Consider the following 66451-nt stretch of genomic DNA (forward strand, 5'->3'; position numbering starts at 1 on the left):
AGGTGGCCCAAGCAGGAGAGACTGCCCAGAGACGGAAGAAGTGGGAGCTCCGCCAGCATGTTTGTGGGGCTGAGGGCTCGGTTGTTCCAGCCCGGGCCACTGCGGTTCTGAGGAACTGTTGGCACAGAACCTCCCACCTGGCAGCTGTGTAGAGATCCAGCAAGATTTGCTGGTGCTGAAGACTGAAGAGCAGGAAAAGATCAGGGGAAGAGGCCTCTTCACCCCAGCACTGACATGGGGGCTGCAAACCGGCCTTCTGGAACTGCTCCCGTCGAGCCAGGCAGCCCCACAGAAGACAGCACAGCAGGGAGAGGGCCCCTTCCCGCTCCAGAAGCCCAGTTTCTTCTCCTTACTTCAGTTTCCCCCTGGGACTGACTACAGTAAAAGGGAGCCACTGGCTGGAGTTTCTCAGAGCATTTTATTTGTTCTGATTACAAGGCTGGCAGGGCAAGGACTGAGGGCATGTTAGTGTTATAAGTGCCAGCATGGGGGAAGGAGCTAAAGTAAGGGGCCTGAGAGAGGGGAGTCACAGCAGGGGACCTATGGGGGGGTTGAGAGTGGGAGTCACTGAAGGGGGGACACAGGGCGTTATGTGTGGGGTCCCAGGAGAGGACACACAGGGGAATTAAGTGTGGGGTCCCAGGAGGGGACACACGGGGAAGTTAAGTGTGGGGTCCCAGGAGGGAACACACAGGGGAGTTAAGTGTGGGGTCCCAGGAGGGGACACATTGGGGGAGAAGCAGAACCCGAAGGAAGGATGTGTATCAGAGCCGTAATTGCAGGAGGCAGGGGGCAAGTGCAAAGGATGGAAACCCAGCTCCCCTAAACCCACCCATCCCGGGATCCCCTCTTTCCTTAAGTTAAAGCCAGTCCTGGAGGCTGCTCGGGCCCCAGGGTGAGAGTCACAGTCGGAGGGTGGATGCTCTGGCCAGCAGAGCCAGGTTCGGGCCTGAGGGAAGCTCAGGCCTCCTCAGCAGTTGCGTCGATGCCTGCATAAGTGAAGTTCTCAAACAGCGACATGTTCACATAGGCCTGGGGAGCAGAGCAAGAGTCAGGGGGGCCTGGGGCCAGGGAGGCCTCTGGCCGGGAGTTCTGGGCTTCTGTGTGGTTGGGACATTTGAGGAGCCACTGATTTGTTCTGAAGATTCTAGAGAGTTCTATTGCCAGGGTGGCTCCTACCAGCCCAGAGCATCAATGGTGCCCATCCCCTGGAGCGAGAGGTCTCAGGTGAAAGGCCCTGACATAATTGTTCAATAGGAGATTTCTCATGCCAACACTCATCCATTCATCCCTTTATCCATCTATTCATAAGGCTACTCCGGGCGATTCACTCATTTACATGCACATTGGCCATTTTTAAAATTCTTAAGATAATTTAGTCATACATACATACTTAATCCATTTGAAGAAATTTCCACATGAACATATTTTGGTATCCTTTTTCATTTATCTTTGATCATTTCTTCGATCATTGATATGATTATTAGATCATTCATCCAGAAGTTCTTTTCACTCACTCAGTAATTATATCATTCATCCACTCATCCATCCATCTACTCCTTCATCCATTCATCTTTTCATAAATCCATTGATTCATCCATGGATGAATCCATCTGTCCATCCATCCATCCATCCATCCATCCTTCCATCAATCCATCCTTCCATCCATCCATCCATCATCCATCCATCCTTCCATCCATCCATCCTTCCATCCATCCATCCATCCTTCCATCAATCCATCCTTCCATCCATCCATCCATCCATCATCCATCCATCCATCCATCCATCCATCCATCCATCCTTCCATCCATCCATCATCCATCCATCCATCCATCCATCCATCCATCCATCCATCCATCCATCCATCCATCTATCCATCCTTCTAGCTGGTGGACCATTCGTGTACCCACCCTGACTTTGAGTCAGGAGAGGAGGGCTGTGCAAGATGAGAGTGGCTGATGGTCCCAGGGAAACAGTCTGAGGCCTGGGGAAGGGCTTTGCTGGGCTCAGCAGTGGGCTTGGTGTGACTGGAAGAGCCCAGTGAGCCCAGTGTCCAGCCTACTGAGAGCTGGGAAGCGGGGTTGCATTCTTGGGTTCAGCCTATCTGTGACGGGAGCAAGTGGTGGGGACAGTGAGGCTGAGGCTCCTGCTCTGACTCGTGAGCCCAGTGCCTGCCCCACCCCCCACCCCTGCTCTCCTCACCTTCCTGGCTTCCAGCATGCGGCCCAACTGCAGCGCGATCTGGGCAAAGGGTGGCCGTTCATACGGCCGGTCCCGCCAGCACTGCCGCATCAGCTCGTACCTGCAGACAGGACACGGGTGAGTTGCGGGGTCGGGGCCAGGTGGCAGGAGGGGCCCGGTTCAGGCTCGAGGGCAGGCCTCCTGGGGACGGGTCAGGGACGAGAGACTCACACTTCGTCGTCACAGTTCCGAGGCTGCTCCATGCGGTAGCCCTGTGGCAGCTTCTCGTAGAGCTCGGCACAGGTCATGCCGCAGTAGGGCGTGCCCCCTGGGGTGGGGGGACACGGTTCTCAGCTGGGGACCCAAGGAGGCGAAGAGCGGGATGCTGGGCAGGTGGGCTTGGAGACTTACCGAGGCTCACGATCTCCCAGAGGAGGACCCCAAAGGACCAGCTGAAATGAGGAGGATGTAATAATGCATCCCCCCCGCCAGCAGCTCCCAACACACACTCATGCCGTCTGCTCCTCCCCGGGCCGGCTCTCAGGGCTGCTGGCCTGGGCTGACTATTGCCCTCCATAAAAGCTCCCTCCAAACACAGAGCCAGATGTGGCCCCCCAGTAAAAGCCCCCTGACAACCCTTCCCAGCCAAAGGTAGCAATAGTGACTGCAGGTTGCCATGTGTTACCATGCACCGGGCTCTCACCATTGAACCCACAGGGTCCCTGAGTTATCAACCAAGATTTCTCTGTAAATCTACTTTCTCCAAGAGTGTGCCCTTCCCGCTCTCCAACTATGCCCAAAGCTACTACCAACTGCTCCAGGTATCATCTGTTTTGGGGGAACAATAACTTAACTTTCCCTCACCCACTGATGGAGCATTACTAGTATTCTCCCCATTTTACAGATGGAGACATCAAGGTCCCAGAGAGACAGGCTCAGCCCAGGTCCCACAGAGGGGAAACAGCAGAGTCAGCATCTGCCCCTGGTAGACCCGCACCAAGTGTGACAACCACCTCCATGGAGGGAGGGACTCAGAGGGGAGAAGTGGGAAGTAGGTGAAGGGTGGTTAGAGGTGGGTTGTTGGCCTGGGAGGCAGCTGGGCAGGATGGACGGAGGGCTTCAGGTTGAGGGTGGGCAGCCAGACTCTTGGAGAGAGGAGTTGTGACCTGGGTTGGAGGGCCTTGGAGGGCAAGTTTGAGAGGGAAGGGGCTCAGGTGGGGCAAGCCCCGACCCTCCACCTCAAGTTTCCACCACCACCCAACTCCCTCCAAGGCGCAGAGAGCCCTGAATTACCCACAGCGCTTCCTAAGACAGAATGGCTTCCAGCCAGCCTCCACCTTCCCTCCAAGGTACTGGGGGTCACCTGGAGGCCCGAGCCACCGTCCAGGGACAGCGCCAGCTCTGACGCAGGCCCAACCCCACCTGTCTCTGGGGGAACGAGCCCCTTCTGCCCCCCACTACTCACACGTCACTCTTGGTGGTGTAGATGCTGTAGTTGAGAGACTCAATGGCCATCCAGCGCACAGGGAGTCGGCCCTGGGAGAGGGTGGGGGTGAGGGTCAGGTGGGCAGCGAGGACCTCCCGGGGTGCTCTGGGTAGGGGGGAGGCAGAGCGTTACCATTGTCTTCTTCACGTAGACCTCCTCCCCTCGGGAAAGGCCGAAGTCTGCGATCTTGGAAGCCAGGTTCTCTCCGACCAGCACGTTCCGGGCAGCCAGGTCCCTGTGGATGAACTACAGGCCCAGTCAGAAGTCAGGGAGACCGGAAGAGGCAGCCCCGGGCTGGTCTCTGTAGATGCCCTCCAGGTCTTCAGTAGCCCCGTCCTCGCCTCCCTGCCCCCAGGCCTCACCCTGGATCCAAAGCCGGCTGGGAAAAGCTGAGGCTGGCTCTTATCGCTTCCACTCTAGACCTGGCCAGGTCCAGGAACCATGGTGGACTTTCCCCAGGGGCCCTGAAGGGTCAGCTCCCCCTCTTTGCAAGCTCCCCGCTCTCCTCCCTGCCAGCCCACCTTTCCTGCAATGACGAGAGTGGCGAAGGCCCTTTCTGGTAGGGGGTGAGGGTAGGCCACACTTGGCAATGCTCAGGGGTTACTCTTCCCTCCTAGTTCTGCACTTGGGAATTACTCCTGGAGGTGCTCGAGGACCATATGCGGTGCCGGGGATCGACCATGGGCTGGCCGTGTTCAAGGCAGACACCCAGCCCGCTGTACTATCGCTCCAGCCCCGAAAGGCCCTCTTTCTGCCCAAGCTGAGTCCCTGCATCAATTTCCAGGTTCTACCCACGCACCCCTCCACCTTTCCAGAAACCTGCCTCACCAACCCTCCCTCAATGCTAACTTCCCCTAGGTGCTGCTTTCATGATGCTCAAGCTTGGCTGACTTAAACTCATTCATCCCACCCCTTCGTCCGCACGCATATTCTTGGGCTTGGTCCTGGACCTCCACTGTGGGCTCCAGTCTCCCACCTGTCCTGGGTCTTGCTCCCTCATCCCTGTAGACACCATCTGTGGGCCGACACCCCCAGACCGTTGATGCTGACCTGGGGTTCCAGCCCTGAGCTTGCAAAGCCAACTCAACTCCTCCCCCAATGCGTCTGTCCTCAGATGCGTGGGTTGCTTTCTCCAGCTCATTCCCCGCCTCCCCATTCGTGTTCTCACCCCTTTCCCAGCCAGAGCCCGGCTCACGTCCTGTCCTCTGTTCCTCTGGCCCACCGCCGAGCCTGCAGACACCGTCTCCGGAAGCCGGCCCCGAGCAGCGTCCCTTCCCCTTCAGACCTGCACGTCGTGCTCACCTGCTTCTCGCTCAGGTACTGCATGCCGTTGGCCGCGTCACTGGCGAAGCGCAGCAGCTGCCGGGAGCTGAGGGTAGAGGCTGTTCCGTGCTCTCGGGCAAAAGCCGGGTCTGTTTCCAGGACTCGACTCTTGCGCAGAAAATCCAGCAGGTTCCCGTAGGGGGCGTATTCAATGGCGATGTACAGGTAGCCTGGGAGAGACAGTGCACGTGGTCCCACAGGAGAGAGACAGGAAGTGTGTGGGGGGGGTCGGGGGGTGACCTCCCGCGCCTGTGCTGACGTGAAGGAGCGGGTAGTGGGGGCTCACCTCGGTTCTCACAGGCCCCCAGGAGGTTGATGATATTGGGGTGATGCCCTAACTTGCACAGAACTTCCAGTTCTCCAGCAAAGTCACGATGGTCATTTTCAGAGGCATACTCTACGCAAAGGAAGACCAGGATCAGGGCGGGGGCGTCAGTACAGCAGGTAGAGCGCTTGCCTTGCATGAGGTTGACCTAGGTTTAATCCCTAGCACCCTTGAGGCCCTGCCAGGAGTGCAGAGTCAGGAGTAAGACCTGAGCACTGCTGGCTGTATCACCTCAAACAGAAAAATAAATAAATAAATAAATAAATAAAGAGAATTCAGGATGAGTTTGACAGGAAGATTCTGGAGAAAGGGCAGAGGGTGGGCTGACGGGTAGGGCAGGGGGAGTGAGGGCTGGGGCCAACTGATGGAGAAAGCCTGGGGTCTGTGGGACAAGGGCCAGGGGTCCTTCCCAGGCCACCTTTGAGCATCTTGATGGCCGCGTTCATCTTGAGCCCGTCCTTCTTGATCATGGCCCGGATGACCTGGCCGAAGTTGCCCTCCCCGATGAGGTCCTCGAAGGTGATGTCTTCCCACTCCAGCACCGGGTAGCTCAGGGGCTCGGGCTGGGGCTTCGGCCGCCGCGTCAGCGTCAAGGTGCCCGAGCTGAACTGCAAAATGGTCTCCTCACCCTGTGCAAGACAAGACAAGTGGGCGAGAGTCCACGGGGGAGACACAGGCCATGGGGGGGCCAAGCGAGGTGGTCAAACCACACTGAGATAAATGGACCCAGGCAGAGGGCACCAGGGGTAGGCGGGGAACACACCCAGGTGGGCCATGGGGAAGGGGGACAGGTGTCCAAGGAAAGGTATGTGGAGGCTGGAACCCAGGGATGGGGTCAGGGTGCTTTGGAAGGACCAGGAGAGAGTGAAGGTGTGAGAGGACCCACCCTGGATGGGTGGAAGGAGATTTCTAACTTGTGGAACGGGCATTAGAAATAAGCACCCGTGGGATTCCTGATGACACAGCCAGGCTGTTTCGGTCACAGGGATGGTCCAGAGCGGGCTCTGGGCAGTGGACTGGCACACTTATCAAACAGCGGCTCTGTGCTGAGCCCAGAGTTGCGGGGAGCAGAGGAGGGTGTCCTCATCCACAGTTAATAGGAGCTGCCCCCCACAGGGACTCCGGGGGTCCATTCATGGCTCTAAAGCAGCCAGGACCATCTCTCAGTAAAGCCAGAGGAGGGCTGGAGAAATGCTACAGGGGTGAAAGCATTTGCCAAGCACATGGACGACCCAGATTTCATCCTTGGTACCCCAGGTGGCCTACGGGGCCGTGTCAGGAGTGACCCCTGAGAATGCAGCTAGGAGTAAGCCCTGAGCACCACAGGGTGTGGTCCCCAAAGCCAACCAAATCACCAAGAGGGCCACTTGCTGGCCCCCAACACGAGGCCACTCAGCCTCCCAGAGGGCTGATGGTGGAGCTGAGCATGACTGAGGCAGTGAGCAGCAGCCCCACGGAGTAGTGGGAGGCAGGTCATGGGTCTGAGCACCTCTGAGCACCGAGGCAGATGTGTCCCGGAGCAGGGCATGCACATGTGTGGGCGAGGTGGCACAAGCACAGGGACACGGAGCATGTTTCACCTGGGGGTGCCCAGGGGCAGGTTCCAGCCCGGGAACCTCTGCCTGCACACAGCCCCCCTGCTCAAGCTACCTGCGCTGTGGTCTGTGGAAGGCAGCTTCTCCCCCCGCGACTTCCCTTCTCCCTGTCTCCCCCCTCAGCCATCGCTCCCCCCCCCCGCCCGACCAGGCCGTCTGTGTGCGCTGACCTCAGAGGGAGCGCCAGCAAGGACAAAGAAGCCGATTGAGTCTCTGAGGGCAGAGGCACTAGCTGTGGACACTGGCATCTATCACAGGCAGCCTTTGAGGGAGGAGAGTGGTGGGGGGGTGCCAGATGCCAGAGCGGGGCCGTAAATATCAGGAGAGGACCCGGGGCGGAGTTTGGATCCTTAGTGAGGGCAAGCGGGGAGGGGACGGGACCACCTGGGAGAAAGGTGGGAGGAAGGGGCATGACCAGGGGAGGCTGAGTCCCCAGAGAAGCCAGCACCCACCCCACTTCCTAGTGCCGACTTGCAGGCCGGAGGGGATGGCCTGGGGGACTGGGGACACAGGTGAACCCAGAAGCCAGCATGGGGCTGGGTCGCTCCTCTGGACTGCTCGGGAGGCCTTGGGCCCTGGGTTGCTCCAGAGTGGTAGAACCCGGGCCGGAGAGTCAGCACAGCAGGGCAGCATGCTTCCTGTGCATGTGGCCAACCCAGCGTGGATCCCCAGCATCCCATACGGTCTCCCTGAGCACAGAGCTAGAAGTAAGTCCAGAGCACTGCTGGATGTGGCCTCAAATTCTCCCACCTCCCCCCCCCAAAAAAAATATCCATAAAAAACAGAGTGGTCGAACCAACTGGGAGCTGTTGGGAGCACAGCCACGGGTGTGAGGCCCACGGAATCTGCTGTCCTCTGCTGGGCTCAGGGTTCGGGGCTTCCCCAGGAGAGCCTGAAGGAGGACGTGCTGAGGCGCTCACAGAGAGCGGCCTGTTGGCAGGAGATCAGAGGGCCACTGCGGGTTGCCGCTGAGTGGTGTGGGGACGCAGGCTGGCTCTCAGGCCCGGGGGGCGGGCTGCCAGGACACGGGCCAGCCTCAAGGCCAGGATCCCACCACGATGCCACCCTGCAACTTCGGCTCAGAGCTCCCCTAGGGAGGAAGGGAGCGGGCGGGGGGGGGGTGTGAGCTCCTGAACTGACCACCGTGAAACAGGAGCATAATGGAGTTATTCTGAACGGAGACGGCCAGAAGTTTCACCACTGGAATAACTCAAGCAGTTCAGTTCTGAAGATATGTATTTTGCACCCGTGAATTTAGTTATTAAGCCTAGTCTTATACCAGAGACAGAAACACACACACACACACACACACACACACACACACACAAGCAGATGCACACACACGCATACACACACGCACACACATACATGCACACGCACACACATACATGCACACGCACACACATGCATAGATGAACACATATACATGCACACATGCACATGCATATACACGCATACGCATGCATACATGCACACACATGCCCATACATGCATTCACATGACACACACATACACGCACACGCGCATGTACGCATGCACATGGGCTCTGCGCATGAGGCCCACACGGAGCAGCACTCACCGAGCCTGACTGGTAGGTGAAGGTGCGCCTGCGGTGGAGACAGCTCCGGCGGATGCACACGAGGGTCAGGAGGGCCGCCAGGATGGTGAGGCAGGTGGCAGACACGGAGCCCACCACCGCCAGAATCAGCTGCTGATCCAGGCCTTCCTCCACTGCCCGGATCTCTTGCACTGGGCCCTCACTCTGTGGCCCTGGACACATAAAAGCGTGCTGGGTGAGGGCACCCAGTGGCCACTGTGGGGTCCCAAGAGGGAGAGGCCAGAGAGCTCAATGGGGGGGACTGGGAATATCAGGCCCGGAGCCACATGAGAGCCCCTAGGGCTGGGCTGGAGCCACGTGGATGGAGCCCTGGACTCAGGGGGGGGTCGCATGGAGGGACACGAGCCCAGGCCTCTCACCGTTGCCCAGAGTGGACTCTTCCACCGTGTTGCTCCAGTCCCCGGGGCCCTGGACGCTGGCCCGCACGCGGAAGAGATAGCGCGTGCTGGCATTGAGGTTGTGGACAACTGTGCTGGTCTCCTCGGGCCTGGCCACGTCTACCCACAGAGGGTCTCCCGAGCCCCCAGCCACCTGCACCTCCACGATGTACTTGGAGATGGGTCCGGCCACGGTCTCAGGACGCTGCCAGCTCAGCTGGATCTCAGAGTCGGAGAGGGCCTGGGCATGGAGGTGTCGGGGGGCTGGGGGTCCTGGGGAGGGGGCAGTGCTCAGGCAGGAGCAGACACTGTGGCGGGCCTGTGTCTCCTCTCCCCGAGAAGCACCCCCAGGCAGGCCCCTTCTCACTGTCCCGCCCGTCTCCTTCACCCGGGAGCACCCACTGCTCCTTGTTCTCCTTATACCCCTAAATTTCCTGGGGTTCCAGCTCTCTGTGTCTGAGGTTCTCCTCATGATCCCCTAAACTGTGTCCCCCAGTCTCCTGTTCTGCTGGTGCTCCAAGCCCCCCCATGATTCTGTTTCCCACATGACCTCTGACCTCCATGTGCCCCTCTGCATCTGTTGTCCTGGGGGTCTACTTCCTGCTAGTGTCCTATGCTGCCCCAGCCCGTGTCTGCCCCCCATCTGCCAATCCAAGGACTGCCTGACATCGCTGCGTCCCCTGTGCCTGTCCCTCCACGGTCACCGGATCTCCGTGTTTCCTGTACCCCGGTTTCACTCCACCCCGAGACCCCTTCCCAGCTCACCACTGGGCGGCAGAAGCACACGGGCAGGGGGTGAGGCGGGGCCGAGGAGGGTGCAGTGATACAGCCGCACATCCAGCTGGTAGTTGGTGCCTGGTGTGAGTCCGGTCAGGAGGGTGCTGCGGGCTTGGGGGGACGAGACGTTCTCCCGCCGCTCCTGGCCCCGGGCCCCGTCCCACAGGCGCAGCAGGAAGCCGTCGCCCACCAGCGGCCCGGGCGGCGTCGGCAAGGACCAGCTCACTCGCAAGCGGTCGGGGCCCTCCACAAGCCAGCTCTCGAGCCACGGCTGCAACTGGGGCTCTAGGGCCAGAGAGGGGGGTCAGAGCTGTCCCAGGGGTCATCGGGGGCGGGAAGGGACGAGCTCCAGTGGGAAAGGTGGGGACCCCTGGGTGGAGGAGATGTGAGCCCGAGTCCATCAGTCCATATTCTGGAGGACAGAACCATGAGCCCTTGCCTCTTACCGGGACAGTCTGTGGTCATGAGGGTGGGGGGGCCTGGGGCTCCCTCGCCCCCTTCCCCTGGCCGGCTCAGCTGCACACGGACACTGTAGCCTGTCTTTGGCCTCAGGTTCATCAGTGTCACGTTTTCACTGGGGTCCACTGGGGAGGGGGACACACAGTGCCCATTCAGTCCCCAACGCTCCAGAAGCCGCCGCGCTCTCAGGCCGTGCCCTGCCCCTAGCTCCTTTGCCTTCTGCTCTCCCCTCTTCCTCTCCCTTCTGCCCGCCTCCTGCCCCGCTCCTTCCCGCCGCGTTCTCTCCACTCACCCACGATGGCAGACCAGTCCATGGTGCTGTCCTGGGGCCGGTAGTGCAGGCGGACAGAGGAGATGGGGCCATCCCCGGAGAAGGGCACCAGCGGGGACACCACAAGCTGGCGGCTCTGCCTGGCCAGGAGCCGGGGAGCAGTCAGGGGCACCGGGGGCTCTGCCGGAGAGTCAGGGGAAGCTGTGGTCCCGGGAATCTACCCAGTTATCAGGAGAATGAGAGGGCTGAGTGCTCAGGGTGGATCGGGGAGGGACCGAGTTTGACAACGTGACTGGGCCCAGGATGATCAAAGTTCTGCCCCCAGGCACCTTGGACACAAGGGTTGGCAGTGAGGACATGTGGGCATTCTAGAATATGGTCAGTGAGGGAGTGACAAGGCCAGACAGGGGCTGGGGGGATGCACTCCCATACGGGGGTGTGGGGTGTGAGAAAAGGGACAGACAGAGGGGATAAAGGATGGGTGGATGGATGATGGGTGGGTGGGTGAATGGATGGTGGGTGGGTGGACGGATAGATGGTGGGTGGGTGGATGGATGGTAGGTGGGTGGGTGGATGGAAGGAAAAATGAATAGAAGGATGGATTGATAGAACAATGGCAGGTGGTTAGTTGGAAGGATGGTGGGTAGATGGATGGAAGGAAGAATGGATGGTGGTGGATGGATGAAAGGATGAATGGATGGCGGGTGAGTGGAAGGTTGGATGGTGGGTGGATGGATGGATGGTTGGATAGAAGGATGGATGGAAGGTTGGATGGTGGATGGATGGATGGATGGATGGTTGGATAGAAGGATGGATGGAAGGTTGGATGGTGGGTGGATGGATGGATGGTTGGATAGAAGGATGGATGGAAGGATGGTGGGTGGGTGGGTGGGTGGATGGATAGCAGGTACGTGGATGGAAGGATGGTGGGTAGGTGGAGGGATGGAAGGAAGAATGGATGAAGGTTGAAGGATGGAAAGGATCGTGAGCAGAAGGATGGATGGTAGGGTGATTAGACAGAAATCTGAATGGGCAGAAGGATGGATGGAAGGGAAGGAGGCGATGACAGCAGAGGTGAAGGAAGATGTAGGCGTGAGCTGAGAGGAGGTCAGGGGCCTGCTATAGGAGGTGCTGAAGGGAGCATCAGAGGCCCCAGTTTGGGTCTAGCTGGCATCCTGTGGAGCAGGTCACCTGGGAGTGTGTGACTCAGCAGGAAAGCAGCAGCCCAGGGGCAGAATGAAGGGCACCTGTGTGTATCCAGGGCAGGGGAGGGGAGGCGCGGCCAGGCGGAAGCCAGGCAGGAGACTGGGCGAGGCTGGAGGGTGTCCCCAGCCTCTGGACATGGGACTGAGATGCACTCCAGCCTCGAGTGGAGCCACAGCCCCCTCCTTTGCCTGGTGCTGGGCTGCGCCCTCAGATGTCCTGGCCTGTCTGCTAGGATGCCTGGGAGGGCGGCGTCTGCGCTGCCCATTGCCCGCCCAACTGCCCCAGGACCTCACCAACCTTTGACGCTGACCCTGAAGCGTCGGCTGTCCTGGCCGCCTGACGTTGACACTCGGCACTCCCAGAGGCCACTGTCCCCAAGACTCAGCCGGGACACCTCAAACTCGGCCGTGGTCCTGTCTGGCTCCACGATGGCCTTGGTGGACTGAGAGAGAGGGAGGACACAGGATGGGCACCCCTGTGGCATGCACGTGTGTCTGCCCGGGGCCAGGCAGCCTGTCCGCCAACCCCACCACGCGGGAGAGAGCCAGGCCCAGTCAGAGCTGGCGGGGGCCTGGAGGGAGGGGCTGGGGGACGAGGGGCGGGCCTGGGGGCTGACCAGGAGCACGGTGCCGTCCGGCTTGCGCAGCTCCATGCTGCCCCGCACCGGGAAGGGGTTCCCTGCCGCCGCGCAGTGGACCCGGGGAGTCGTCCCCAGGTTGAACTCCAGGTCTGAGGCCACGTCGAGGATCTGAGGGATCCGATCTGGGGAGGGTGGGGGGATGCTCGTCTTGGAGTCCCCGCAGTGGCAGACACGTGTCCGCCAGTGGCCGCTTGCTCAGTGCCTGCGGGTCAGTGGGGCTCCGCCACACACCCCTGCAGCCCTCCCCGACCCGGCCCAGGGCCTCGCCCCAGCCAGGCCCTGCACCAGCCTCCCAGCCAGAATGTTTGCCAGTTCAGGCCTGCCTGGTTTCGGGGTCTCCCCGGGGCGGGAACAGTGGGGGGTCCCTGCCTCCACTCTCCGCTCACCTTTCTCAAACATGTGTCTGGTGCCTGTTCTCCTCTCTGACCCCTTTCACACTGAGTGCCCAGCCTGACCCTTTACCCTGTGACTCAGAGTCCCCAAGATCCAACCTTCGCCCCCTGCCCGATCCAACCTCCGCCCCCTGCCCCCGGCTTTTCCTGATCCCGGTGTCCAGCTGCCCGAGCCGGAGTCCTCTACCCCGGCCTCTGCCCAACCACCCACCTCTAGTCCTTCACTCGCGTCTCGGTCAGTGCCTCCCTGTCCCTTCCTGGGTGCTCTGGGGGCTCCCAGGCCCCAGCTGCCCTGGTGTGGGTCAGCTCCTGTGGCCGGAGGGGAAGGTGTGTGCAGCCAGGACCGATGAGCATCGGAGGGAGCTCAGCACCCAGAGGGTCCTACCTGACTTCTCACAGTGCTCCCCATGCCACCCCGAGGGGCAGACGCAGCCGCTGAAGCGGTCACAAGTGCCGCCATTCTGACACTGGCACTGGAGGCGGCAGTCGGCCCCAAAGTGGCCGGGGGCACAGGCTGGGGACAAAGAGACCATGGTCAGGGTGGGGCAAGGGCACTGCCGGGGGGGGGGGTGTGGGAGAGAGGGGACACTGGCTGGGAGAGCAGGGGCCGTGGAGACCTCGGTGTGTAAGGCCAGAGTGCAGTGTGTGGGTCAGCTCGCAGGCCAGGTTGGGCCATACCCTCCTGACACTGGCTTCCTCTCCAGCCAGATCCGCAAGAGCAGCCGTACGGGTCCGGGAGGCAGAAGGTGAGTCCACGGCAGCCCGAAGTGCCTGAGCACTGCTCCTGGCAGCTCTGGCCAAAGCGGCCCTCTCTGCAGGCTGCAAAAAGGGTGCTGGGTGTCCGGGTCTCTGCTAGGCTCCTTCCAGGGGCTGGCAGGCACCCTCCTGCCCAAAGCTCCAGTCCCAGGGCTCGAGGGGTGACACCCTGCCTGGGACCCTGCTCCCTCTCCTCCTCACCCTGTTCACAGCGGGTGCCAGTGAATCCAGGGGGGCACACACACTCGCCATCCAGGTCGTGGCACACCCCTCCATGCAGACAGCCTGGGCAGACCTTGGTGCAGCCTGGACCCCAGCGCCCGGCCCCACAGCCTGGAGGAACACGGCATCCGCAGCTGCCCACGGCCACTCAGGACCAGGGCAGCCCCGGGAAGCCAGGCAGACCACAGGGACTGAGTAACACGGGGGTCCCCTCCTTCCCCGCCCACACGCCCTCTCTGCACCCCCAGGCCCTGACCCCGCACGATGAGCCGAAAGAAGGCGCTGCCCAGGGGGCTGGCTTCTAGGTAGGTGGCACTGTAGATGCCACTGGACGTCGGCTGCACGTCCGGGAGCTGCAGCAGGAACCGCCCGTTCTGGGCCTCGTGCCAGTCCAAGGTGTAGAAGTAGGATCCTGGGGGCACAAGGAGGGTCGGGGTGGCGGGGTGCTCAGCAGGATGGGAACACGGGGATCCTCTCCCTCTGCCCACACATGCCGCCTGCACCCAGGCCACAGAGGCAGAGAAACACCCTCGCCACCAGCCATGCACAACGTCACGGAGCCCTGCTCGGCCCTGAGCCCCGAGGCTGCCTGCTACCCGCTGCCCGATCCTGCCCACAGCCTGGTCCTCTCTCAGCCTCCTCGGCCTCTGCTCCCATCTGTCAGTTAACACCAGCTCGCTCTTCCTCCATCAGATCCCTCAGGCCACACCTGCAAGGCTCACCTCTGGCCCCAGGACACACCACACCGGCCCTCACCCTGCTGCTCTCACCCCCGCCCCCCACGGCTCCACGGCTCCACGCCCAGCCCTGCACCTCACATTCCTGCATTCCGCAATGATTTACTCCTCTGTGAACATCATGGTATTTCAGAACCTTTGCTCTTATCGATCCTTCTGGAATGTTCTTTCCGCTTTCCTGGGCTACCTCTGTGCACCTTTCAGGAGGCCCTCCCTCCAGGACCCAGGCGTGGAGGAGTGGAGCGTGGGGTTGGTCCCCCCCGGGAAAGCCTCTTCCCACCTGGTGTGGAGCCAAGCTCCCAGGACCGTCCACAACTTCCTTTCTTTCCCAGAACCTGAGGCAAAGGGGACTACCTCCAGGGCCCTTGGGCAGGCCCTCGTCCCTCAGGAGCCTCCCAGTGACAGCGGGTTCAGAAGGGGGTAACTGCTGAAGGGTTGCCCCCAGTAACTCCCAGGGCAGAGGTGAGGCTCTGGGGTGACAGGAGGGAGCAGATGGACCTCAGGGCTGCGTGGGGCGCAAGGGGAGGGAGGCTTGGAACTGGTGAGCTGGGAGTAGGTGCCCAGGCCGCGGGGTGGGCCAGGAGGAGGGTGCAGGGCGCTGTAACAGAGCCCAGGTAGGTGGGGGCTGCAGTGGGGGGGCTCCCCCAGGTGGGCGCGCCCTCACCGTTGCTCTTCCAGATCACGTCTGTCTGCTTCTCCTTGCGCACGCGAGCGGAGAGCACGGCCGTGTCACCTTTGTTCACGGTGTGGGTGACCTTGTCCGGGAACAGGTGGGCTGTGGGTGGGGAGAGGGAGGGGCGCAGGGCCGGGCCAGGCGCGGTCAGGGGCAGCTGGTCCCCGAGCCTCCCCCTCCCCCCTCACACACACCCCATCCCAGTGGGCGCGCCGCGCTGCTGATCTCACCCCCGGGGCTGTTGTGCACGTAGAGCACGCGGGTGCGCCGTGCGCCCGCGCCCCCCGCGCAGGAGAAGACGCCCACCAGGTCGGAGGGCTGCGAGAAGCCGCGCAGCGTGAGGCGCTGCGAGCCGTTGCGGGCCAGGTGCGGCGGCTGCCAGGGCCGGGGCGTGCGCACGATGCGGTCGTCCTTCTCCAGCAGCAGCGGCGGGCCCCAGGCGTCGGCGCCGCGCGCCGCGGCCTCCCCGGACACGCAGGTGAGGAAGAAGCGCTGCGGGTCGGTGAGGCGCAGGTCGGCCAGCAGCGTCAGGTCCCCAGCCGCGCCTGGCCCGGGACACGGGGTCGGGATCAGGACGCCCCCCGCCCCCACAACACACACACACACACACACACACACACACACACACACACACACACACACACACACACACACACACACACACACACACACACACACACACACCGCCCTTCCTTCCTCTCTTCCAAAAGGCACCCCAACAAGAGGCCGGCCCTGCGCGCCCGGCACGTTGGGTGCTCCCCACCCGGGGGCCGCCCCAGCATCTCTGGGAGCCACCCTAATCCTGAGCCCCAGGGGGCTTCGCAGTGCGAGTTTTTGCTTCGTGAAAAGGAGAGAGGAAGAAAACAAAAACAAAGGCCCTGTTCAGGCCGCACCCTCCCTTCTGTCAGAGGCGGCTGCTGGCCACAGCTTTAGGAAACAATGATCGCCGCCTCCCAGCCTGGCTTTCCTCACTTTCATTCCCCGCCACTCTCCTTTCCTGAGTGGCTGAACACCACTGCACAGAGAGGCCTGAGCCCCAACCCCTACCTTCAACACCGGGACCCCTGCCTGACAACCAGCCCCCTCAGTGGGTGCCCCCCCCCCCCGCCGTGTGGAAAGGAAGGAGCCAGAGACCCGGGATGAGGCCCGCGCAGGGTGGGGGGGGGGCACACAGACTGTCCGGCTCCTAGAGTAACAGGAGACCTGGACAGATGCAGGGCGGCTCAGAGCAACGGGCACCAGGCCCTGCAGGGCGGCTCAGAGAAATGGGCACCAGGCCCTGCAGGGCGGCTCAGAGCAACGGGCACCAGGTCCTGCAGGGCGGCTCAGAGCAATGGGCACCAGGCCCTGCAGGGCGGCTCAGAGCAATGGGCACCAGGCCCTGCAGGGCGGCTCAGAGCAACAGGCACCAGGCCCTGCAGGGCGGCTCAGAGCAATGGGCACCAGGCCCTGCAGGGCGGCTCAGAGAAATGGGCATCAGGCCTTGCAGGGCACCTCAGAGCAACGGGCACCAGGCCCTGCAGGGCAGCTCAGAGGAAGGAGCAGCAGGCCCTGCAGGGCGGCTCAGAGGAGGGAGCAGCAGGCCCTGCCCAGGAGTGGCAGAGGGTGAGGAGACGCCGTCTGCCCCGTAAGGCTCGGGCTCCTGCAGCTGGAGGGACAGAGCATCCTAGCACGGAATGAGCAGGGCTGTGACGTGAGGAGCTGGGTGTGGCTCGGCCAGAGCACCTGCCTTTCAGGGGTGGGGCCCTGGGTTCCTCCACGACACAGACACTGCGAGGTGGGGGTGCCTGTTGTGAGGGTGACAGCCGACAAGCATGGGGGCTGCCACGGCCCTCAGCCCCTGCCTTCGGCCCTGCCTGTGCGCTGCCGAGCACTGACGGAGCTTCTCGGGGCTGTTCTCTGAGGATCTCCCCAGCTGGCTGTCGGCGTGCCCTGAGTCCACCTGCTTCCCAGCCTTGGAGCTACAGCCTTTATCCTAAGGCGCCCCGGAGCAAGCTCTTCTCCTGGTCAGTCACCCCAAAGAGCCTCCCACTTGGCGCGCCACCTCCTCCTGCTTAGCCCAACCCTGCCTCAGTTTACCACTTCAGCTCCCAGTGCCACACGCTTGAGAGGACTTGCCAACTCTTATGGTCAGAATCTGGGTCTTTATGGGGGGCTGTTCAGCCCCACGCCAGGCCCTTAGGTTCCCTGCTGTGGTCATCGCCCCTCTCCTGGAGAAGGAGGTCACAGCCCAGAAAGGCCCAGAAGTGACACTGACCCGCAGAGCCAGAGTGGCCGCCTGGCCTTCAAGTCTACCAGGCCAGGCGTCTCACTGGCCTCATCCTCCCGTTGCCCATGCTGTTTCCTCCAAGCTGCTCCCCACCCATCTCCCGAGCCCACCTCTCTTAGTGCTCTCACCCTGCTGACCGGGACCAGGGCAACAACTGCATCCTTCGTCCCTAACCGCTCCCCTGAAAGACCTTGTCTAGGATCTATATCTAAGACCTATGACTGTGCTACCGACTCACATGGCCCCCCATTGCCCTCCGGCGAGGCGAGAGCCCCTAAGCCCCCAGCCCCCCAAGGTGCCTGCCCCTCCCACGGGTCCCTTCAGAAGCCTTCTCTCCCAAGCGCCTGCAAGCCTCTGAGACGCCTGGCTACCTGGATGGAGAGCACCTAGCCCACTCCTCAGTATCTTCTGGAGCCCCTTGGCCCTCACCCCCACCCCCTTCCCCCCACAAGACCATGCATAAGCTGCTCCTCTGAGCCGCCTTTGTGTTGGATGTTCTTGGACCAGCTCAGAGAAGCAGCAGCCACTGATTCAGGAGGCCCTGCCCCGAGCCAGGCCTGGTGCCAAGCACTCTGCGTAAATCACCTCGTTTGAGCCCCATTTGAGCCCCAGGAGGTCAGCCACCGTTTCATCTCGGTCCACCATCTGGAGGCTTGGCCGCCTCGTGCTAATGGCTGACCAGCCCGCGTGGGTCCTGGAAGACTGCGGGGGCTTGAGGGCTGTTTGTCAAGCGAACAGTTGAAAGGATTGCAACACACTGACCCCATGAGCACTCCTCCTGGGCCCCGTGGGCCTGCTGCCCGCCGCGGACCCTAAGCCCCAACCTAGTCTACAGCCGTGGCCCCCACTTCCTCAGGCCGCAGGGGTTTCTAGCTGCCACCGGCCCTGTCCTGGCGGGTCGGGGTATGGATGACAGTGATCTGGGGTTCCCTGCAGGGAGCACCAGGGCCTGGGGGTGTGGCTGGAGGGGGGGAGGAAACTTACCAACATGAGAAGCCAGGAAGAGAATGGGGAGCAGTAAAGGGCACCCCAGCCAGACCATACTCTGGAGGCCGACCGGGCCAGTGACGACGAGAGGACCCGCGGTCAGCTAGTCTGGGTCTGGCCGCTTGGCCCGTGCTAGTCACTGCGTGTTGATGCTGAAAAGGAAAAGGAAATGAGATGGTGTGGGTGGGAGGGGCAGCAGGCAAGAGGGGTGGGGGCACTTATCCTGCTTCTTGGCCTCTAGGCGCACCCCCACCCCACCCCACCCCGCCCCCCATCCAGCCCCCAGGAGACTGAGGCTGGGAGTGGCCTGGAAGGGAGCAGGGTCGCTGGAGGTGGGGGAGGGCCGTTTCCCACCCACTCTGCGCTCCCCCCTCGGTCTGGCAGCTCGCAGGAGGCAGGAGGCAGGAAAGGGAGGAAGCCAGCAGCTTCCGCCCATTGAGGAGGGATGGGGGGAGGATATTGTTCTGGGGTCTCCCCTCCCTCCCGGTGCGCACACACCGCTTTGCGCCTGTGTCCCCAGGCCGTGTAGTTACACCGTTCGTGTGTGGAGCATCAGGGTCGTTGGGAACCCCCAAATGCTCGTCTGTGACTTAAAGGTGCGAAAGATCTCAGGTGCGGGGGCCAAAGGGCCCACAAGGACCCTCGGTGCTCTTTGGAGTACGCGCTCATTTCTCACATGGGAAAATGGAGGCCTGCATGGCTGGAGGGCCCTCTGCTGAGGTCACGGAAAGGGACATGACCTGACTTAGTCGCTCCTCAAGGGCGCGCGTTGGACAGACCCAGGGGAGGCCGAGAGTCTGCGCGCCCCCACCCCCAGCCCCTGTCGCAGCAGCGAACAGAGGCGGCAGCTCACGGCCTGCCTGATGGTATCTGTTTTGCAGCAAACCCGTGCCTGTCCCTGGGTACCTGGGCGGCACAGACCCGCCTGGGAGGTATAGACTCGTTCCTGAGGGCTGAGAGCAACCTGGGGGGAGGGCGAGGGGGACTGTCTCAGCCCTTCGGCAGAGCTGCCAGCCCCCCATGGCTCTTACATCTGCAGTGCCCCCCCCACCTCTCCCCAGAGCCTGTGCCAGGCTGGACTCTGCCCTGAGCCCACCTGGCTCCCTTCTCTGTCCTGGGCAAGTTGGGTCCCCGCAGTGGGGGTGAGCTGGCTGCAGCCTGGGTCTCTTCTGAGGTCTCTTCTGCAAAGCTCCAGGAGAGACCGTCTCCGGAGCAGCAGGGTGGGGGTTCAGGAAGACGGCCCCAGACCCCTTCCCACCAGGCCCACAGGCTGTCTGTTGTAGCCTGAGGCCGTGGACCGTTTGCTGCAGATAAGACTCAGATGGAGGGCAAAGGGGGTCACTGATGCCTGGACTTTGGTGCCAAGATCTTTGGATCTGGCCTGAGAAAGTTGCTGGGAAATTCTTGGCAGTCTGTCCGGCGAGCTAGTAGGCCTGATAGACTTTTATGCAACTTTGCCCTTGGTTCTGGGAAAACCTAGTGGGCCTGATGTCATTTTGCAGATGCATGGAGAGCTCCCAGGCAGCCTCTGTTCTGGAGCATGACACAGACACTGCACAGGTGTCTGCTCGGAAGGGAGTCTGAGACCCTGAGACAGCAGGGCGCCGGCAAGCTCCAGCCCATCTGCCGCCCTCCCTTCCAGCTGGGAAGCACAACTTCGTGGTCGTGATCTGCAGAGAGAGAAAAACAATGGACATCTTGCAGAGTTTATACACAAGGATTGGTTTTATAAAACAATATCCTGTATGTGTAAAAGTATATTTTTACACGTGTCGAGATGATACTGCGAGTAATTTAAATAGCATCTGTTTACAAACAGCATGTCTTGAGTGATAAATCACCGCACCAACAAAGTTTGAGTGGGCCGTGCGTGCATCTGCTCTGGTAACGGGAGCCCTGAAGCCAGAAGGGCTATCTTCATCGCAGTTACTGGAAAGGTAAAGGCCAAAAATAATGGTAAGGCAAACAGGCAGTCCTGCTCATTAGAGGGTTCGTTTCAAACCCAAAGTAAACTGACTTCATGCTGGAGCCCGGTTTAAAGATCCCTAGATGAGAAACAGCAGGACTTTCAGCATGACCGGCATCACAGGGGCTGATCCATCGCCACCAACAGGCCACCTCCTTCCAGGAAGGGGAATTCCAGCTGCCAGCACATGGCCCTGCATAGGAGTTTTGCCAGGTTGCCGAGGGGCTCCAGGGCGTCGAAGCTTGCTAGCTGCTTGCTAATTTCAGTTTTCCAAATGCCTGTTCATTCGGAGTGTTTAGAGCCCGTGGTTGGATGGAAAAAGGAAAGTGTGTGAAACCAGCTATTGTTTGCTCCCCACAGAAGAACAAAGCACTTTTTTTTTTTGGTTGGTTTTGGGGGCCACAACCTGCCATGCACAGGGCTTTCCTGGCTCTGTGCTTCTAGCAGGGTCACTTCTAGCAATGCTCTGGAGATCAGATGAGGAGCCTAGGACCGAACCCGAACCTGGGGGTGGCAAGATAAGTGCCCTACTTGATGGACTATCTCTTTGGCCCTGTGCTTGTATTTGGGGGACCATATGAGACCCATCAGGGGTGATTTGGCTCCACAGTGGACTCTAGCGAGAAATAGTTCTGTATTTGCTTGGTGGTATCAACACTGACTCATGATACTGAGTCTTGTCTCTCTTTTTTTTTTTTTTATAGCTGATCTGAATGGGGTGGGCAGGCGGGTGGGGGGGATTTCTGTTTGAAGAAATCATTGGGTGAGGGAGAAGTAAGGATATTTATCTTTCCCACTTCTGGGCACTGGAAGTCTGAGATTGGGGTTGTGCGAACAGGCACAGTCAGGTCAGAAGCAGATGCCTTCCTGCAAGGGACTGGGCAGATGTGCTGAGAGGTGGGAATGTTCTACCCTGGATGTTCTGACCCTATATCTTGGGATATAGCGTGGGTTGGGAAAGCAGTAGAACCAGTTGGGAAGGAGAGATGATTTGAAGTGCATCTTCAGGGCATGTGCCTTCCTCAGCGTGGATTATAGGAGGAGCAAGAGATACTGCTTGATATTGAGGCTGGAGAGGTGGAGGACCAAGCAGCCTCAGGACCAGCAGCTCAAACCCCACAGACCAGTAAGGGTCGCTGTATGCATCTGATGCCAATCTTGCCACCAGCTGCTGCTCTCGTGAATTCTTGCATTCCTGACCCCAACTTTTAAGTCCACCAATGGCATGCTTGGATGCCGCAGTCATGTCAAATGCTGTTGGATTCTGAATACTTAGCGTTTCCCCTTCGTGACAATTTCCAGACCAGCATGGGGGCACTGACCATGTTTGAGTAGCATTGATCTGACAGGGTAACCGCACGGGGTTCGGCGTGCCTAAAGGCTGACGTCCAGGTCAGGAGCTGCTGCGTCATCGCTTTGAGGGTTAGGGTACTCGGGGTTAGGACAGTCTCTGGTGTGACTGCTGGAAAGGCAAGAGTTCTGGGAGATGAGGAGCCCAGGGTGTTGGTGTGGGGGTGTCTGTCAGTGTATTCTCAGCTTCTTTCTCACTGTGGGACTACTGCCCACCTTCCCTCTGGCCTCCACCATCCCTTCTGTGCAGTGGGGCTGAAGAGGAGCACTGGAAGGAGGGAAAGAAATAGGGAGAAACAAGATTTTTCCATAAGACTTTCAGATTCACAGAAAAATTGGTACAGAGAGGCCATAAACTCCACACTTAGACTCCACTGTGGTTAACTTTTGGCACAAGCAGGCTGTGTTTATTGTAAGCAACGGGCCAGTATTAATACATCATTATTAATCAAGTCCTTAGTTTGGATTTCCTCCATTTCCCCCCGTGTCCCTCTTCTGTCCCGGATTCCTTCCAGATCACTATATTATATTTAGCTGTCTTGTCCTTTTAGACTTTTCTTGGTCCTGCTGGCTGCTCAGAGAGTCTAGTTTTTGATCACCTTGACAAGTATGGTCTAGGATTCGCTTGTTTTGTGGGTTCCCCTCAATGAAATTTGTCTGCTTTTCCCATCACGATTAGACTGGGAGAAAGACCATAGAGGCCAGGTGCCTCCTTTGACACACTCTGTGTCACGAGGACATACTGTCAGTGTGTTTAGCCCCTCCCAGATTTCTCCTCTGTCAGATTCCTCTGGCTTTCATGCCCTACACACTGAAGGAGCTCTTATTCCTCGAGAACTTAACTATCTGAATTATTTGGGATTCTTCTGAAGAGGATTATCTTTCCTACCACCCTGCCCCCCATTTATCTAGCCAATCATTTATTTTTTGTGGGCAGTTGTTTGGTCACACCCGGAGGTGCTCAGGGGCTGCTCCTGGCTCTGCACCCAGGTATTCCTCCTGGTTGGAGTAACAGGTGATGTAATTGGGACATCATAGGTGGTGCTGTGCAAGGCAAGTGTCTCACCTCTATACTATCTAGCGCCTAGTCAATAATTTCTTTACATCACTATGAATTTGTGGATATTTATCTGATAATTTGAATTATAATCCAGTACTATTGTATTCTGTGGCTCAGACTGCTGCAGATTGACTGTTGAGAACACTTTCATTTCACAGGGCATCTGTGTCCCCTCTTCATCCACCCACCAGTGTAGACCTTTTGTTGTTGCTATTTGTTCTTCTGTACTTTCTTACTGTCTGGCTCCGGACTCATCTTATATTTTCTATCAGCCCTAGAATCAACCGTCTCTCCTAAGGAGATCTGGTTTATTAAATTTGAGGATGTAATTGAATAATCAAAACTTTTTTCCCCCAGCTTTCTACCCTTCTCTTTCCCTTCAAAAATTAGAGTGGTTCTCCTGTTAAGAAAGCAAGAATACGCCTGTCACACAGGAGACCGGGGTTCGATTCCCCGACGGGGAGGTGTGCCAGAATTTTGGGGGCTGGAGAGATAGCATAGCGGGTAGGGCGTTTGCCTTGCACGCGGCCGACCTGGGTTCAAATCCCAGCATCCCATATGGTCCCCTGAGCATGGCCAGGGGTAATTCCTGAGTGCAGAGCCAGGAGTAACCCCTGTGCATCGCCAGGTGTGACCCAAAAAGCAAAAAAAAAAAAAAGAAAGAAAGAAAGAATAGGAGGGCCTGAAACTTGCTGTTTGCAGGCTGACAACCCCTCTCTTTGCAACATTATTTTGGCTTGGCTTGAGTCATGACAGAACCTCACAAATACCTTTGTACTGGTAAGGAAGGACCTCAGAGACCAACCTGGACAACACTGGCCACTGGAGAATGTGCAATGGAGCTCCCAGGCCTACAATCACCTTTTACATCAGCATCCTAAAAACTCACCCCCTGATGTTTGCTCACTTCCTGTACATTAGACGTTCTGCAGTTAACTGTGCTTGCTCACCATTGCCTCTCATTAATATGCATGAGATTTCTGGAATACTATGAAGTTCGTATAGACTGTTACATCATCCTTACTCTACCAAGCATGAGACCAGGCCCCATTTCCTTTTTAAAAAAAATTGCTCTATAGGGGCCGGAGCGATAGCATAGCGGGTAGGGCGTTTGCCTTGCACACGGCCGACCCGGGTTCGATCCCCGGCATCCCATATGGTCCCCCAAGCACTGCCAGGAGTAACCCCTGAGCATCGCTGGGTGTGACCCAAAAAGCAAAAAAAAAAAAAAAAATTGCTCTGTAGACTGTGCTGGTAGGCATTTCTCCCAGATTAATTTTTTTTTCTTTTTGGGTCACACCCACAATGCACAGGGGTCACTCCTGGCTCATGCACTCAGGAATCACCCCTGGCGGTGCTCAGGGGACCATATGGGATGCTGGGATTTGAACCCGGGTCGGCCGAGTGCAAGGCAAATGCCCTACCCGCTGTGCTATCACTCCAGCCCCTTCGCCCAGATTAAATGGTCTTCATGTCAGTGAGGCCCCTCTTTTTCTACTGGTTGTTTATGAGCCTTTGGGGCCAGAATGACATGAGAAACCAAAATCTGGGTGCCTGGCATGTTACTGCTCTTGGGCCTCTCATAGTTCACAGTTTAGGGGACTGCATGACTTGCCACTTTGGGCTCTCATCTTATTCCAAGAGGATACATGCATAAATAGGGGGGCGTGACATGAGACTAGGGGGCCATTTGGTAGGATGAGGGGCACGGGAAGGAAACAAGGTTGGCAGGGGCCTCGGTGCAAGAAAGGTGAGAAACACAGAGATATCGCTGTGCAGAAACATACAGTGCTTGGCAGTAGAACTCTTGGAGGGCAATTTGGGACTCTCTAAAATCACACTTATTTACTTTTTAACTCACAATCTTACTCTTGGGAATTAATCATACAGATAACCTGTGCAGTACAAAATGTTCATGGTTGGGGCCTTGGAAATAGCTCAAAGGAGTGGAGGCATATGAAGCCCAGAGTTCCATCCCCAATCCCACATGTCCTTCCCTGCCCCTGGGACTCTTGAGCATCTCTGGCGAAGCCCCTCTATAAGAAGGGTGATAAATACTCGCTGTTTTTCATTGCTGCACTGTCTGCAATGGTAGAAGATTGGATAAGCCTGATAACAATGATTATGGTAATGGTTAAACCAATTTTGATGTAATCCTGTGGTGAAATACAACAGTGAAACATGATAAAACCCTGGAAGTCTATGTGCTCATTTAATTCCATTCTATAGAAACAATTCTTTTGTTTTACTTCCCTCTTTTCTCTCATAATTTTGGTGGTGGTGGTGGGTTCTTACACTCGGGGTTGCAGTGGCTCAGCACGTGAAGTGATGCCCGGGAGCAAGCTCGTGGCCTCCCACTTCTGAGCTACATTCCTGGACCTCAAGTAATTTTGTTTTCCTCTCAACAGGTAATATGATAGGACATATATGAAAAAAATATAAATTGCACAACAGTCAAAGTTCTTGCTCCTAGTCCTTTGTTCTCATTTACTCTTCCTTTTATTCCAATTAATTACTTTCATCAATTTCTAGGCTATCTTTCTGATTTCTTGTTTGTTTGTTTGTTTTGGAGACATACCCAGCAGTTTGCCAGATTTACTCCTGTCTCTACATTCAGGGATCACTCCTGGTGGGCCTTCGAGGACCATATGGGTGCCGGGATTGAACCTGTTTGGCCGTATGCAAGGCAAATGTCCTACCCACTGCTCCAGCTCTCTAGCTCTCTTTCTGATTTCTTTATGCAAATATAAGTGGTATGAATATTATTCTTTCTTTTTCTTTTTGGGTCACACCTGGCAATGCACAGGGGTCATTCCTGGCTCTGCACTCAGGAATCACCCCTGGCGGTGCTCAGGGGACCATATGGGATGCTGGGAATCGAACCCGGGTCGACCGAGTGCAAGGCAAACGCCCTACCCGCTGTACTATCGCTCCAGCCCCTGAATATTATTCTTACATTTCTTTTCCTTAATCAGAGTCAGCATGCTATATATAATTGTGCTTTTTTGTATGTGGGTTTTTAAGTTTATGAATTGGTGTGCATTAGGAACTTTTTAATAGTTGATTAGTTGATTGATTTTAAGGCCACACTCAGTGGCGATCAGGGCTGATTCCTGGCTTTATGCTCAGGGGTCACTCCTGGAGGTGCTAGGGGGACCATTTGCAGTGGTGGGATTGAACTGGAGCAGGCTACCGTGTGAGACAAGTGCCTTACCCCCTCTACTGCCTCTCCTGTCCCAAGAGTTGTTTTTTTTTTTTAATTAGTATATGTAGGGCCAGGGATACAGCTCAGCAGTAGAGAACTTGCCTTGCCTGTGTGTGAGGCCCTCCGTTCAATACCTGGTACCATAAAAAGGAGCATGGAGCTAGGAGTAGCCCCTAAACTCTGCCAGGTTAACCTAGACTCCCCTGCTCCCCAAATTGTCTTGGTTGTGATATTAAATTCTACTTGGGGTGGGGCTGGAGCAATAGTATAGTGGTAGGGCGTTTGCCTTGCACACAGCTGACACAGGTTCAATCCCCAGCATCCCATAGGGTCCCCTTAGCACCACCAGGAGTAATTCCTGAGTGCAGAGCCAGGAATAACCTTGAGCGTGGCCAGGTGTGACTCAAAATGAAAAAAAAAAATCTACTTGGGAAGGACTGCTCAGAAGCTAACCAAATCACTGTTTTCTTGATTTTTATTTTAGGGAAGTAAAGGAGTATTCCACAGGTCATCCCCATGCATTGGGCTCACCACTGTCCACTGATCTTCATGTCCAGGAGGGACAGAAAAGCCTCATTCTCCACTGCCCACCAGCCTTCCCGAACAGGCAACTCAGACAACCTGTTGAGTTCTGTTGTTCCCATGACCTTCTATGATGTGTGTGTGTGTGTCCGTGTGTTTAAGTGTGTGTGTGGGGGGGAAGAGGGTGCTCCTTAGATGGCCCTCAGCATTTCAGATTGCGTGTCAGTGCTTGAGGGAACATTTGACATACTTCTGGGGAAATGTCCTTATGTTTGAACTGATTTTCCATGTAGACAAGGTCCATAGTCTTCTTGTAGGAATAGGGCTGGGCTGGAGACTCACTGGAGTGGAATAATGAAGCCCACAGATGTACACAGAGACAACCAGGAAAGCTTAGAGAGGCACAAAATGAATGGTTCTAAATTGTTTTCAAGGGGCCGGAGAGATAGTATGGCGGGTAGGGCATTTGCCTTGCACGCGGCCGACCTGGGTTTGATCCCCAGCATCCCATATGGTCCCCCAAGCACTACCAGGAGTCATTCCTGAGTGCAGAGCCAGGACTAACCCCTGAGCATCGCTGGGTGTGTGACCCCCCCCCCCGCAAAAAGCTAAATAAATAAGTAATCTTCAATATTGCGCACTGAAAATAGAATATAAACCAAACTCGATGGCCACACAGTGCCTCTGTTTCAAACCACGCACCCAAAAGGAGAGAGAGAACAAAAGGGAATGCCCTGCCACAGAGGTGGGGTGGGGTGGGGCCATGGGGTGGGAGGATGGGAGGGATACTGGGAACACTGGTGGAGGGGACTGGGCACTGGTGGAGGGATGTAAACAAAATGCAAACATGAAAGCTCATAAGTTTGTAACTGTAACTCATGGTGATTCACTATAAAAAAATAAATTAAAAAATAATAACATCGAGGCCACTGCAAAATGTCATTGAATTGTTCTTTCCTAGGGTCCAGAAAAGTGACTGTGTGACTTACAGAGCTTTCCTGGTGTGAGGCTCTGACTTCACTGGGTTTCCCGAGGGGAAAAGTGAGTCCCCTCCCATGTCACAGGAATTCCTCCAGAGGAATCCTGGAGACTTGGGTGGATTATTTGGATGTCTAAGCAATTATTTCTCAAAACAGACTTGTTTTGCTTTGGCTCATACCCAACAGTGCTCAGGGCTGACTCCTAGCTCTGTGCTCAGAGAACACTCCTGGCGGGGTTCGGGGGACCATATGGGGTACCAGGAATCAAACCTCGGTGGGCTGTGAGCAAGGCAGGAGCCCTGTCACGCTGAACTCTCTGGCCCCCAAAGAGAATTTTCTCCCCCTGAGATTCCCACCGCTCCCCTGGGGAATGACACCAAGCTATTCTGTGTCAACTGTGTCAAGCATGTATATGTTTTGAATGCTGCTTTGTTTTCCTCGTGCTTTAGAGGAAAGGGTAGTTCCAATAGGCCCCCTCCCCATTACATTCCTTTCTTCTCCTAAAACATGCCCTTGAGTCTCTGCTCCTAGAATATTCTGGAAAGTATGTAAGATATTTCTTTGTTCGTGCAGCCCAGATGCTGGTCTCTACATATTCCATAAGTGCTTTCTCTGGCTAGTTTTGGGGTCACAATTTGTTTGTCACAATTGTTTCTAGGAGAGCCAAGTAAAATGCTGCTGAAACAACATTGTGAAGTGTTGGGTTTTTTTTTCTTTTTTTGAGGGGGGGAGCGGGGGTTTTAAATAAACAACATGGCAATGCTTTTCCTAAATCCTATCTGTGCTGGAAGTCAACTTTACTAACTATAACCCATTCTACACATTGATCAACAAAAGGGAAAAAGGAAAAAGAAAAGAAAAAGAAAGTCACTCTTTCTAGGTATTTTTAGGTTGACAGTTGGCAACAATAAACTTTCGCTTCACTTCAGCAGCAGCTGAAGCCATACTGTCAATTCAAAAGCATCGGTTTTTTGCAGGAAATAACAATGGGAGGAAGTTTGTCAGCAAATCCTTTTGTATCATCAGGCTGAGACTATTGAAGAGAAATGAGAGGGAAAGAGAGAAAGGAGAGAAATGGGGGTGATGGCGAGGGGGGGGGGAGAGAGAGGAGAGAGAGAGAAAGAGTGAGCAATGGGGGTGATGGCAGGGGAGAGAGAGGAGAGAGAGAAAGAGAGAGAGAGAAATGGGGGTGATGTGTGTGTGGGAGAGAGAGAGAGAGAGAGAGAGAGAGAGAGAGAGAGAGAGAGAGAGAGAGATGCAAAGATGTACCAGGCACTTGTGAGGACCATAGATAACTTGAAATCCATTCTGTTTTTTTCTTTGTTGGAAAAAGAAAGCTTCTGCAAACGTGCCCTTCCTTCTTTACAGGAAGCCCCAGTTCATCGAGCACGACTTTGAATGAAGTCCCTTTCATACAACTGCTTTGGCAAAGACTCCAAAGAAGCCTGTGAGGCAGAGGCTGGAATCAATACCCCACAGAGGGTTTGGCCACGTCAAAGCCCGGGACCTACTTACAGCCAGCCGACTAGTACTGACCTTGAGGAGAGGAAAATCACCAGAAAGGCAAGCGGAGGTCAATGTAGAACACTGGGAACCGTAATCACAGCGCCTCGCTGTTACTGAACATTTACAGGTGTGCTTGCTCGCACCTCGTGAACTTTAGACTTTTGAGGTAGATTTCATTAATAGTTTTACAGATGAGGGCCTGGAAGGCCCCTGTTTTGCATGTGGCCAGCCTGGTTTCAATCCCCCGCACCCCACCTGGTCTCACAAGTCCCTCTAGGAGTGATCCCTGAGTGGAGCCAGGAGTAGTCCCTGAACACAGCTGGGTGTGGCACCCCCACGCCCTCCCACCCACTCAGCCCCACCGCAAAATGCTTGTTTTACAGATGAGGAAACTGATGTTGTTTAAGATTAGTGATGTTGGGGCTGGAGTGATAGTACAGCAGGGAGGGCATTTGCCTTGCACGTGGCTGACGTAGGTTCGATGCTCTACATCCCATGTGGTCCCCAAAGCACTAGCAGGAGTAATTCCTGAGTGCAGAGGCAGGAGTAACCCCTGAGCATCGCCGGATGTGACTCAAAAAGAAAAAAAAAAGATTAGTGATGTAGAACCAAATTGGGTGCAGATGAGGTGAATTTGTAGTGGTCTTTTTAGTCAGCTGTAGTGAAGAACAAAAACTTCCCTTTTTCTCCAGCCAGGGATGGAGGCACCATTCCTCCTTCCAGCGGCCAGAGTGATAATACAGCGGAGAGGGCGCTTGCCTTGTACCTGTGTTTTGTGGATGGCCAAAAATACATGCCTGCTTCTTACTGAGACCCTCACTTTCATCTAACCAAAATATATCACGATGAGTTATTATCTCTTAATTTGCGTTTCCGTGATCTGAATTATTGCTGCCACCGGCAGACCTCTCACAGTTGAAACTGCATCGTTCTTGGGTCTAAGACTTAGGGATAGAACACGCTTGCTTCTCAGGTGTGAATTCCTGGGCTTGATCTGGGGCACCAAAGGCGGGGGTGGCAATGTTCAATGTTCCTTTCCTTGAGTACATCATCAGCTGCCCACTGGTCACTGTAGAACATCCACCCAAGTTTGCATGGCAGGGAGGGAAGTCAGTGATCCAGAATAGACTCTGTCTGCTTCCTTCTCCAGGCAAAGAAGCTATAAACTTGACTCTGGGAGAAGTCAAGTTTTCTGAACCTACAGCAACAGTACAGCAGGTATGTTGATTGCCTCGCATGCAGCTGACTCAGGTTCAATCCCCAAAACCCCATAGGGTCCCCAAAACCTGCCAGGAGTGATCCCTGAGCACAGAACCAGGAGTAAGTCCTGTGCACTGCTGGAATGGCCACCCCCCCAAAAAAAAAGAGAAGACAAAAGTTTTCTTCCTCTCATCCATGTAGCACTGTATTTTATCTTATAAAGAAATGGTGGGACTTAGCTTTGACCTTGGACAATTTGCTTGAGAATGACCTCTGCGGTTGCTTCCCAACTGTCCTAGCTAGACAGTCAAATGTACCACAGGATCTGCAGACCTTCCCCCAAATGCTTACAGGAGCAAGCCGGCTTAGGTACTTGGAAAGCCAGGATTTTTCTAGAACAGTAATGAACTCGATCCTTTGCTGTGTTCTAGTGAGTGGTAGGGAGAGGGGCTGTCTTGTAAAAGGCAGGAGGGGGCCCGCAGAGATGGGCTGTCGTGAATGCTGAGGGCATCTTGCCTGTCAGGTACACCAGGCCTTTGCTTTATCCCAGGTCGCTCAGAAATCCTAGAGCTAGTAGGGACGCACACAAATGACTCATTGTCCCTCTGCCTCAAACAACAGCCAGCCAGCTCAGAACACAAAGCACATTTTATGAGAGAAAGAGGCAGCACAGGCCACACCCACACATTCCTGCAGCACTCAGGAGCTGGGGGACCTGGGGGAGAGGGGACTGCTTCCTGTTTTTCTCTTGCCTGTTTTCTTTTTTTCTTTTCTTTTAAATCAGTGTTGTCAGGGGATGTGAGCGCACAAGGTCATCGGTGCTCACTATTCCTCTGTGGTGATGACACAGGTGATAGGGAATGTTTGAAGGCAGTCCCCCTCCCCCTAAAAAACTCTCACCCTTTCTCCCTACCCTGCTTCTTTGGGGGCGGGGAGGACCACATCTTGGTGGGGGCTATTTTGAACTGTGTGCTTTTTATTTTTTGCTTTTTGGGTCACACCCAGCGATGCACAGGGGTTACTCCTGGCTCTGCACTCAGGAATTACTCCTGGCGGTGCTGAGGGGACCATATGGGATGCTGGGAATGGAACCTGGGTCGGCCGTGTGCAAGGCAAACGCCCTACCCGCTGTGTTATTGCTCCAGCCCCTGAACCGTGTGCTTGAGGTACTAGGGGGACCATGTGGTGCTGGGGATCTAACTGTCAGCTGCAGCCAGGCAAGTGTCTTAACCCCTGTATTCCCTGTCAGCCTGCTGCCTTTCCCCTGGAGGTGTGATGACGTCAGCCATCTCCGTCCATAGTCCTGCCCATGGTGTGGGGAGAGGGGGTACATGGGGAATGGGGAACCGCCACACAGGAGGGAGTGAGCTCCTTCTCTGCAGGTGGGAATGTTCAGGGCCTGTGCCCCAGGAAGACAGCTGCCCCTGAGTGCTGAGGCTCAGCTCCAAGGGAGCAGGGTACTGCCCCCTTTCTGGGCGCTGTGCTCTGCAGATTGAAGCCAGGTTCTGTTCTTTGCAGGGAAAGGAAAAGTTGGTTCCTATCTCCAGCCAGAGCCTGCCTCCATCTTCTCTTCTCGAGGACCAATAGTGCAGGAAATACTTTTATTTGAGATAGGACAGAAAAGAGAGGTCCTCGAGGAAGAAAAAAAAGCTTCCCCACTCCGCCATGCCCCTTCCCCTCAGCCAAACCGCTGCCGGGATAGGTGATTCAGAAACGGAGTGTGTAGCGTGAAAGGTAGAAATGGTGTGCCCCGAGTCGGGATGTGGGTGACCCCAGGAGGGAGTGTGCTCTCGCAGTTGTTTTTGCAAAGCTGGTTGTAAATGATCTTGCCCAACTGCTCCGGCTCGGAGCTCTCTGTACAGAGAAGAGTCAGGTCAAGGGCCGGAGTGGTAGTACAGTGGGGGAGATGCTTGCCTTGCACGCGGCCAGCCCAGCTTCCGTCCCCAGCATCCCATATGGTCCCCAGAATCCTGCCAGGAGTGACCTCTGAGTGCAGAACCAGGAGTAAGCCCTGAGCATCGCTGGATGTGGCCCCCAAATAGGGAAGGGTGTATGGGGGATGGGAGGAGTCAGTTGCTAGGGAAGAAAGACTAGGGGTATCCATTCAGTCTGATTGGGCACTTGTTTCTGCTGAGGGTTCCTTAACAGGTTCCTTGAAGGGTTGGCCCCAAGCTTTGAGCTGATACTCTGAGTCTGGAGCTTGGGCCGGACATTCATTGTCCAGGGGTCCCCACCTGACTACATCTCAAGGGAGGCTGAGTTCTGCTGGGGTTAGAGGATGGGCTGGTTCATAATGGGACTCCCCTTCCCCACGGGCAGGAATTGCACCCTGTCTCGGGCTAAATGGTGTGCCTGCCACCAGGACATGTCCCATGGGAACTGCCCCTAATTGCTCCTGGGCCTTGCGTGGGCACCAAGTTTCCTCTCTGCTCCTTTATTTTCAGACCCCCCTGGCATGAGAAAGCAGTGGGAGAGGTGAGAGGTAGGGGAGAGGTGACTGTTCCTCCTGCATGGGGCGGGGGGGGGGGGGCGGGGCAGGGAGCAGGCTGCGTGAGGAGGTCTCTTGGGCCACCGGACTTGCATGCATGTGCCATCTTGCAGGATAGGACATGCTAGCTCCCTGCCAGACCTCCTGAGCTTGATCTGCTAACCCTGGAGATCAAGGGGCATGGGGATGGGGGTGCCCCCTGATGCTCGGCATCACTCTCTAGCCAGCATGCCAAGAGGGAGTTGGTAGCATCGAAGGAAGCTGCCCCATAAACTTGGACACTGGATCTGATGTAGTCAGCCCAGGACGGTGTTAAACTGGGGTTCCGGGGTGTTCTGGATGAAGGCGTAGAGGCTGGGCAAGCTCTAGCAGTGCTACATGGAAGGCAGTGGCCTCAACAGGCACAGAGCTGTGAGACCCAGGGGCTCCTCGAAGTGACCAGAGGCAGGAAAGTGGGAAGCCCCCCCCCCTTCCCAGAGACTCACTCACAAAGCAGAAGGGATTCCCTAACGAGTCAAGGAGGTTCTTTGGAAAGAACAGTAGAACCATTTCCTGCACAGGGAGCAAAGGGTTAACCTGGCAGTCTGGCTGTCCTTTCATCCAGTCGGAGGCTTTGTGAGTTGTTCTGGGAATTTTGGGATTGAGGTCACATTAGTTTCTAACATCGTCCAAGTTTCAGGTGCATCACTTATAATTAGACATTTATACCCAAGGTGTTATGACCAAGTCTCGTTCCCACCCACCACACCCACGGTTTATCCCTTGCCTATTCGACACACCCTAGATCCCCTTCCCTCTCTTCCCACCAATCTGGCTACATTTTGTCTTGATTTCCATTTTTTTTTTTTTTGCTTTTTGGGTCACACCCGGCGATGCACAGGGGTCACTCCTGGCTCATGCACTCAGGAATCACCCCTGGCGGTGCTCAGGGGACCATATGGGATGCTGGGATTCGAACCCGGGTCGGCCATGTGCAAGGCAAACGCCCTACCCTCTGTGCTATCGCTCCAGCCCCATTGATTTCCATTGTTTTATCTTTTCCACGTGAGTGAAATCCCACGTGTGTGTGTATGAACTGTTTTACTCCACCAGACCCTCTCAGAGTCCATCCCCCTGGCCCATAGCCAGTGTCCATGCTTTCCATGGGCACCCACTAGCCACCAGGCCCACCAGCCGATATGTGGTTGGCTGTGCCTGTACATCTTCCTACTGTCACCAGCTTCTCTAAGGGGACTGCAGTGACCCCAAGGCTGAGACACCTGCTCTGCGGCTGGAGGGCTGGGTCACATAGAGAAGGGAGTAGGTGGGAGTGGGAACCAAGACCCTCATTCTTTGTCTTGCTCAGCATTCCTGTCCCTATTCTAGGGGTAGCACGCAAGTTTCCTTTGAGACATAGAATCACGTCTTTGAAAGGAAGTGACGGCTTTAAAGATGCTGCCCTAAAGACGGTGACGGGAAAGTTTGCTCCTGGGAACAGAGGGATGTCATTGGGACAGAATCAAAGGTGCTGGACCCAGAGTCAAAGGACTTGCACTTTAGTTGTGACTCTGTTGTTTAATCCAAGTGAGTAGCATGTTAATATCATTCATACTCTGATTTAGACAGGTTGTGTTTATCACATGCTTTGGCTCTTCAAACCACCGCTCATCTGTAGACCCCACTTTAGGACTGATTCATAGTTGTACTTCAGGACTTGTCTTCATCAAAAACCACAGCTGCAGGGTCGGCTACATTTCCTTATGGCCTATTAGTTGCCACAGACTGTCTAGAACACCAACATCAGCACCATCATTCCTTCCTACACCCATGGCTGTGTGGCTGGTGGGAGATGGGACCCTCCCCAGAAGGAGCAGGGTTCCCCAGGTGGCTTATTTGAAGTGGGGAGTGGGAAGGCCGCAGCCTTAAGAGAGGAGCCTACTGACCCCCACCTCTGCCTACCTCGGTCACCTGGGGAAGGGGCTGAGGAAATCCAGGTCTTCCAGGAGCACCTTCACAGTATAGACTCACGAGGTGACTGTCAAACCACACCTGTTCCTTGTTCTGCACGGTGTGGGAAATGATTCTGCCACTCGAGTTCTTGGAGAGCCATGAAACCCAGGGCTGTGGCAAGAAATTATTCTTTGCAGAGAAGGAAAATCAGTTTTATTACCCAAGCTTTTTCAGGTCCATCACCACGCCTCAGAGAAAAAGAATCGCAGGAAGCCACGAGGAGTGAAGTAGAACAAGTTTATCTGGGAATAAGAAGGGAAGAGAAAGAGCTCGCAAGTGCTCAGATGCTCAAGAGAGAACCTGGGCTTCTCGAGAGTAGCAAGAACAATCTCCTCTCTCAGGCATACGCAGGCTATTTCTCCAGGATGGGCTAATGTGCTCTGAAGTAAGAAAGTCCGTCACAGTGATGTGGACAAAAGCAGCCACAGAGTGGGTCAAAAAGCACAGGCCTCCGGAGAGAGGTGGGCAAGTGCTCTCTAAAGTAAAAGGAAACACACCTCTCTGGCAGAGATGCAGGCAAATGTGTGCCTTTTCCTCCGCCAAGTTAGGTTATATACAGTTTTCCCCAGCTACCCCCCAAAGTCAATTGCTGGGGTGGTTGTCAGTGGGGTGAGCTTGAAGCTATTAATGGTCCTTTAAAAAAAATTGTCTTCTCATATTGTACTTGTATGTTAATCGCAGCACTGTTTACAATAGCCAGAATCTGGAAAAATCCCGAGTGCCTGAGAGCAGGTGACTGGTTACATAAACTTTGGTACATCTACACAATAGAATACTATGCAGCTGTTAGAAAAGATGAAGTCATGAACTTTGCATATAAGTGGATAATCATGGAAAGTATCATGCTAAGTGAAATGAGTCAGAAAGAGAGAGACAGACATAGAAGAATTGCACACATCTGCGGAATGTAAAACAACAGAATGGGAGACTAACACCCAAGAATACTAGAAATAAATACCAGGTTTGCTCCATGGCTTGGAAGCCAGCCTCACATGCTAGGGGAAAAGGCAGTTCAGATAGAGAAGGGAACGCCAAGTAAAGTGTGGTGGGAGGACCCACTCGGGATGGGAGAGGTGTGCTGAAAGCAGACTATAGATTGAACTCGATGGCCACCCAATACCTCCATTGCAAACCACACACCCAAAAGGAGAGAGACAACAAAAGGGAATGCCCTGCCACAGAGGCGGGGTGGGGTGGGGTGGGGGGGATGGGATGTGGGGTGGGAGGGATGCTGGGGTCATCAGTGGAGGAGAATGGGCACTGGTGGAGGGATGGGTACTCAAGCAGTGCATGACTGAAACACAAGCACGAAATTATGTTAAATCTGTATCTGTACCCTCATGGTGATTCATTAATAAAAACTAATTTTAAAAAATTATCTTCTTTTGATAGTCTTAGCATGATAAGTCTTTGTTAGTCTTTGTTCCAAAGGTGGAGCCTTTTTCCCAGAGGGTCCAACCCTGCTCTGGGCATGGAATTCTGTTTTTAAAAGGTTTCCCGGGCTCCTCAGGTAGTTTCTGGTGTCTCAGAAGCCTTCACGCCTTTGTGTTTGCCTGTTTAGGCGCCATGTTTTTCTCCCCGTGTATATCACCAGCTCCTACGTCTCTGCCGGCAGCCACTGCCGCCTCTGTTCAGTGTTCTGCCCCTCCAGCTCCTCACGCCCTTCCTGCTTCTCCCAGTCTCCATTGCGGACCTTGGGACAAGTCATTCCTTGCCTAGAGCTCTGCTCCCTTGCCTGGCTTTAGGTTGATCAGATCCCGCCTAATTCTCCGTCTCTTTCTCCATCTCCTCCCCACCTATGTTTGGAATAGCTGGAAAATAGGAACTGACAGCACTCAGGTGGGGCCAGGGAGGATGACACTGCCTGCAAAAACTATCTCAGGCTGCATCTTTCCCTAGTCTTTGCCAAGTCCCCAGCTTTTCTTCTCTCCTTGACCTGAGTACCCCTAGTACTCTAGTACATCCCTAGTACTCGGTCCCCACTCTGCACCCTCAGCTGATGACATTCCTTGTGCCTCTGGATAAGCAGGTCATAAGAAGAAAACTTCCTAAGGTTCTTCCCTTATCTGAATGTCTGCCTTCCTCAGAGGGCCTCCCCTGACCCCTGCCCATGGCCAGTCCCTTACACAGGCAGTGGACTCCACCCTCTTCCCCCACCCCCAAACCTTAGGGGCTTACACATCTGTTGACCCGAAATTTCCTTTCTGCATTCTGACCAGCACATCCACCTGATCCTATAGTTCCTTCACCTTAAAAAAAAAAAATTCTGGGGCTGGAGCAATAGCACAGCAGGTAGGGCGTTTGCCTTGCATGTGGCTAACCCGGGTTTGAATCCCAGCATCCTATATGGTCCCTGAGCACTGCTAGGGGTAATTCCTGAGTGCAGAGCCAGGAGTAACCCCTGTGCATCGCTGGGTGTGACCCAAAAAGCAAAAAAAAAAAAAATTCCTTGGGCTGGAGAGATAGTACCGCAGATAAGGCGATTATCTTACATTTAAGTGACCTGAGTTCAGTTGCTCAGGTCAGACCGTGCCATATGGTCCCCTGAGCCCTGCCAGGAACCATTCCTGAGCTCAGAGCCACGATAAACCCTGAGCATTGCCAGATGTAGCCCCCCAGATACAAAACAACCAAACCAAACTGACAAAAAAAAAAATCTTCCCTAATTGCACAACTCTGTCCTTTCTTCTCCTTTTGCAGCAACATTTCTTGGCATTTCTGCTTCCTGTCTGCATATTCAGACATTGCTCCCACCAGTCATTTATCCAACATACCAGTCCAAGTTGCTCTAAGCAAGGTCACCAGTGACCGCCACAAGGCCACTTTCAAAGCCAGTTCTTAGCCTCTATCTTAGATGCCCTATCATCAGCGTCTGACTAACCAAGCTTTTGCCCTTGAAGCCCTTTTTATTTCTCTGACCTCTCTCACGTGATTGCCCCCCACTGTGCTGGTCACACTGCTTCTCCCGGATCCACCTCTGCTCCCCAGGTGCCCCCGAGCTCAGTCCCCAACCTCGCCATACTCTCTCCACTTCTTGGGGGATCACACTTAGATGAGGTGAGATGGACTTTAAAAATCAACCTGGGGAAACTTCAACATGGAGGTGGGGGTTGATGAGCTGGAACTGATGTTCCAGACAGCTGACTCTGGGATTATATTCAGTACAGGCTGGACTGTGAAATCAAGGGTAAGCATCTTGACTCAACTGGCAAGAAAAATCCAGTTACCCTCTTAAAGGAATTGTCAGCAGTCAAGTCTCAATATTAAACTTTCCACGCACGCTTAGCAACAGTGGCCACAGAGCAGAAAAAGACTCAGAGCTGTGTTTGTGCTATTTTGACGAAAACTATGACCATGACCAAAGCAAACAGACTTGGAGCTGTCGCCACTGACTGAAAAAGGAAAACACGAGCATTTAGAATCTCAATGGAGTTACTAAAGGGGTTTCCTTTTTCATCCTCCTTCCTTCCTTCCTTCCTTCCTTCCTTCCTTCCTTCCTTCCTTCCTTCCTTCCTTCCTTCCTTCCTTCCTTCCTTCCTTCCTTCCTTCCTTCCTTCCTCTCCCTTCCTTCCTTCCTTCCTTCCTTCCTTCCTTCCTTCCTTCCTTCCTTCCTTCCTTCCTTCCTCCCTCCCTCCCTCCCTTCCTTCCTTCCTCTCCCTTCCTTCCTTCCTTCCTTCCTTCCTTCCTTCCTTCCTTACTTCCTTCCTTCCTTCCTTCCTTCCTTCCTTCCTTCCTTCCTTCCTCTCCCTTCCTTCCTTCCTTCCTTCCTTCCTTCCTTCCTTCCTTCCTTCCTTCCTTCCTTCCTTCCTTCCTCTCCCTTCTTTCCTTCCTTCCTTCCTTCCTTCCTTCCTTCCTTCCTTCCTTCCTTCCTTCCTTCCTTCCTTCCTTCCTTCCTTTTCCTTCCTCCCTCCCTCCCTCCCTTCCTTCCTTCCTTCCTTCCTTCCTTCCTTCCTTCCTTCCTTCCTTCCTTCCTTCCTTCCTTCCTTCCTTTTCCTTCCTTCCTTCCTTCCTTCCTTCCTTCCTTCCTTCCTTCCTTCCTTCCTTCCTTCCTTCCTTCCTTCCTCCCTCCCTCCCTCTCTCTCTCACTCTTTTTCTTTCCTTCTTTCTTTCTTTCTTTCTTTCTTTCTTTCTTTCTTTCTTTCTTTCTTTCTTTCTTTCTTTCTTTCTTTCTTTCTTTCTTTCTTCTTTCATAATTTTAGATTTAATTAAAGAATCATGATTTACAAAGTTATTGATAGGTGAGTTTTAGGCATATAATATTTCAACACCAATCCCATCACCAGTGTCAACTTCCCTCCACTAGTGTTCCCATATTCCTTTCCTCCAACTCGCACCCCGCAACCACCCTGCCCCTACCCCTGCTTGTCACCTTGACAGGCGCATTACAAAGTTCTGGTGGTTGCAGCTTAGATCTCAGGTTTTCAGTGTTGTTGAGTTTGTGTTTCGGTTATGTAGCTCTACCACTCTCCCCACCACCAGTATAACTGAAGCCCCAAGTAAAGCCCCCATGACTCCCCTTTCTCTTCTCCTCCCTTCTCCCCTTGATTTCTTTCCTTCTCTGTCCTTCTCCTCTCTAAACTCTGGGCTCATGGGTGATCTAGGCATCCCCCTTTACTACAACACATTTCCCTATCCGGTATCCTATATTCTACAGATAAGAGAGAGCATCCTGCGTTTGTGGTTGTTCTTCTGACTTACTTCACTCGACATGCCATCTTCCCGTTCCAGCCAGGTTGCAGCACATTGCATGGGTTCATTGTTCCTTGCAGCTGCGTAGTATTCCATTGTGTATATATACTACTACATCTTCATAATCCATTCATCTCTCCTTGGACACCTAAGTTGATTCCATATCTTAGCTATTGTATTGAGTGCCACAATGAATAACGGTGTGCCTATGTCTTTTTGAATGAGTGTTTTTAGGTCCTGGGGGTGGATACCAAAAATGGAATTGCTGGGTCATATGGCAGTTCAATTCTAAGTTTACTCAGGACTCTCTCTATTGTTTTCCATAGGGGTTGAACCAGACAACATACCCATCAGCAGGGGATAAGAATTTCTTCTTCACCACACCTCTTCCAACACAGATTGTTCCTACTATTTTTTTTTTTTTTTGCTTTTTGGGTCACACCCAGCAATGCATAGGGGTTACTCCTGGCTCTGCACTCAGGAATTATTCCTGGCGGTGCTCAGGGGACCATATGCGATGCTGGAATCAAACCCGGGTTGGCCATGTGCAAGGCAAACGCCCAACCCGCTGTGCTATTGCTCCAGCCCTCCCTACTGTTTTTGATATGTGCCATTCTCATTGGTGTAAGATGGTATCTCATTGTTGTCTAAAAGCTGAGAGGGTTTCTAATGTAAAGAGATGACATCAGAAGCTGTCAGTTTAAAGGTGGAGGGAGGAAAAAGGATGAGATTTGGCTTGGATGACCGGACAGCGATGCCTTCACAATTGAGGACAGGAAGGCTGTTTATAGGAAGATGAGACGGGAATAAAGGAATTTAATACCAATACACATATACACACTTAGCCTTGTAATTTCTGGCAAAGAAGGCTCACCACTCTGCATTTGTTTTTGTATAATCAGAATAACATAGATACCATGACTGACAGTGAAAAAAAATATGTATTAGCATACTAGTCAAATATAAACAAGCATGCTCTGGAAATTAAAGGATAGAAAACATTGCATTATAAATTCCACATGGATATAAATTCCACATGGATATACATTTCTGGTTAATTCCGACTGCAGATGTGGTCACATTATTGATGAGGTGACTCATATGAGTCCTCTGGTTTCCCACAAACCTCACTTTCCTAATAAATTGACATCTTGTAATAAAGCAAAAAAAACACAGACCAGCCAACCAGAGGGCCAGAGAGCTGGCGCAAACGGCTGAGCACATGCTTTGCCCTGTGGGAGGACTGGGTTCAATCTCCAGCACTGACTGAGCCCCCGAGCACTGCACTGGGGAGCTCCTTGAGCACCTCTGAGTGTGGCCCTAAAACTGAAAATCCAATGCAGAGAAAACAAAGACGGTTTTTCTGTTCCCCAAACTCCCATTCCCGGTCCTGAGCTCTGTATGCAGGCTGGCATCTGCCGCTGCTGCTTTACTTGCAAGCTCCCGGCATCGCCTAGGCAACCTGTCCCCTCCCGAGTCTCCCCAGTTCCCATCCTACTTTGTTTGCTCAGGTCAAAACTGTGGAATCATTATTGGTTTCTTCATTTTCCTCAAAATCCATATCCAAGCAAAAATCACGGGGTGTGGGTGTCCTCTTCCAAGCAGCGGAACATCGAGTGGGCGCCCACCCCTCCCCACCGGCTCCCTGCTCCCTTCTAGAAGCAGGCTCAGCCCCACGCGTGCCCCAGTTTTCCCTTGGCTCTTTTCTCCACTCAAAATGACACTGTGCGTGCAGGGGGCAGGAGGTTAGCCCCTCTGTGCTCCAGTCCCTGGTGGCCATACCTCCCATCTTCCCATCCCACGAGGCAAGGACAGGAGGAGCTGCTCTTTGAGCTGGTCCCTCCAGGCCCCTGCAGCTTGAGGGGGCGATGTGCAGGGGGGCCCTCTCCCTCCAGCAGGCCTCCTACGGTGCCTCAATAAGCCAGCTGTGCTCTTGCCTCTTGGTCATTGTCCTGGCTTTTCTGCCTTTCTGGATTGCCCTACGGCCAGATTCTGGCATTGCTGCTATCTCACTCTTACTCAGATTTCACATGTCTCCTCGTTGTCTGAGTCCTTCATGGAGAGTACCCACATCTGGTCCTTATCACCAATGCTCTTTGGCTTTTCCCCCATATTCTCCTTAATCTGAATGAATCTTACGGTCGGCTTCATTTTCATCCGCCTGTGTGCCCTCCAGGTGTGCGTGGAACCTGGGGAGCTTCCTGTTCCGTGAACTCCTGTTATGGGTGCCTTGCCTCTGTCGACGGGAGCCTGGCACGGTGCGTGAGATGTGGTAGGTGTTCAAGGGGTATCTTCTGGAGGGTAGAATTTCCTTGCTTCAAAGAGCAAAGCAAAACCCTCCATTTTCCTGGGCTCCCCACTGCCCTGTCAAGAACAGTCACTGTCCCCTCACTCATTTATTTCCGAAGCATCTTTTGTTGCTGTTTCAGATATTACAGGGATGCAGACAAGAGATATTGAACCCCAGAGTTATATGCTGATAGGGAGAGAGAAAGAGAGAGAGAGAGAGAGAGAGAGAGAGAGAGAGAGAGAGAGAGAGAGAGAGAGAGAGAGAGAGAGAGAGAAACATCACAATTCTGGGTGGTCAGGGAGATGGGGGCCGAGGGCCAAGGCCTCTGTGGGGCACAGAGGTGGTGAAGAGGGTCCCCGGACTAGGGTGAGTCACGGAAGGCCGGTGCAGATAAGGGGGTCCCTCAGTGGATCCCGAATTGATGAGTAGGACTGGCAGGATTACTCTGCCAGGTGGGCGATGGGCATGGGGGGCAGGGCTGGTGAAAGCAGGGATCCCGGGAGCAGCACTCGCAAAGCCTGGGAGGTAAGAGCGTGGCGGGCTCTAGGAACAGAGAACGGGGCGGCTGGAGCCGAGTGCGCAGGTGCAGGTGAGAGTGGGGGAGGGGCCGTCTGCAGAGCTGGAGTCCGGGTGCCTTGTAGACAGTCACGGCCCTGCAGGAACTGGCGGCTGCGCGAGTCCCACTCTCACCCTGGCGCAGCTTTAGCTCCTACTGCCCGGCCTGCAACTTCTCCAGTGGGCCGGGCTCAGCTCAAGCACCCTCTCCTCCAGGCAGGTTTGCTGAGCCTGTGCTAGATGCCATGAGTCCAGATGCTGTTGGAACCTGCCCCTAGTCTAGGGGAGCACTCGCCTGAGGACCCCAGGATAGCAGTTCAGGGGGAAATGCGGTGGAAAAAAGCTGCTGGGGGCGTGGCTCTCCGCGGGGGCGGGGCTACATGGGCGGGGCGGGGCTTTGGGTCGCTGAAGGGCGGAGCAGGTGACTAGTGAACTGCTTAGGTGATGCTGCTCAGGCTGTTGTAGGCCACACCCGCCGGTGCTCAGAGCTTCCTCCTGGCTCTGTGCGGAGGGGTCACTCCTGGAAGGGCTCAAGGAGCCATAATGGGGTGCCGGAGATTTAACCCCAGTTGGCCTGGTGCAAGGCAAGTGTCCTACCCACTGGACTATCTCTCTGGTCCCCCCCAAACTGGTTTTTAAAGGACAAGGAGGTCCAGGCCCAAGTGATAGTACAGCGGGTAGGGCGTTTCCCGGACACACAGCCAACTGATATGGGATCCCCGACACCCTGTAGGGTTTCCCCCACCCAGCACCGCCAGGAGCAGTTCCGGAGTACAGAGCCAGGAGGAAGCCTTGAGCATCACACACAGGTTGTGGCTGGAAAGCAAACAAACAAACAAACAAACAAACAAACAAACAAACAAACAAACACATGGAGGTTCTAGGTCAGGGGATATCTCTATATTCCCCCTACACCACACACACACACACACACACACACACACACACACACACACTTTTTTTGACTTTTTGGGGGGCGGGTATGGGGAACACACACGGCAGTGCTCAGTTACTCCTGGCTCTGTGCTCAGGAATCACCCCTGGCAGTGCTCAGGAACCATATGGGATGACAAAGATAGAACCCGGGTCGACCCTGAGCACGCAGGGCGAGTGCCCTAGCAGCTGTACTTTCGGGTGTCCCTGCGCCCAGACTGGGAAGAACGCCCTCCCTCCTCCCTTCGGTTCCGGCCAAGCTCAGGCTTCAACCCTGGACTTTGTACCAGTCTCTGGCAAGCCATTTGTTGATCGGGCCCCGGGTCTGAGCAGCTGCTTGCTAAAGTGTGTGCGCCTTACGGTGCTTCCTGGATCCCTCTCGCGGGCTCCAAGAGCCCCCCCCCACCCCGGGGTGGGGGCCTGAAGGTCCTTGTACAAGTGGAGGGGTGGGGGGAGATGTCGAATCAATGCTCCCTGCAGGGGGCGCTGCGCCCTCCTCCCTCACCTGCGGCAAGGCCCCGCCTGCAGCGTCCCCAGGTGAGCGGAGCGGCTGCCCGGGCCGGCCCCGCCCCTTCTCCAGGTCCAGCCTGCGACTTCCGGAAGCCGCCTCCAGAGACTGCTCAGCTCCTACAGGTGCGGAGCAAAGGGGAAGCCGTTGGGGGGCGTGGGAGGGGGGCACACAGGTCCGCGATGGCTCCTGGGAACGGGAACGGGGCTGGAAAGCAGGCCGTGCATTCCCGTGTGGACCGGAGGGTGCTTGACAGCAGAGGAGATGGGAGCCGGGAGCCGGGGTGACAGCCCGTGTGTGCGCGTCCTTGGGCGGAATTCACAGGGACAGGGCCGGGAGAAAGGACTAGGACTCAAATCGCAGAAACACAGTTCGCCTACGCTCGACCAAATCTTAGCATAGTTGACGAGGGCCCGGGGCCTCGCGCCGGGGTCCAGGGCAGGCCCCAGAGGGTGTTTGCTAAGGGATGAATGATTTACCTCTCTGCCAACGCCCCTCCCCCACTGTGCCCTCCGGAGCCGGCCGCTCTCGCTGGCATGCTCAGAGCTCTCCACCAGTGCCAGCTACTCAGTCCGGGCCTGTCCCCAGGGAGCTGCCCGGCTGGCAAATGGCCCATTCTGACTGGTAGCTGACTGGGCGGTGAAGAGGGGGGACCCTGGGACCACCTCTCAGACAGGTGTGGCATGACTTGGCCTTGAGGGATGAGGGTGTGTGTGGAGGGGCTCAAAAGCTGAGGAGTGGCCGCCTGGGATGCAAGAGGGTGGGTGAAGTGTGTGTGTGTGTGTGTGTGTGTGTGTGTGTGTGTGTGTGTGTGTGTCTGTGTGTCTGTGTGTCTGTGTGTGTGTCTTGTGTGTTTGTGTGTCTGTCACCGAGGAGGGAACTGTGGAGGAGTGTTTGACCTGAGAGCCATGTGGTTGGGCTCCCAGGATTTGTGGGATGCTCTGAAAGGATAGTAAGTGGGAGCCAGATTTGGGTTCAGATTTGGTTCTAAACGGTCAGATTTGGGTTCTGGGCTCATCACTCTGGAGACGGCTCTTCGGGTCGAAAGACCAGTTAGGAAACCCTGACAAAGGCTGAGGTACAAGATGAAGGGGGTTTGGCCTGGCCCGTGGCAGTGGGCTGGGAGCGAGGGGACGGCTTTGTCAGGACTCCACAGAGAGAGAAGCGCTTGGGCTGGCAGTGAGGCGGGATGGGGGGTGTCTTTAAGGGAGAAGATGATGACACGCCCCCTAAACTAGCTGCTTCTCTCCTGGCCTAGACGCTCCTCCCCAGCTACTCCTCTCCGACCCCAGCCGCTCCTCCACCAGGTATTTCCCTAAGCTGGGGGCTCTTCCTCAGATACTCCTCACATCCGGGTGTTGCTCCCCAAACATTCCTCCATCCAGGTGTGCCGCCTCCAGGCACTCGCCAGCCTGGACGTCTTGCCTCAGATCCTCCTTTCATTCTGCTGCTCCTCCTCTAGGTGTTCCCCAACTGTAGCCATTGTCCTCGATGATTCCCTGACTCAGGTGCCCCACGTTTGACTTCTCCCTGCGTAAGCTTCCGTCTGAGGGCGGAGGTGCGGGCACAGGGTGGTGCCTGAAGGACTGAGGGTCAGGGTGGGTTTGCAGGGGGCTCTGGGTTCAGGAGCAGACGGGGGATAGGGCCGCCCTGGCTGTGTCTGCCCCTACTCCAGCCCTGGTGGTTGAGGGACTGGTAAAATGTGGCAAAACTATGGCCTCCATGTATGGCCTCATGTGGCTTGTTAGTGCGGAGCCAATTTTGTCTTCTCTGGACAACCTCTGTCCCCCAGCAGTGGAGCAGCCCTGCCCCAAAGCGCGGCTCTGTGGTCTGGCTTCCAGTCCTAGGATTCTCAGCTTTCTGGGCCTCGGGTTCCTCATCTCTAGCGAGGGGCTGATGTTTCTCACATTTCCAGCTTCCGGGAGCACATTTCCTGGCACCTGACCCAACTCGTGCTCAGGGAGTTTCAGCTTTGGTTTATTTTTCAGCAGCTCCCCAAGCCGATTTCCATGCCCTCGGCCCATTTCCTGCCCAGTGACAGAGGGCTCTAGTTGCTGGCCCCGTCTCCAGAGTGGGCTGTGTCCTAGTGTGGCAGTGAGCGTGGCCTGAATCGTGTGCTGGGGTTCTAGCCCTGGCACTCATGGACTGGCCCTGTGTGTTCCAGGGTGCCTCGCCCAGGGCTGGTTGCCTGGCATCTGGGGGTCTTCTTGGAGCCACAGTTCTTCTGGCCGAGGCTGAGGTTCACCAATGTCTTCCAGCCCCACCACGAGCACAGCTAATGACAGTGAGTATCAGCGGGAGAGGGGGGAGGCCCCGTTACCACAGTGGCAGGACCCCACTCCTTCTCCTGAGCCCCTGGAATCCATCCATAAGGCGGTCGGTCTTTCTCTCTCTCTCTCTCCAGCCACTGCGGGGCCCTCGCAGTTCCCCATGACCTCAGCCATGTCCCCTGAAGCAGCCATTGGGACCCGGGCATGGCCTGTGCTCGTAGGAGTTGTGTTGGGAGCTGTGGTCCTCTCTCTCCTCATTGCACTCGCTGCCAAATGCCACCTGTGCCGCAAATACCGAGCCAGCTACCAGCACCGCCAGCTGCCCCGGACAGGGAAGGGGCTCCGTTTGCATCTGGGCGAAGATGACGACGACGGCTTCATCGAGGACAATTACATTCAACCCGGGATGGCAGGGATGGGGGCGGGGTGCAGCCGGGACAACCTCCCTCTCTGAACCCCCGTCTCCCGACCCTCTCAGGTCTGACAGTTGAACAGTAGATACTCCAGGGAAGTCACAAGCCTCAGGGACGTTGGTGGCCAGGGGCCGAGCGGGCAGGGCAGCCTCCCTCCCCCTGACACGAGTCACAGGATGACTGTGGCCTTCTCTTACTCAGTGAGAGAGTAGCAGAAGGTCTTCCTTCTTACCTTCTTAACACTTAAGAAGGTCTTACCACCCTCCATGGCTCTCAGGAAGATGCTTGCTGAGGGCCTGACTCAGGAAGCCAACCCCGGGCAGATTCTACTCTGCCCTCTCTGTTCCACCATCACCTCCTCCATCCGTAACCTCCTTTCCAGCCTTGCCGCCTCTCAGGGTCTCTGCTCCTCCGCCCTCTGCTGCCCTTCTGCTCTTCCCTTCATCTTCTGTGGCCAGAGAGGCCTGGCTGACCAGGAGACCCCCATGTGGCTGGTCTTGCTGCCAGCATGGCAGAAGTGCCCAGATGAGAACATCTGAGCAGAAGAAATCCAATATGACCCGTTTTTTATTGAAATGTTTTCTTACCGGTCAAATGGATCACCTAAATGGTTCTGTGCTGTTTGTTTTTTTTTTTACCCCCCCATAGGTGTTAATAAATTCCTTTTCATTTTAAATATAAATAAAGAAGTCACTTGTTTCATTTTTTTTGCAGTGGTAGTAGTGCATCAGAATGTTCCTGGGAGGCTGGAGCAATAGCACAGCGGGTAGGGCATTTGCCTTGCACGCAGCCAACCCGGGTTCGATTCCCAGCATCCCACATGGTCCCCTGAGCACTGCCAGGAGTAATTCCTGAGTGCAGAGCCAGGAGTAACCCCTGTACATTGCTGGGTGTGACCCAAAAAGCAAAAAAAAAAAAAAGTTCCTTGGGCCCAGGAAGGCAACTCAGGGGTCTGGCGCACATGCATTGCTTGCACAAGCTTTGCCCTCTGTCCCCAGCACCCTGCCCTGCTACCCCCGTACCTCTGAGCATGACTGTGGCCGCCCCTGCACCCAGCAGGCCTTGACATGCTGCATCTCCCTAGCACTGACCTGCTCTATTCATATGGCTGAGTAGCATCACAGTGGCCCTGGGGTCTCTTGAGCCCTTCTTGGGAGCTCCCCCACTGAAAATGAAAAAAAAATCTTCATCACCACTCACAGTAGACCCTGTTTGCAGATAGCCCCTCCCCCCAGCACACCCCCACTACCCTCAGAACCCCTGGAGCTTCTCCCCCTGCCCCGGCTGATCCTTGCTGCACTCAGCTCCTGCCCTCTGAGCCCATCTTGTTTTGAAATAACAGCCGAGTCTTATTTTGCACCATGACTCTTGCACATGGTGGATGCTAAATAAATATTTGATGGGTTTGTGGATTACTGTGGGCTGAGGAGCCGGCAGAGAAGGGAGGAGCAGGGGTGGGGTGGGGTGGAAGGTTTTATCTAGGAACTTGATGCAGAGGAGGACGGGACCACTGTTGCTGTGGGAGATTGGGCCAAGGAGGCAGTTTTCTTTCTGAATTATTATTATTATTGTTATTATTATTATTATTTTGCCTTTTGGGTCACACACAGAGATGCTCAAGGGTTGCTTCTGGCTCTGCACTCAGGAATTACTCATGGCAGTGCTCAGGAAGCCATATCGGATGCTGGTGACCAAACCCAGGTCAGTCGCATACAAGACAAATGCCTTATGCGCTATACTATCGCTCTGGCCCCTGAATTTTAATTTTTTTTTTTTTTTTTGCTTTTTGGGTCACACCCAGCGATGCACAGGGATTACTCCTGGCTCTGCACTCAGGAATCACTCCTGGCGGTGCTCAGGGGACCATATGGGATGCTGGGAATCGAACCCGGGTTGGCCGCGTGCAAGGCAAACGCCCTACCCGCTGTGCTATTGCTCCAGCCCCCCTGAATTTTAATTTTTATAGGAATATTGTTGATTTACAGTGTTAAGGAATTTCAAGGGTTTAGCTTCACACTATTCACTGTGGGTCACTGTCACCACTTCACCGAAGTTCCAGTGCTACCTGAGCACCAAAAAGACCCCTCTCCTCACCCTCACTCCACGGAAGAGGCCAGATTTTGTTGTTTGGGGCCACACTTAGCAGTTCTTAGGGAGCCATGAGTCCTGGTTCTGCTGGTCCTGGGGCCAGGGAGGAGTACTATGGGGTGGTGGGGTTAAAATCCAGGCCTCTGCACAGTCCGTTGAGTACTCTCTGGTCTCAGTGGGGGGACAGTGCTCTCTTTCAAGATGGGAGAGAGTGGATATTACTTCTTTTGGTTACAATCAATGAAAAAGGGGGTTTAAGGGCTGGAGTGATAGTACAGCGCGTAAGGCATTTATTTACCTTGCACATGTCTGATCTGGGTTCATTCCTGGCATCCCATATGGTCCCCCAAGCACCGTCAGGAGTAATTCCTGAGTGCAAAGCCAGGAATAACCCTGTGCATCGCTGGGTGTGACCCAAAGAGTGTCCCCCCCCCAAAAAAGGGGGGAGGGTTGGAAGAATTCAAGACACTGCTGACTTGATAGGGTAGGAAGCAGGGGGTCCCAGCAAGCCCTAACACTGTTCTTTACAGGCATTAAGAGACAAGATGAGGGGCTGGAGCAATAGTACAGTGGGGAGGGCATTGGCCTTGCACACAGGCAATCCGGGTTTGATCCCCACCCTCCCATATGGTCCCTCAAGCCCACCAGGAGTAATTCCTGAGTGCAGAGCCAAGAGGAACCCCTGAGCAGTGCCAGGTATAGCCCCAAAACAAACAAAGAAAAAAAAACAACATTGAAAAAGCAAACAAGCAAGGGGCGATGAGACAGCACTGCTGGGACTCTGTGACTCTCCACTCTGAGTTTCTGGTCTAGCAGGTCCTTGAATAATGCCACCATTTCTACCAGTGCCCTTTCGTGACCATGTTGGTGAGAAACAAAGAAATCCTGACCAACACTGCACAAAACGCTGTTATTTGAGGATCCGGTTTCCTCATACATTGTTTTGTTTTCAAGTCACAATTTCCTAGATCGTGAGGTGAGTGTTTAGTGGGGGCAGGTGGCCCTCCAGTCCCTTTTCCTGAGCCTGGACCTAGCGGGTGCAGCAGTGGGGTGGGGCAGGGCAGGGGGGCTTCTCAGAGTCTGCTCTGGGGGTCAAGCCCAGCTGCGCCGTGCCTGAGGTCTCCAGGACCTTGGACTCTGTTCGTGCTTTTAGCAGGAACCCTTGCCGCTGTTTCCGCATGCCTGGCCTCGGGCACAGAGAGGGAAGCTGACCTGGGTCCACAGGTCCAAAGGCCCCAGGTGCTGAACTGCTGGGACCCGGCCAGACTCCACTTTTCTGCCTCCTCTGGCTTCAGGCCCCACTTGGGAGCCTCCACCTAGACCTCCCTAGGGGACCACCCCGTTCCCAGGCCGCCTCCCCAGCCCCCCTGTGCGCCTGGTCCATCTTTGGAAGCTAAAGACAAGAGGTCAGATGAACCAAAGACACAGAGTCGAAGAAGCCCCTCAGAGTGGCAAAGTGAACTGAGTTTAATCCAGTTCCCGCTCTGCCACTCGAGGCCGTGTCCTTGAGCCCCCTTTGGGACCATTTATTCTCAGTACAATGGGGGCCGTAATAGTACTCGCCTTGTGTAGGTGTTGGCAGAATCAAATGAGACACACAAGGAAAGCGGAAGAGACCATGTCTGCAAGGTTTCAGTGTTCCCGCCTCAGCATCCACAGAGCAACGCTCCCAAGCAGGGCCAGGTCTCAGCCCTGACTGGGGGCCTTGCCAGGCTCTCTCCCTCCCGATCACAATCTCTGTTTCTCCTCAGGACATCAGTGGGACTGTCTGGCCCAGAGAGAAAAGGCCCTGAGTTAGGTTCTTTGGCGCTATAGTCTACGATGAGGGTCACTGCTGTTCCGCTGCCCGCTGACAACAGCCCTGCTAGCAGGGCACGCACGCCCCGTTCATGGGCTGAAAAGTTGAGGCTCCAGCAAGTGACTGTTTCCGCAGTTCCATCCCCACCTCGCCTCCAGGTGAGGCCTCCAGAGACCCTGAGGAGGAAGCACTTGTTTCTGGGCTTGCTCCCATCCTGCCAGGCTTCGCATGTCCCCTCCTGAGTGGGGACCCAACAGTTTTGGGGACAGCCCCTGGTTTGGGAGCATGGCTGGGAGGGCAAAGTGGTACGTGCTGTCCCCGGGCTGGCCTCCCCAGGCTCGGGGTTGACTTCCAGGGCTCAGGCCCCTGGCGTCGCAAGAGCCCAGAACAGCTGAATGGAGTGTGATCCGACACACTCTTGGTCTCCTGAGCCTAGAGACGCTCCTGAGGGAAAGTTGAGTGTCCCAGAGGCTTGAGGTCACACGTGGGATGTGGCAGTTTATGGAATGATGGCCTGGACTGGAACAGATTTAGAAATTTCTGGAACGCATTTCTGCAGAATCTAGGGAGGAGGCATAGCTGAAAACCTAAAGTCTGACTTGAGTCCAGGACGCACACAGGACCACTCTCCCGCTGTCCTCCTCCCCCTTTACCCCTCCTCTCTCTCCCTATCCTCTCTCTCCTCCTCTCCTCTCTCTTTCTCTCCTTCCCTCTCCCTCTCTCTCTCTCTTTGCCTCTGTCACTGTCTCTCTCTTCTCCTCTCTCTCCATCTCTCTCCCTCTCTCCTCTCTCTCTCCCTCTCCTCTCTCTCCTTCCTCTCTCTCTGTCTCTTTGTCTCTGTCTATCTCTCCCATCTCTCCCCCTCTCTCCTCTCTCTCTCCCTCTCCTCTCTCTCCTTCCTCTCTCTCTGTCTCTTTGTCTCTGTCTATCTCTCCCATCTCTCCCCCTCTCTCCTCTCTCTCTCCCTCTCCTCTCTCTTTCTTTCCTTCCCTCTCCCTCCATCTCTCTCTCTATCTCAGTGACTCTCGGTCTCTGTCTCGGTCTCTCTCCACTTTCCCTGCTCTCACAGGGTCAGCCTCCAGGCACTGGACACTACTGGAGAACTTCTGGCCTTTTCCCTTCGCCCAATACATATGTTCAGGGCCTGTGATGTCAGCCTCTCTCCTGCCCCTAGGCTCCACCCCATCATCTCAGCTTTGTCCACTATGGGTGACAGTCCATCTGAGACCTTCATCCTGGCCTGTGTGTACTGAGAATGCTGGGCCCTCTCCTAATGGCTAGGCTTTGTGTGGTTCTTTGGACTCTGGAAACTTCTGACTATCTACCACATCCTTCTCTCATTCTCCAAGGAAGCTTTTAAAAAGTCCTGTTTCAGGGGCTGGAGTGATAGCACAGTGGGTAGGGCGTTTGCCTTGCACACGGCCAACCCGGGTTCGATTCCCAGCATCCCATATGGTCCCCTGAGCACTGCCAGGGGGTAATTCCTGAGTGCAAAGCCAGGAATAACCCCTGTGCATCACAGGGTGTGACCCAAAAAGCAAAAATAAATAAATAAATAAAAATAAAAATAAAAAGTCCTGTTTCAAAAATGGAATAGTTTTTGGGTGTTCCCCCCTTCAGTGTCTTATGACAAAACCCAGGTGTGTACCTGTGTCCACACTCCCTTCTTGCCCATAAAAGTGGAGTTGGAAGCTCAATCTATCTTCTTATGCTTTGTTTTGTTTTGGGGCCACACCTGGTCATGCCCAGGGGTCCAAGGGATGCCAAGGATCAAACCCAGGTTAGCTGTGTGCAAGGCAAGCACCTACCTCTGTGCCTCAGAAGCCCAATCTCTCTCATGCCTAGATCTCCACTCCCTTCCTCCCTGCTCAGATACTTTCACAAATGTCCATATTTTCCATCTTATAGCCAGAACTCTGTGTGTGCGCATGCATGCATACGTGTGCACATGGTGTGCAGGGGATTGAACTTAAGGGTCTCCCACCTGTGGGGCATGTGTTCTACCACTGAGTCACATCCCTGCTTTAAATTTTTCTTTCATGGGCTGGAGGAAGAGCTCAAAGGCTGAGTGCATGCTTTGCATACGGAAGCACCAGGTTCAGTACCTGGCACTGTGTGGTTCCCAGAACAGTGCTGGGAGAGAACCCCAGAGCACAGAGCCGGCAGTAACGCTCCGCCCTGCTATTCCTTCTCAATCAACATTAAACAGTAACATCCCTCCCCTCTTTCCAAGCTGTCCCTCCCATCAAAGACCGTTGGGTCCCACCTCCTGAACATCATTTCAATCTGTTCGGTTTCATGCTGTCCCAGTACCCGCCTCCCAGCCTGAGCCGCGTCTCGTGTCTGGGAATGGCAAACAGCAGTCGGCACATTTCCTCTTCTCACTGCTGCTCCTCCAGTGAACGACGCTGCGGGCAGCATGATGTCTGCCCCGCTGTCTAGGCTTACAGTCGTTCACAGGCTTCCTGTTGGCCCTGGGAGGTCATGCCCTGAGCTGGAGAGACCGCTCAGAGGCCTGGAGCACATCATGGGGAGGCCCTGGGTCCCATCCTGGCACTGACTCCTGGCACAGCACGGCCCCTGAGCATCAACTCGGTGTGCAACCCCACCCGCAGAGGCCAAGCCCCCTGTTAAGGGGGGCTCCAAAGCCCTGAAGTTATAGGGTTCCTAAGTGTATCCTTTCCTCCTGCCTTAGAGAGCTTGCACAAACTCTGTGTGATTTCTCGTGGAAGCCAGGCCCCCCATCTCTCAACCTGTTCTTCGTGCCGTTCCTTCCGGAATATTCTTCTTGGTCTGTGGCTGACCCAATGATATCTCATCCAAGGGGGCTGCTGAAGTGACTCGTCTCCTCGGTCATCCGGCCATTTCTTCTCCCTCCTTTCCCCTTAAAGCCAATCCCAGCCACACAGCCCACAGCATCCACAGCTTATTCTCACCAGCTTGAGCCTCTGTTTCTCCTTTGGGGAGAAACGTGGGAGCATTTAGTGCAATCACAGCAGAAAGCACACAGGACCCCCCCCCTACCCCGGGGAGGCGAGGTGTGCTGGCCAAGGGGCTGGGCTGGAGCCCGGGACACTGGGACTCCCTCTGGGGAGCTGAGGAAGAGGGAGGGTTCCCGGAGCAGGCAGCGCAGAGCCTCATAGGGCAGCATTCGGGGCCAGCCGTGAACCATGACCTCGTGTCCTCCTCTTCCAAATCTGGGCGAATTTCTTCCTGAGTCCCCTCCCCCCACAATCAGCTACCCCACCAAGCCAAGCCCCTCCTTTGTGTCAGTGTCTGTGCCAAGGGCCAGGGATACACACAGGGGCTCTGCTCTGGGGGCCCTGGGCCTTGCCAAGGAACAACTCCTGGGCAGTAGGACAGTGAGGAAGGTTTCCAGAGAATGTGGCTTCCTACAGGCCTGGCTCTTGAGAGATGAAAAGGAGACAAAAGGAGCCTGGGAGAGGTCACGGTCCTTCTGTGGGGCCAGTCATGGGTACACTGAGGGGGTGGGGTGGGGACAAATCATGTTAGGGAATCCGGTTTTAGTCTGCTGGAGGGACCACAGATTTATTTATTTATTCATTTGTTTTGCATTTTGGGTCACACCCGGCGATGCTCAGGGGTTACTCCTGGCTCTGCACTCAGGAATTACTCCTGGCGGTGCTTGGGGGACCTTATGGGATGCTGGGGACCGAACCCAGGTTGGCCGCGTGCAAGACAAATGCCCTACCCGCTGTGCTATCACTCCAGCCCCTGAGAAGGATTTTTTTTTTTAATGATGTTGGGGCCACACTCTGTGGTATTCCGGGTCTACTTCCAGCTCAGTGCTCGGGCATTGTTCCTGGGGGTGCCGGGGGACCATGTGGTGCTGGAGATGGAACCTGAGGCTCCTGAATGCAAAGCATGCCACTAGCCCATGCAGCCCTCTTCCAGAACCCCAGGGAAAGATCTGCAGGACGGTGTCTGGAATGCTGGCCTTGTGTTGGGGCAGGAGGCAGATTCAAGGGGACAAGGCGCGAAGGTAGCCAGCCACTGCGCGGATCACACAAGATGAAGATGACCCTGGAGGTGGCGAGACCTGTAACACCCAGGCAGAGAGGAGCCTCGGAAGTCAATGCGTTTATTGGGCGCGGGGTGAGGAGGTAGCCTGGGGGGCTGTGTGGAGCCGCACAGAGGCTCTGACCCGGATGCCACGGGAACGAGGAGGCGGAGGAGGCAGTGTGAGAGGAGGGACAAGGAGTGGGGTTTCATCCCGAACACGCTGGGCCTGAGGTGTCCGTGAAAGACCTGCTGCTCCTAGACAAGCCCATTTCTCCCTGCCCATGGCCCTCCTGCCCACAGCCCTCCTGCCCTCGGCGGCAACTCCCTTCCCCTTGCCACCACTCAGCGATCCTGCAGGAGGCAAGGTGCCAGCGGTTGCGCCCCTGAGCCCAAGTCCAACACCTCTTAGGAGGCGCCTCTCCGTGCTGGCGCTTCCAGTGGAACTTTCCCGCTGGCTCCCAGGAAGTACCCCCGCACCCTAGGAGACTCCCGGGGCTGACCTGGAATAGGAAGTGACTCTTACGCCCACAGGGGTTTCAAACAGAGGCAGGCCTGTGGGTGGAATGACTCCACAGACCAGGATGTTTGGGCTTTGGAGGTGCCGTTGAGCGCTGCAGCCCCCAGAGAAGGCGGTTGGTCTGTCCTGCTGGGGAAGGTCTCCCCAGGAAGCAGCACCCACGCACGTGGAAATCCTCAAGCTCCCAGCTGCACCCTGGGACCCGCCACCCACCACCTCCGGGAGCTGGCACACCCTCTCCCCTGCTCGGTGCCAGCTTCTGAGCACGGAAGTAGAGATGCCACAGGCCAGAAGCTGGGGTCAGCCTGAATGGGCCCCAAGTGTGGGCGTGAGAAGGGGTGCGGGCGGGGAAGAAGGGGCTCTGGGGAAGAGGGCAAGGTCAAGGCAGTGATAAGACAGCAGCCATCATTTTTGTTCACAGGCCCAACTCCCATGCATGCCCCTCGTCTCAAATGCTCCCCACAGCCACCACCAGCACCCCCGTAACAGACTGAGAGAGGCAAGCGAGCCGCTGGCCCAAGGCCCCTGTGGCAAACGGGCAGCTCCACTCCGTCCTTCCTCTCTCCTCGGGGAAGGCTCTCATGGGTGCAGTCTCTGCGGCAGCCACTGCTTGTGTCAAGTCCCCGATGGTGGTGGCGGCAGGCCTGGCTTTGAGGGCTGCTGGGAACAGGGGCTGTCATCTTCAGGGATCCCCGATACTGCTCCGCCCAGAGGCCCCAGATACTGCCAGGCATTTTCCAGAAGTTGCATGGCCACAGACATCCGGTTCTGAGGAGACGCACTCAAGCTCCATGAGGGGTGTTTGGGTACAAACACATTACAGTCTACAGGAGGGACGGACGGTGCTGGGGACATGCACACACTCCCCAGGACTCACACTCCTCTTCACACACACACACACACACACACACACAGACATGCATGTACATGCATTCACATATACTCACGCATTCGCGCGCACACATGTGCTCACACACTAATGAATACACACAGGTACTCACTTATACACATACTCATATGCACACACATGTATGCACACACTCATGAGCATACACATGCACTCACACTGCAGCCATACTCATACACTCCTGCACGCACACACTAATGCACACACCACATGCACTTACTCATACACATGTACTCATGTACTCAGACTCACATGCACATACACTCACAGAGTCATGAGCACACACACATGCACATACTCGCACACTCATGCACATACGTGCACATACACACTCATGCAGACGCACATGCACTCACACACAGCACTCATATACTCACACACTCACACATGCGCTCACGCACATGTACACACACATGCTCTCAAGCACACACATGCATGCCTGCTCACTCGTGGCCCTACACTCATGCATGCATACGCACACTACACGTGCACCCTCACACGCTGGCACAATTCGGGTGCTGAGGCAGGCAGTGTGCCTCGGTCAGATGAGGCTGGCGATGCTGGAGGTGGTCTCCTGCCGCCGGCCCGCAGACAACTGTCCTGAGACACTGAAGACGCTGCCATCGCCGCTGCGGTCACTGAGGGTGGCGGGGGTGGTGGTGCAGATGTGGGGGCAGTGTCCACTCACGCCCACCTGGTACAGCAGCAAGCCCAGCAGCAAGAGGGAGCCGGAGGCTGCCAGGGCGATGCCCACAGAGAGCATGGCAGTCAGAGGCCGGGCAGGGGCGGGGGCCGCGGCCAGCCCGGCCAGGGTCAGGCCGGTGACCAGCAGCACCAGGCCACTGAGCAGCACCACGAGAGCGTCGGCCCCCCCGCCACTGCGCAGCAGGGCCACGTGGTGGGGCTGGCGGAGGCAGTTCATGTCCTGCACGGCCGAGCTCATCAGCTGCTTCACCAGGACCAGCAGGGCCAGCAGGCAGAGCACCGTGCCCACCGCCAGCCGCCACTCTCCGGAGCGGCTGCTGGTGGAGGAGAGCAGGGCCACACCGCCCGCCCCACAGCCCGCCACCAGGGCCACGGCCATGGCGAAGCAGAGCGCCGAGCGCCGGGGCTGCTGGGACCACCACAGCTCCACCTGCTCGGCCAGCACGTCGGGGGGCAGCACCAGGCCCGGCGGGCCTCGAGGCTCCCCCGCAGGCATGGCAGTCGCTGGCGGCGATCAGGGTGAGGCCTTAGAGGGTGGGCATCGGGGCCTGGAGTCCCCACACACCTGCTCGGCGGGCACAGGCGCCCAGTCCCGCTCCTCTTACCGCCCAGGGCGCGGAGACCATGATCTGGAGGGGCAGAACCACGCACGTTACCTCCCGGGGCCTTTGGGGGGACCCCAGGAGCCCTCCATCCCGGGGAGCCTCTTTCCCCACCGCCCCTGGGAAAGAGTCCCCCTGCTTCCGGGGACCCCCTTGCCCAACCACTGACCTCTCTGGCTCTCTTGGTAGCTGGTCCCATCCTGGCTGTCCGGCGGTGCTGGGCCAGGGTGGACGAAGGGACTGGACGGGGAGGCAGAGATAAAGCCTCATTCAGGAGCCACTGACACGGCCTCAGCTGTCAGCTGTCACCGCTGGCTCCTAGGGCAGCAGGCGGGGGAGGGGGGCTCGGGCTTAACTCTTCTGGCCCCGGCTGCCTGCTCCCCAGCCTTCACTCTGGGGGCGGCCTCTCCTCTAGGGGGGGTTAGCAGTGACCCCTAATGCCCTCCACCCCCCATCCCAGCCCTTCTGCCACCCCAGAAGGTGGCTTCTGCAGCCCACCCCCAAGCTCCTCCACAAACAATTGTCACTGGGATGTCCCACAGTCATCGCTGATGCAACAGGCCCCCACCCCAGCCTGTCACCTTACTCCAAACCTGCTCCTCTTGTGCCTCACTTCCACACCCTCGGGGAGCCGCCCCGACTGTTCCCTCTGTCCAGGCCTGTCAACCCCCCACCACCCCCATCTCCTCCCTGGCCTCAGCCGCCTCCTCAACGCACCCATTTCCCTGCCCGGCCCCCTGGGGAAAGGGAGGTTCCCGGGGGTGAGGACCCTCCTGGCGGTTACTCATGGACCGTGCCCTGCAGGATCCCCCGGCTCCCTTCCTGGAAAAGACTCTGGGTGTGGGTTAGTCAGGTTAGTCAGAGAGGCGCTTGAGGGAGGGTCAGGAGGACACCTGTGGATTCACCCCCAGTCGGACGAGGGAGGGCAGGATCCTGTCTCTAGGGGGGCGGGGCGGGCGAGTCGTTCGCCTCTAGCGGGAGAGCCTTGGGGGGGGGGGGACTGCCCAAGCCCCGCACCCAGAGGAATCTGGCCTCGTGCCTGGGACTCAGCTGCGGAGCAGGTGCGGGGTGCAGGTGGGCCCCGGGCCGAGGAGGCCCCCCACCCCCTCCGGGGAGCCGAGCCGGGAGAGCGGTGCCCCAGGCCCCCCGGGGAGGCGGGGGCGAGGGGCGGGGCCCTGGAGCGGGTCCCGGCATTCCCCAGGGCTGTGACCTCACTGCGGGCAGGTGCCCGCACAGGTGTGCTGGACGGCGGGCCGCGCGGGGTTGCGGGGGGAGAGCCGCCGAGAAGGGGGCGCTGCTGGCGCAGGGAGGGCGGCGGTGGGGCACTTACAAGGCGCCTGGAGGAGCTGGATCCAGCCCGAGCGGGCCGGGCGGGCAGGTGGGGCGCGCCTGCCCCGCTTCCGGGGGGAGGCGCTTCACCTGCCAAACCTGCACCCAGGTGAGCCGGTGGGGGCGGGGGAGGGAAGGAGCCACCGACAGGTGTTTCCAAGGCAGGGCTGGAGCCGATTGGCTGACGTGGCCTGTCCCCTTCCGCCGGGCAGAGCATTCCTGGGCAGGGCGGGACCGCTGTCAGCTGCGGCTACGGCCCAGGCGCATTCCCAGACCCGCGCGGGGTTGGCCTGCGGGGGTCCTAACCTAGCCCCCAGCTCCGGCTTCACACCTGGACGAGAAGGCCAAGCGCCGAATGCAGCCCCCCCCCCCGCCCCGAGCCCCCCATTCCAGCCCCCACCCTATCTCCAAATCTAATTTCAGCCTCAGCTCCGCGCCCCCCTCCCAACAGAAACCACACACTTCTTTTTATCTCTCTATTTTTGTACACATACATTTTTCGTCGTTTTCGCCCACTCCTCATTCCCAAGGAGCACGAAACGTAAGCCAGATTGTCTAGCAGTCTGTGTTCTAAAATGACTGTTCTCACCCCCTCCCCACCCCATGGCTTGGTTTTCATCCTCACGTTGCCACACTCAAGAGTTAGACTTTATTTTGTTCAGCCGCGAGAGAAAGAGTAAGAATATTATTTTCGTCAAACTTCAAGAGTTTTTTGCTATATTCAGTCAGCTCAGCTAGTCAAAACAAAGTCGAGGTTCACTTCTAGCTTGTGTCTTTAAAACAATCTTTGAAAACGTACACTCGAGGGCCCAGGGCCGAAGGCTTAGGGGGTGGGAGCGGAAGGTCAGCTGTTGCTTGACTTGTTTAACATTCAGACCTATCTTTTTTTTTTTTTCCCCTCTCTCCATTTCAGAAAGCACCAATTTTACCTCGGGACAGAACTCTGCTAACAAAATGTTTCCAGCTAATTTGTAAAATAAGTACACATTTTATTCTTTTGCTACTCAGAGATATTTTAAAATTCCATTTCCTAATCTCAAAGCTGTAAGCAATGTAGAGAGGGCGGCCCCAGCAACCTTGCACCTAGGAGGGCGCCGGTCAACACATTCCTTAGTGGCTGGGACAGAGCGGGCAGGGCCAGTGCACACAGCCCTGGTGCTTGCAGAACAGCTGATAATGGCGGCTGGTGAATGCAGGAAAAGTGGAAAGCAGACAACCATAAGGTTTCTATCTTTCTCATCCGTTTCTTCCCGGGTTTCACTCTTCCCCTGTCATCATTACGGGGGGTGGGGGGGGGCTTCTGAGAGGAGTTCTTATTTTGCGAAAACATACAAGCCTGGACATAGGATATTTCATCTTATTTACCAGATCTTTGTCAAAACAATTTAAATGGCTGCAGAGTGGAGTTTAGGGGCCATGTCTCCAAATTCTAGCACAGACACAGGCCAAACAGTGTTACCATAGAAAAGAATTTCCTTTTTTACTCAGGACACATCCCTGAAAGTGGCCCAGCCTGCTAGAACCCACCTCAGGGGGTGCTTCTAGAAGGTATTGAAGCCAACCCCCCCTTATAGAAACAAAATAAAGAACAAAACCCAATTCCAAATCTAAAGTCAAAGTTGAATAGAACTGAACTTCAAACACAGGCACGAACAGAGCAAAACCCGAGTATAAAACGTAAGCACAAATGATGCTCCTTCAGATGCATAATTTGGGAAAAACAGAGAGAGGTGATCAAGTCTTGTTAATTCATTTGTAGGTACTGCAAGTGAATCAAGCGTCCCAGATGGCAAAGAGCCCAAAACAGTGAAAACAGGGGACTTCTGGTGGTGCCACTTAGGACTACACTAGTTTTTGAGTCATTTGGCTCCTCTCAAACTTTTTTCTCCTTAAACAGAGTCAAGGGCAGCTGGTGTTGTAGGAGCCAGAGATGAATGAAATGTCCTGATGAAAGGTCCTAAGATGAATGAAATAGGATCTCAGCAGCTGCTGGGGTCTGAACACTCCCCATGTTGGGTCAGCTCACTGTGCAGCTGGCACACACAGAAGACAACTGACTCTCTTGGTTCCCAGAAAAACTGAATCCAGGAAGCCCAGGTGGGCTGCCTGTAGGCAGCTGCTTTTATCTGTCGGAGCCAGGGAGAAGGCCAGGTCATCCTGAGAGGCATCACCAAATTCTGTTACTGAATCCAAATTCAGGTTCTTGCCTCTCAGAGGCCAGCTAATTAAGAGACAAGGGTTGATGTGAGAAAAAAGTAGGGTTACTCAGGTGCTGAGAAGTTGGTGTGTCTACCATCCTCGAGGACAAAACAAAACACCACCTCGTCTTAGGTGAGGCCAGGGGTTTCCGTAGGGCTGGTCAGAAAAGTCAGTTAGAAGTTGATGGTGATGGTTGGAGTGGGGAGCTCTGCCTGAAGGCTCTTCGGGCTGGTGTCAGGGGCTCACGAGGGGGCCAGGAGGATGAGGATGGGTCCTCCATGACGTGGTTAAGTAGTGCTCCTGCTCCGGAGTCAGGATGGGAACCTTCCCGACAGTCTGCTGTTGATTCTTCCCCAGGGAAAGAATCCCATCCCCAGCTGAATCTGGTTCAATCTCGAACAGAGCAGGGGAACTACAGGACTGAGGGGCTGGGAAGAGACCCAGAGGGAAAGAGATGACAAAAAATATATCTGTGGGGCTGGAGTGATAGTACAGCAGATAGGGCGCTTGCCTTGCATGCGACCGACCTGGGTTCGATCCCTGGCATCCCACCTTGTTCCCTGAGCTTGCCAGGAGTTATCCCTGAGCGCAGAGCCAGAAGTAACCCCTACGCACAGCTATCTATCTATCTATCTATCTATCTAGCTAGCTAGCTAGCTAGCTAGAGAGTTAGTACGGGAGTTACGGCACTTGCCTTGCGTGTGGTCAACCCTCATTTGATTCCTAGAACTCCATGTGGTCTCCTGAGCCACTTCTAGGACTGACCCCTGAGCACAACCTGGAGTAAGCCCTGAGCAGAGCCAGGTGTGAACCCCCGCAAACAAACAAAGAAAACAAATAAATACACTTGTGAGCAACAGGATGGGGTCTCTAATGCTTGCTCCCTTACCACAGAAAGACAAATTGGGCTTGGGGTACATGGGGTACCTTGAGTTCTGTGGTTATAGTTGGTACCTGTTTTAGGATTGAACCCCTTCTAATGCCCCTGTGCTCTTTCCTCATGTGTGTGCACTAGACACAAGAAGCAAAATTAGACTGAAGCGATAGCACAGCGGGTAGGGAGTTTCCTTGCATGAGGCCGACCCGGGTTCAATTCCTCCGTCCCTCTTGGAGAGCCCGGCAAGCTACTGAGAATATCTCGCCCACACGGCAGAGCCCTGCAAGCTCCCCGTGGCATATCCAATATGCCCAAAACAGCAACAACAAGTCTCACAATGGAGAGGTTACTGGTGCCCGCTCGAGCAAATTGATGAACAAAGGGACGACAGTGCTACAGTGCTGCTGGGTGTAGCCTATCCTCAAAATTCCCGCCTACACAGGATGCCCCATTCTGTTGTCAGCTCACAAAAGGATCATGTATGGCCCATCTATGCCATCTGTCGGGGGAGTGACTGGGATCAGGTGGGGAACTCAGTGGCGACTCTGCTGCGGGGACTCATGCAAGTGTGAACTTAAGCAAGTGGGGACACAGGAGAGGGGGGCTCAGGGCAGTGGGGCCTCAGGGGGGTATACACTCATGGCTGAGTGGGGAATCAGGTGACTGAGGACTTGGGTGAGTGGGGACTAGGTATGTGTGGGGCCTCAGGGCTGAGTGCAGAGTCAGACGAGTGGGAACTGGGGCAAGTGGGGACTCCATAGAGTGGGGACCCAGGGGTGACTGGGGTCTCAGGTGAGTGGACACTCAGAGGAGAGTGGGGACTCAGGGGTGAGTGGACTCAGTTGTGATTCCAGGGCAGTGATGTCTGATGAAAATGTGATAAGAACCATAATATGCAATTTTATTAAAGCTTTTTTTTTAAAAAAAACTAATTAATTAATTAATCAATTTTTGCTCTTTGAGTCACACCTGGCAACGCTCAGGGGCTACTCCTGGCTCTGCCCTCAGGAACTATTTCTGGTGGTACTCGGGGGACACTATGGGATGCCGGGGATTGAACCCAGGCTGGCTGCAGGCAAGGCAGATGCCCTACCCATTGTACTGTCTCTCTGGCCCAATATACAATTTTCTGATAGCCCCATTTTTAAAAAGGGCAAAGAAACAAGTGAGATTAATCTGTTAACATTTTATTTAATCTCAAAATATTTTCTATATAAATATGACAACTCAATTCACATGTATGTCACTCTTGGGCATTTGTTTTAAACTTCCAGTGCAACTCTATTAAACTGCATCTCATTTCAAATGCCCTGTCACGTGGCTGGCAGGGCCTTCTCTGTACAGCTTAGCTCTCTCTGACTGCCGTGGCTCTGGGACAACCGTGGGTTTGCCACTCTGCAAAGCATCCTAAAGGGTCCCCAGCTCTGGGGGGCGCCGGGGGGCTGGCAGGGTCTGCAGGCTCTGTGTTCTTCCCTATACATGTCTCACATCTATTTTTCCCCCTGGTCCCGGGGAAGGGCCAGTCCCAGGCAGACCCAGAACCCAGGTCCATTGACTCAGGCTGGACCGGGAAATAGAGGTTTTCTTCTCCCCCATCCCCCTGGCGGGACTTGAAAGGAACTTTTAGGGTGTGGAGAAACCAGTCTTAAAAGCATCCAGGATTTAAACATTGATTAGGTGAGTCTTTGTTCTGCTTCTGGATCTTATCAAACACGCAGGAGTGCAAGTGGACAGGCGGCCTCCGCCCAGGGGAGGTGACCTCTGTCCCCAAAGGAGGGGCTGGGGCTTGGAGCTTGGTGTGGCCCCGCTGGGCGGTCAGAGGGCTCAGAGGGGTGAGGGCGCGGAGCGTGACGCATCCAGCAATGCCCACACGGCCCCGGAGTCGGTGGCGCTGGGGACGGTGTGAGTCAAGGGGGGCACCATCCAGCCGCCCAGCAGGGCTGTCCAGGAGAACACCGGGCAGGTGGCTACCCCATGCCCCACTCCCGCAGAGATCTGGCTTTTGGAGTGTCTCCCCGAAGATCACCCACAGTGTCACTGACCCACCCTGTCTGGGCTAGAGGTGAGCCCTGATTCTAGCTAGGACAGAAATAGTCTTGACAATTGAACACCGGACTAGAACTTGTATTTCAGTCTTGGGATTCCTACTGATGAGAAAGGCGAGACCCCCCCCCCACTCCCCCCCCACACCCCGACAGTCTCTGAGGGGCGAGAGAAAAAAGATGGAGAGAGTTCCAACATCGCCTGGGCCCTCGTTCCGGTCTTTCTTAAATTTAAGTGGAGACATAATACAGCATGTAGGGTGCTGTCGCACCAGGCCTGAAGGAATCCCAGGGGACAATAGTGGATGGCAACTAGAAGAACAAGAGTGGAGTGTATAGGGGCTGGAGCGATCGCACAGTGGGTAGAGCGTTTGCCTTGCACGCGGCCGACCCGGGTTCGATTCCCAGCGTCCCATATGGTCCCCTGAGCACCGCCAGGAGTAATTCCTGAGTGCAGAGCCAGGAGTAACCCCTGTACATTGCCATGTGTGACCCAAAAAGAAAAAAAAAAGAGTGGAGTGTATAGGTCAGTGCCCACCCACCGGGGTGGCCAACAGAGACTCCAACACTGCTGCAGAACTCTCCATGATGGGCTGGGATGGAAGTGGCACCCCCACGGAGTCAGGAGGCAAGTGGGAGCACATGGGTGCAGCAGAGGGGTGCTGCCCCACGGGCTGATGCAGCATGCGGAAGTTAAGCGCTTGGAGAGGTAAACAAGGCCACACCACGGGTCTGCTCGAAGAGGCTCTGCTGAGCCCCGTGACCTGTGGCTGACCCGCCAGGCTCCCTCCCTGTGGCTTTCTTGAGCTGGACGGCAGCCAGCCATGGGCTCAGGTGCGCTAAGCGTGCACGCTGTCAGCTCCTTTGACTCCTGGTTGGCACTTCGGGCATCGCTCCTATACCCTCCCCCACCTCACCCTGTTTTCCATTGGGGCGGCCTCTGTACTGCAGGGTCCGAGGAGTGGAAGCACGCTGGCGGCCTTTGGGTGATGGCGGGGTGGGGGAAGAAGCTGCAGTCTGGGGCCCCCTGTGAGCCCCATTGCCTCGCTCGTCCTTGACCTGCGGTCCTCTCTGGGAGGCAGGCCCACCTGGCAGGCGACTGTGATGGCCTGAGTCTAAGGCGGGCTCATGTCTGATCTGCGCACAGTGGGTTCCGACAAGAGCCCGCTGCTTCTGCTGCTCAGCTTCCCCGGCCTCTCCCTTCCTCGTTGCTCGGCCAATTCCCTCTCCCCCCTCCTATGTCAGAAGAAGAATCCACGCTCCGTGTCTCCACGGTCACCACCGTGGTCCCTGTGAGTCGCAGTGTCCTGCAAACAGGCCCACGTGCTTCCACTACAGGTGGCCTCCCTCAATTCTCTCCCTGGACACCCACGTCACTTTGAGAACAGCTCTGGTGCCTCCTGGGAGCTTCCTGTTTGAGAGGGCAGACCAAACAGCGCTGTTAGTTTTGGGGTCAGGAGCGAGGGCTGCGTGCTAAGAAAGTGGAGTAATTCAGTTAACAGCTGAGGATGAAGTTCATTAAGTGAAGCGTGAGGCCGAGGGTATTTCAGGTGGTGTGAAAACTCACGGGGTGGGGAGACGGTGGTTTCACCCAGGGGTAGAGCACTGGCTCTTCCACTTGTCTGAGGTTCCTGGATTTGTTTTTTTTTTTTTTTTTTTTGGTTTTTGGGTCACACCCGGCGATGCACAGGGGTTACTCCTGGCTCTTCACTCAGGAATTACCCCTGGCGGTGCTCAGGGGACCATATGGGATGCTGGGATTAGAACCCGGGTTGGCCGCGTGCAAGGCAAACGCCCTACCCGCTGTGCTATCGCTCCAGCCCATGAGGTTCCTGGATTTGATCCCTGGCAAATACACACACATACACACACACACACACACACATACACACACACACACACACACACATGTACACACATGGGCATGTCTGAAGATCCCTGCGCACTGCCAGGGATGCCCAGCTGATCCCGGGCACTGCCAGGTCCAGGTAACCAGGCATTCTTGGGCCTCCCCTATTGGACCGTGGGTGCAGTTAACCAAGAATTGCTGGGGGGTGGGAGTCAGTTGGCCTTTCCTTGCCCCTGAAGCGAGGCCATGAGGAAGAGCTCGGGAAGTGTAGAGTGGGGGGCAGTGGCTCTTTGGCGAGTTCCTGGCTTTAATGTGCCACCTCCACCCCACTCAACTGTATTTCCAGTCACTTTCTGCAGAGGTGAAGCCAGGAGGTGTCTGAGTCATGTGCCCCCAGAGGAGCCCAGGGTACTGGCTGACCAGGTGAGAGCATGGCTGTGTGGGGCCTCCTCCCTCTTCTCTGCGCCTGGCCTCTCAACAGGCAGAGGATGTGCGGAGAACAGCGTGGTCTGGGGGCTCCACTGGCGGCTCTGACAGAGTGGGGGGTGTGGAGACCTCACGTGGACTTGTGGAATGTTCGTTCCATGACCCACAGCCTCCCGTGGCACCTGGCCGGGCTGCCGAGATGCCTGCCACATCTTAGCTCTCTCTGTTCAAGAGCAGTGCCCCAAGTGGGCTGAAGCAGACTGGGGGCCAGTTGGAGGTGCCAGGGTTGATACTCAGCAGGGATGGCAAGACTCAAGGCTGGGGGGCTAGAGTGATAGCACAGCGGATAGGGCATTTGCCTTGCACACAGCTGACCCGGGTTCGATCCCCAGCATCCCATATGGTCCCCTGAGCATGGCCAGGGGTGATTCCTGAGGGCAGAGCCAGGAGTGACCCCTGTGCATCGCTGGGTGTGACCCAAAAAGCAAAAAAAAAAAAAAGACTCAAGGCTGGAATATCTGTGCTTTGGCTCTGTGTGTGTGGGGGAGGGGGGGGCTGGGGGCACTGTGGAGAGACTGTGTGGAGGCTGTGTATGTGTGGGGGTGCTGTGTGTGGAGAGCTATGTGGTGGGGCTATAGGTAGGGGGCTGTGGGGGAGGCTGTGTGGGGGGCTGTGTGGGACCATGTGTATGTGGAGGGCTGTGTGGCGGGCTGTGGGGGCTGTCTGTATGTGAGGGGCCGTGTGTGGGGGGCTGTATGTGAGGGACTGTGGGGGCCGTGTAGGGGATGTGAGGCTGTACGTGTGGGGCTGTGTGTGAGGGGCTGTGGGGGCTGTGGGGGTGTGGGGGAGGCTGTGTGTGTGGTGGGGGGGG

The 66451-nt window shown here is 55.8% G+C and overlaps 3 protein-coding genes across 4 annotated transcripts; 1 reads left to right on the forward strand and 2 right to left on the reverse strand.

Annotated features, from left to right (window-relative positions):
• Nucleotides 1–412: 412 nt before the first annotated feature.
• TIE1 (tyrosine kinase with immunoglobulin like and EGF like domains 1) lies at nucleotides 413–18413 on the reverse strand. 2 transcript variants are annotated; one of them, XM_004614191.2, is made up of 23 exons: nucleotides 18292–18413; nucleotides 15269–15583; nucleotides 15030–15140; nucleotides 13885–14040; nucleotides 13608–13739; nucleotides 13329–13469; nucleotides 13036–13164; nucleotides 12235–12380; nucleotides 11916–12060; nucleotides 10434–10592; nucleotides 10129–10266; nucleotides 9671–9967; nucleotides 8888–9178; nucleotides 8490–8680; nucleotides 5734–5944; nucleotides 5277–5387; nucleotides 4970–5160; nucleotides 3800–3913; nucleotides 3647–3717; nucleotides 2593–2633; nucleotides 2413–2509; nucleotides 2203–2302; nucleotides 413–1032 (listed from the first exon to the last, which is right to left on the reverse strand). In XM_004614191.2, the coding sequence occupies exons 1-23, from the start codon at nucleotides 18347–18349 to the stop codon at nucleotides 961–963; spliced, it is 3417 nt and encodes a 1138-aa protein (XP_004614248.2). In that variant the 5' UTR covers nucleotides 18350–18413; the 3' UTR covers nucleotides 413–960. The 2 variants fall into 2 exon arrangements, with proteins under 2 accessions (XP_004614248.2, XP_054995028.1); XM_055139053.1 differs by lacking the exons at nucleotides 15030–15140; nucleotides 15269–15583; nucleotides 18292–18413 and adding an exon at nucleotides 14225–14620.
• Nucleotides 18414–45698: 27285 nt separating this feature from the next.
• Nucleotides 45699–46329, forward strand: C5H1orf210 (chromosome 5 C1orf210 homolog). The gene is made up of 2 exons (XM_012933974.2): nucleotides 45699–45819; nucleotides 45940–46329. Exons 1-2 carry the CDS (start codon nucleotides 45783–45785, stop codon nucleotides 46257–46259), a joined length of 357 nt encoding a protein of 118 aa, XP_012789428.2. The 5' UTR covers nucleotides 45699–45782; the 3' UTR covers nucleotides 46260–46329.
• Nucleotides 46330–54190: 7861 nt separating this feature from the next.
• On the reverse strand, nucleotides 54191–57174 carry TMEM125 (transmembrane protein 125). The gene is made up of 2 exons (XM_055138961.1): nucleotides 57028–57174; nucleotides 54191–56885 (listed from the first exon to the last, which is right to left on the reverse strand). The coding sequence occupies exon 2, from the start codon at nucleotides 56750–56752 to the stop codon at nucleotides 56093–56095; it is 660 nt and encodes a 219-aa protein (XP_054994936.1). The 5' UTR covers nucleotides 56753–56885; nucleotides 57028–57174; the 3' UTR covers nucleotides 54191–56092.
• Nucleotides 57175–66451: the final 9277 nt, after the last annotated feature.

This window comes from Sorex araneus, chromosome 5 (genome assembly GCF_027595985.1).
Source record: "Sorex araneus isolate mSorAra2 chromosome 5, mSorAra2.pri, whole genome shotgun sequence".
NCBI classification, from domain to species: domain Eukaryota; kingdom Metazoa; phylum Chordata; class Mammalia; order Eulipotyphla; family Soricidae; genus Sorex; species Sorex araneus.

Coding starts and splice junctions, on each gene's coding strand:
- TIE1 (XM_004614191.2), bottom strand. CDS start 18,349: ATGGTCTGGCTGGGGTGCCCTTTACTGCTCCCCATTCTCTTCCTGGCT. Junction 15,584..18,291: donor CTTCCTGGCTTCTCATGTTG/GTAAGTTTCCTC, acceptor GTCCCGGGCCAG/GCGCGGCTGGGGACCTGACG. Junction 2,303..2,412: donor CGGAACTGTGACGACGAAGT/GTGAGTCTCTCG, acceptor TCCTGTCTGCAG/GTACGAGCTGATGCGGCAGT.
- C5H1orf210 (XM_012933974.2), top strand. CDS start 45,783: ATGTCTTCCAGCCCCACCACGAGCACAGCTAATGACA. Junction 45,820..45,939: donor CACGAGCACAGCTAATGACA/GTGAGTATCAGC, acceptor CTCTCTCTCCAG/CCACTGCGGGGCCCTCGCAG.
- TMEM125 (XM_055138961.1), bottom strand. CDS start 56,752: ATGCCTGCGGGGGAGCCTCGAGGCCCGCCGGGCCTGGTGCTGCCCCCC.